This window comes from Ranitomeya imitator, chromosome 6 (genome assembly GCF_032444005.1).
Source record: "Ranitomeya imitator isolate aRanImi1 chromosome 6, aRanImi1.pri, whole genome shotgun sequence".
Lineage (NCBI taxonomy): Eukaryota > Metazoa > Chordata > Amphibia > Anura > Dendrobatidae > Ranitomeya > Ranitomeya imitator.
This window is the reverse complement of record NC_091287.1, coordinates 377,332,961-377,405,049: the sequence shown is the minus strand read 5'-3', so window position 1 is coordinate 377,405,049 and position 72,089 is coordinate 377,332,961. Positions and strand designations below refer to the sequence as shown.

The window sequence follows — 72,089 nt, the reverse complement described above, 5'->3', positions numbered from 1 at the left end:
TGAAAAAATCATTTTATTTTATTTGGTTTCTAAATTCTTCCTGAAAAAATCATTTTTTTTTATTATTTTTTTTTTCTAAAGTCTCCCTGGAAAAAAAAAAAAATCAAATCAGTGGGAGATTAATATTGCCCTTTCTGCTTGTGTGCCAGTCTTGACTCCTGGGTGTGCCATCTCTCTCTCTCTCTCCAATTGTGGGCCATAGAAAGCCTATTATTTTTTTTAGCTTGATTTGGGTTCCAAAATCTACCTGAAAAAATCACTACATCAATCATTGGGAGAACAATATTGGCCTCTGGGCTTGTGTGCCACTCCTGACTCCTGTGTGCGTCATCTCTCACTCCGTGGGCCATAGAAAGCCTATTTTTTTCTTTTATTTGTTTTCTAAATTCTCCCTGAAAAATCATTTTATTTTATTTGGTTTCTAAATTCTTCCTGAAAAAATCTTTCTTTTTTATAATTTTTTTTTTCCTAAAGTCTCCCTGGAAAAAAAAAAAAAATCAAATCAGTGGGAGATTAATATTGCCCTTTCTGCTTGTGTGCCAGTCTTGACTCCTGGGTGTGCCATCTCTCTCTCTCTCTCTCTCTCTCCAATTGTGGGCCATAGAAAGCCTATTTTTTTTTTAGCTTGATTTGGGTTCCAAAATCTACCTGAAAAAATCACTACATCAATCATTGGGAGAACAATATTGGCCTCTGGGCTTGTGTGCCACTCCTGACTCCTGTGTGCGTCATCTGTCACTCAGTGGGCTATAGAAAGCCTATTTTTTCTTTTATTTGTTTTCTAAATTCTCCCTGAAAAAATCATTTTATTTTATTTGGTTTCTAAATTCTTCCTGAAAAAATCATTTTTTTTTTATTTATTTTTTTTCTAAAGTCTCCCTGGAAAAAAAAAAAAAAATCAAATCAGTGGGAGATTAATATTGCCCTTTCTGCTTGTGTGCCAGTCTTGACTCCTGGGTGTGCCATCTCTCTCTCTCTCTCCAATTGTGGGCCATAGAAAGCCTATTATTTTTTTAGCTTGATTTGGGTTCCAAAATCTACCTGAAAAAATCACTACATCAATCAGTGGGAGATAAATATTGGCCTCTGGGCTTGTGTGCCACTCCTGACTCCTGTGTGCGTCATCTCTCACTCAGTGGGCCATAGAAAGCCTTTTTTTGTTTTATTTGTTTTCTAAATTCTCCCTGAAAAAATCATTTTATTTTATTTAGTTTGTAAATTCTTCCTGAAAAAATCATTTTATTCTATTATTTTTTTTTCCTAAAGTCTCCCTGAAAAAAAAAAAAAAATCAGTGGGAGATTAATATTTACATATTATTATTAATATTTACATTTGTGCTTCAGTGACAGTCCTGCGTGTGTGGCATCTCTCTCATTTGTTGCCACAAACAACAGAGTGTGTAACATTGTGCCTGATTTTCGTTGTGGTCTCACTCACCTGTAAAGGGGTAGCTAAATCATACTGAAGTTATAGCTCACCGTGTAAGTTGTGTGACAGCAACAAATACCGTTAGTTTGGTTACGTTTTTAAAACAATGAGGAAGTCTGGTGGAAGAGGTCGTGGCCGGGGGCGTTCATTGTCAGCTGGTAATGAGGGTAGTGGTAGTGGTGGAGCATCAGCTGGTCGTGGGAAAAAAAATATTGCACCTAAGTCTGGAGCTGTGGAGCCAGGTTCGTCGTCTGGCTACACAAGGCCTCGAATGCTCCCTTTTCTGGGAGTAGGAAAACCGCTTTTAAAGCCGGAGCAACAAGAGCAAGTTTTGGCTTATCTTGCTGACTCAGCCTCTAGCTCTTTTGCCTCCTCTCGTGAAACTGGTAAATGTCAAAGCAGCGCGTCGTTAGTGGATGTTCACGGTCAGGGACAAGTCGCTTCCTTGTCCTCTTCAGCAAAAACAACAACAGAGAAGAATGCAGCAGGCGACACAACGGGTTACTCCATGGAGCTCTTTACACATACCGTCCCTGGCTTAGAAAGTGAAGCAGTTAACAGTCCATGCCCATTACAAGTTGAATCTGACATGGAGTGCACTGATGCACAGCCACAGCCAGACTACTATGCTGGTCCTTTGACTCAGACCACAACATTGCCCTCGCAGGGTAATGATCAAGAATCAGACCCTGATGAGACTATGTTGCCCCATCACGAACGCTATACCACCGACCGACACGGTGACACAGACGAAGTTGCACACGAGCAACAAGAAGAGGTAATAGATGACCAAGTTCTTGACCCCGATTGGCAGCCATTGGGGGAACAGGGTGCAGGCGGCAGCAGTTCTGAAGCGGAGGAGGAGGGGCCGCAGCAGGCATCAACATCGCAACAGGTTCCATCTGCCGGGCCCGTATCTTGCCCAAAACGCGTGGCAAAGCCAAAACCTGTTGGAGGACAGCGTGGCCATCCGGTTAAAGCTCAGTCTGCAATGCCTGAAAAGGTATCCGATGCTAGAAAGAGTGCAGTCTGGCATTTTTTTAAACAACATCCAATTGATCAGCGCAAAGTCATCTGTCAAAAATGTTCAACTACCTTAAGCAGAGGACAGAATCTGAAAAGTCTCAATACAAGTTGCATGCATACACATTTAACCACCATGCATTTGCAAGCCTGGACTAACTACCAAACGTCCCTTAAGGTTGTAGCACCCTCGGCCAATGAAGCTAGTCAGCAACGCAACATCCCTTCCGGCAGTGTAGGGCCACCATTTTCCGCACCACCTGCAGTATCTGTGCAGGTTTCTTTGCCAGGCCAAAGCAGTCAGGGTCAGGGAATCACCAGTTTCGTAGTAGGAAACACTGCATCTAGGGCACCGGCGGCAACAATACCATCTCCCACCGTCTCTCAGTCTGCCATGTCCACCGGCACCCCCGCTAGTTCCACGATCTCCAGCTCTCCAGTCCAGCTCACCCTACATGAGACTATGGTTAGAAAAAGGAAGTACTTAGCCTCGCATCCGCGTACACAGGGTTTGAACGCCCACATAGCTAGACTAATCTCGTTAGAGATGATGCCCTACCGGTTAGTTGAAAGCGAAGCTTTCAAAGCCCTGATGGACTACGCTGTACCACGCTACGAGCTACCCAGTCGACACTTTTTTTCCAGAAAAGCCATCCCAGCCCTCCACCAGCATGTTAAAGAGCGCATCGTCCATGCACTCAGGCAATCTGTGAGCACAAAGGTGCACCTGACAACAGATGCATGGACCAGTAGGCATGGCCAGGGACGTTACGTGTCCATCACGGCACACTGGGTGAATGTTGTGGATGCAGGGTCCACAGGGGACAGCAAGTTTGGGACAGTTCTGCCTAGCCCACGGTCTAGGAAACAGTTGGCTGTAGCCGTTCGCACCCCCTCCTCCTCCTCTTCGTCCTCCTGCAGAAGCGAGAGCTCGTCCACAGACCGCAGTCGCACAACCACTCCATCCGCAGCTGCCACTGTTGCACACCAGGTCTCCCATTATGGGGCAGCTACTGGCAAACGTCAGCAGGCTGTATTGGCTATGAAGTGTTTGGGCGACAACAGACACACCGCGGAAGTTCTGTCCGAGTTCTTGCAGAAAGAAACGCAGTCGTGGCTGGGCACTGTAGATCTTGAGGCAGGCAAGGTAGTGAGTGATAATGGAAGGAATTTCATGGCTGCCATCTCCCTTTCCCAACTGAAACACATTCCTTGCCTGGCTCACACCTTAAACCTGGTGGTGCAGTGCTTCCTGAAAAGTTATCCGGGGTTATCCGACCCGCTCCTCAAAGTGCGTGGACTTTGCTCACATGTCCGCCGTTCGCCCGTACACTCCAGCCGTATGCAGACCTATCAGCGTTCTTTGAACCTTCCCCAGCATCGCCTAATCATAGACGTTGCAACAAGGTGGAACTCAACACTGCACATGCTTCAGAGACTGTGCGAACAGAGGCGGGCTGTTATGTTTTTGTGGGAGGATACACATACACGGGCAGGCAGTAGGATGGCAGACATGGAGTTGTCAGGTGTGCAGTGGTCGAAGATTCAAGACATGTGTCAAGTCCTTCAGTGTTTTGAGGAATGCACACGGCTGGTTAGTGCAGACAACGCCATAATAAGCATGAGCATCCCCCTAATGCGTCTGCTGATGCAAAGTTTGACGCACATAAAGGATCAGGCGTCTGCAGCTGAGGAAGAGGAAAGCCTTGATGACAGTCAGCCATTGTCTGGCCAGGGCAGTGTACAGGACGAGTTAGCGGGCGAAGAGGAGGAGGAGGACGAGGAGGATGATGGGGATGATTATATTTTTAATGAGGAAGCTTTTCCGGGGCCACTGGAAATTGGTGGCGCGGCAAGGTCGGGTTCTGGTTTTTGGAGGGACACAAGTGACGTGGATTTGCCTGAAACTGCCCCTCAACCAAGCACAACCGCAGATTTGAGAACTGGAACTTTGGCCCACATGGCGGATTATGCCTTACGTATCCTCAAAAGGGACACACGCATAACTAAAATGATGAACGATGACGATTACTGGTTGGCCTGCCTCCTTGATCCTCGCTATAAAGGCAAATTGCAAAATATAATGCCACATGAGAACTTGGAACTAATATTAGCAACCAAACAATCAACTCTTGTTGACCGTTTGCTTCTGGCATTCCCTGCACACAGCGCCCGTGATCGTTCTCACACGAGCTGCAGGGGCCAGCAGACCAGAGGAGTTAGAGGGGCAGAAATCAGAAGTGGCGTTGGCCAGAGGGGTTTTCTGACCAGGTTGTGGAGTGATTTTGCTATGACCGCAGACAGGACAGGTACTGCAGCATCAATTCAAAGTGACAGGAGACAACATTTGTCCAGTATGGTTACAAACTATTTTTCATCCCTTATCGATGTTCTCCCTCAACCGTCATTCCCATTTGATTACTGGGCATCAAAATTAGACACCTGGCCAGAATTGGCAGAATATGCATTGCAGGAGCTTGCTTGCCCGGCAGCTAGTGTCCTATCAGAAAGAGTATTCAGTGCTGCAGGTTCAATACTAACAGAAAAAAGGACTCGTCTGGCTACCCAAAATGTAGATGATCTAACCTTCATTAAAATGAACCACAACTGGATTTCGAAATCTTTTGCCCCACCTTGCCCGGCTGACACCTAGCTTTCCTATGAAAAGGTCTTGCCTGTGGACTATTCTGAATGACTTTTCCAATCTCGTAATTTTCTGCACCTGATTGTCCAGCATACGACATGTTTACACCTCACTAAATGGCCAAACTCCCCACACGGGGCCGTGGTATCGACACTTGGCGCCAGCACCCGTGAGAGTGCTGTTTGTCTGAAGAGGTGGGTGTGCCCGCTTTTGGTCGACGGCACTGCCACTGGGTCCCTCCTAGTACAATAAAGTGTCTCTGGCGGTGGTGGTGCGCACCCAACGTCAGACACACCGTTGTAATATGAGGGGCCCTGGGCCTGTACCGCCGGCCACAAGACAGTTCCCCCCCCCCCCCCCAGCTCAAACAGTGCTCTACCACTTGCAAAATTATCTCACAGCTCCACCAATGTTTAGTCTATGCGCTGACATCCTTCAATGCCTGCCACTGACAATACCATTGTATTGACATTTTTGTTATGTTAGGCCTTCGAAGCCTGTCTGCGGTCACTCCTTCCACTATGCCTCCACTGACCACACCACTGCTGCCCGTGTACCCCTGGAACCAATTTAAAATTGCCTACAGCCATGTGTTATTATTTTAGGCCTTCGATGCCTGTCTGCGGTCACTCCTTACAATATGCCTCCACTGACCACACCACTGCTGCCCGTGTACCCCTGGAACCAATTTAAAATTGCCTACAGCCAGCCCAATTTTTTTATTTTAGGCCTTCGATGCCTGTCTGCGGTCCGTTCTTTCTACTACTACTACACTGACCAGGCCACTGCTGCCCGTGTTCCCCTGGAACCAATTTAAAATTGCCTACAGCCATGTGTTATTATTTTAGGCCTTCGATGCCTGTCTGCAGTCACTCCTTACAATATGCCTCCACTGACCACACCACTGCTGCCCGTGTACCCCTGGAACCAATTTAAAATTGCCTACAGCCAGCCCAATTTTTTTATTTTAGGCCTTCGATGCCTGTCTGCGGTCCGTTCTTTTTACTACTACTACACTGACCAGGCCACTGCTGCCCGTGTACCCCTGGAACCAATTTAAAATTGCCTACAGCCATGTGTTATTATTTTAGGCCTTCGATGCCTGTCTGCGGTCACTCCTTCCACTAGGCCTCCACTGACCACACCACTGCTGCCCGTGTACCCCTGGAACCAATTTAAAATTGCCTACAGCCAGCCCAATTGTTTTATTTTAGGCCTTCGATGCCTGTCTGCGGTCCGTTCTTTCTACTACTACTACACTGACCAAGCCACTGCTGCCCGTGTTCCCCTGGAACCAATTTAAAATTGCCTACAGCCATGTGTTATTATTTTAGGCCTTCGATGCCTGTCTGCGGTCACTCCTTCCACTAGGCCTCCACGGACCACACCACTGCTGCCCGTGTACCCCTGGAACCAATTTAAAATTGCCTACAGCCAGCCCAATTTTTTTATTTTAGGCCTTCGATGCCTGTCTGCGGTCCGTTCTTTCTACTACTACTACACTGACCAGGCCACTGCTGCCCGTGTTCCCCTGGAACCAATTTAAAATTGCCTACAGCCATGTGTTATTATTTTAGGCCTTCGATGCCTGTCTGCGGTCACTCCTTCCACTAGGCCTCCACTGACCACACCACTGCTGCCCGTGTACCCCTGGAACCAATTTAAATTTGCCTACAGCCAGCCCAATTTTTTTATTTTAGGCCTTCGATGCCTGTCTGCGGTCCGTTCTTTCTACTACTACTACACTGACCAGGCCACTGCTGCCCGTGTTCCCCTGGAACCAATTTAAAATTGCCTACAGCCATGTGTTATTATTTTAGGCCTTCGATGCCTGTCTGCGGTCACTCCTTCCACTAGGCCTCCACTGACCACACCACTGCTGCCCGTGTACCCCTGGAACCAATTTAAAATTGCCTACAGCCAGCCCAATTTTTTTATTTTAGGCCTTCGATGCCTGTCTGCGGTCCGTTCTTTCTACTACTACTACACTGACCAGGCCACTGCTGCCCGTGTTCCCCTGGAACCAATTTAAAATTGCCTACAGCCATGTGTTATTATTTTAGGCCTTCGATGCCTGTCTGCGGTCACTCCTTCCACTAGGCCTCCACTGACCACACCACTGCTGCCCGTGTACCCCTGGAACCAATTTAAAATTGCCTACAGCCAGCCCAATTTTTTTATTTTAGGCCTTCGATGCCTGTCTGCGGTCCGTTCTTTCTACTACTACTACACTGATCAGGCCACTGCTGCCCGTGTTCCCCTGGAACCAATTTAAAATTGCCTACAGCCATGTGTTATTATTTTAGGCCTTCGATGCCTGTCTGCGGTCACTCCTTCCACTAGGCCTCCACTGACCACACCACTGCTGCCCGTGTACCCCTGGAACCTATTTATAATTGCATAGAGCATCCTTTTTTTAATAGTAGGCGTACAAAGTCTGTCTGCGGTTCACTATTGAAATTGTCCTCCACTGCCCAGAGCACTGCAGCTTGTGTACCCCTGTAACTTTTTTCTGCTGCAGTTAGCCACATTTTTGGTTTGAGTCCTACTACCTGTGTCTGTCTGCGCCACTCAATTCAGCTGTGTTCCTTTGAAAAAAGCTGAGCGTCAATAGTCTTGTTTTCAGCCTCTAGGAATTTTAAAACTGCATTGGGTGTACAACTTTGGTAGGGCCTACTAACGGTGTCTGCCTCCCCAAGGTGTTCCCCAGGTTTCCTCTCCATTGCTTCAATCTTCATGCTCTCGTTTAGTAGTTGTTGGAAACTACGCTGCATTAGGCCTACAAATTGGGTATGGGGTGTAGAGAGATGGTGTGTTCCACTCCAAGGTGTTCTCCAGGTTGCCTTTCCTGAGCTTCAATCTTCATGCTCTCGTTTAGTAGTTGTTGGAAACTACGCTGCATTAGGCCTACAAATTGGGTATGGGGTGTAGAAAGATGGTGTGTTACACTCCAAGGTGTTCCCCAGGTTTCCTCTCCATTGCTTCAATCTTCATGCTCTCGTTTAGTAGTTGTTGGAAACTACGCTGCATTAGGCCTACAAATTGGGTATGGGGTGTAGAGAGATGGTGTGTTCCACTCCAAGGTGTTCTCCAGGTTGCCTTTCCTGAGCTTCAATCTTCATGCTCTCGTTTAGTAGTTGTTGGAAACTACGCTGCATTAGTCCTACAAATTGGGTATGGGGTGTAGAGAGATGGTGTGTTCCACTCCAAGGTGTTCTCCAGGTTGCCTTTCCTGAGCTTCAATCTTCATGCTCTCGTTTAGTAGTTGTTGGAAACTACACTGCATTAGGCCTACAAATTGGGTATGGGGTGTAGAGAGATGGTGTGTTCCACTCCAAGGTGTTCCCCAGGTTTCATCGCCATTGCTTCGATCTTCATGCTCTCGTTTAGTAGTTGTTGGAAACTACGCTGCATTAGGCCTACAAATTGGGTATGGGGTGTAGAGAGATGGTGTGTTCCACTCCAAGGTGTTCTCCAGGTTGCCTTTCCTGAGCTTCGATCTTCATGCTCTCGTTTAGTAGTTGTTGGAAACTACGCTGCATTAGGCCTACAAATTGGGTATGGGGTGTAGAGAGATGGTGTGTTCCACTCCAAGGTGTTCCCCAGGTTTCCTCGCCATTGCTTCGATCTTCATGCTCTCGTTTAGTAGTTGTTGGAAACTACGCTGCATTAGGCCTACAAATTGGGTATGGGGTGTAGAGAGATGGTGTGTTCCACTCCAAGGTGTTCCCCAGGTTTCCTCTCCATTGCTTCGATCTTCATGCTCTCGTTTAGTAGTTGTTGGAAACTACGCTGCATTAGGCCTACAAATTGGGTATGGGGTGTAGAGAGATGGTGTGTTCCACTCCAAGGTGTTCCCCAGGTTTCCTCTCCATTGTTTCGATCTTCATGCTCTCGTTTAGTAGTTGTAGAAAACTACACTGCATTAGGCCTACAAATTGGGTATGGGGTGTAGAGAGATGGTGTGTTCCACTCCAAGGTGTTCCCCAGGTTTCCTCGCCATTGCTTCGATCTTCATGCTCTCGTTTAGTAGTTGTTGGAAACTACGCTGCATTAGGCCTACAAATTGGGTATGGGGTGTAGAGAGATGGTGTGTTCCACTCCAAGGTGTTCTCCAGGTTGCCTTTCCTGAGCTTCGATCTTCATGCTCTCGTTTAGTAGTTGTTGGAAACTACGCTGCATTAGGCCTACAAATTGGGTATGGGGTGTAGAGAGATGGTGTGTTCCACTCCAAGGTGTTCCCCAGGTTTCCTCGCCATTGCTTCGATCTTCATGCTCTCGTTTAGTAGTTGTTGGAAACTACGCTGCATTAGGCCTACAAATTGGGTATGGGGTGTAGAGAGATGGTGTGTTCCACTCCAAGGTGTTCCCCAGGTTTCCTCTCCATTGCTTCGATCTTCATGCTCTCGTTTAGTAGTTGTTGGAAACTACGCTGCATTAGGCCTACAAATTGGGTATGGGGTGTAGAGAGATGGTGTGTTCCACTCCAAGGTGTTCCCCAGGTTTCCTCTCCATTGTTTCGATCTTCATGCTCTCGTTTAGTAGTTGTAGAAAACTACACTGCATTAGGCCTACAAATTGGGTATGGGGTGTAGAGAGATGGTGTGTTCCACTCCAAGGTGTTCTCCAGGTTGCCTTTCCTGAGCTTCGATCTTCATGCTCTCGTTTAGTAGTTGTTGGAAACTACGCTGCATTAGGCCTACAAATTGGGTATGGGGTGTAGAGAGATGGTGTGTTCCACTTCAAGGTGTTCTCCAGGTTGCCTTTCCTGAGCTTCAATCTTCATGCTCTCGTTTAGTAGTTGTTGGAAACTACGCTGCATTAGGCCTACAAATTGGGTATGGGGTGTAGAGAGATGGTGTGTTCCACTCCAAGGTGTTCCCCAGGTTGCATCGCCATTGCTTCGATCTTCATGCTCTCGTTTAGTAGTTGTTGGAAACTACGCTGCATTAGGCCTACAAATTGGGTATGGGGTGTAGAGAGATGGTGTGTTCCACTCCAAGGTGTTCCCCAGGTTTCCTCTCCATTGCTTCGATCTTCATGCTCTCGTTTAGTAGTTGTTGGAAACTACGCTGCATTAGGCCTACAAATTGGGTATGGGGTGTAGAGAGATGGTGTGTTCCACTCCAAGGTGTTCTCCAGGTTGCCTTTCCTGAGCTTCGATCTTCATGCTCTCGTTTAGTAGTTGTTGGAAACTACGCTGCATTAGGCCTACAAATTGGGTATGGGGTGTAGAGAGATGGTGTGTTCCACTCCAAGGTGTTCCCCAGGTTTCCTCTCCATTGCTTCGATCTTCATGCTCTCGTTTAGTAGTTGTAGAAAACTACACTGCATTAGGCCTACAAATTGGGTATGGGGTGTAGAGAGATGGTGTGTTCCACTCCAAGGTGTTCCCCAGGTTTCCTCGCCATTGCTTGGCTGGGCAGCACGGTGGCGCAGTGGATAGCACAGCAGCCTTGCAGCGCTGGAGTCCTGGGTTCTAATCCCACCTTGGACAACATCTGCAAAGAGTTTGTATGTTCTCTCCGTGTTTGCGTGGGTTTCCTCCGGGCACTCCGGTTTCCTCCCACATTCCAAAGACATACTGATAGGGAATTAAGATTGTGAGCCCCGTCGGGGACAGCGATGATAATGTGTGCAAACTGTAAAGCGCTGCGTAATATGTTAGCGCTATATAAAAATAAAGATTATTATTATTATTATTGCTTCGATCTTCATGCTCTCGTTTAGTAGTTGTTGGAAACTACGCTGCATTAGGCCTACAAATTGGGTATGGGGTGTAGAGAGATGGTGTGTTCCACTCCAAGGTGTTCTCCAGGTTGCCTTTCCTGAGCTTCGATCTTCATGCTCTCGTTTAGTAGTTGTTGGAAACTACGCTGCATTAGGCCTACAAATTGGGTATGGGGTGTAGAGAGATGGTGTGTTCCACTTCAAGGTGTTCTCCAGGTTGCCTTTCCTGAGCTTCAATCTTCATGCTCTCGTTTAGTAGTTGTTGGAAACTACGCTGCATTAGGCCTACAAATTGGGTATGGGGTGTAGAGAGATGGTGTGTTCCACTCCAAGGTGTTCCCCAGGTTGCATCGCCATTGCTTCGATCTTCATGCTCTCGTTTAGTAGTTGTTGGAAACTACGCTGCATTAGGCCTACAAATTGGGTATGGGGTGTAGAGAGATGGTGTGTTCCACTCCAAGGTGTTCCCCAGGTTTCCTCTCCATTGCTTCGATCTTCATGCTCTCGTTTAGTAGTTGTTGGAAACTACGATGCATTAGGCCTACAAATTGGGTATGGGGTGTAGAGAGATGGTGTGTTCCACTCCAAGGTGTTCTCCAGGTTGCCTTTCCTGAGCTTCGATCTTCATGCTCTCGTTTAGTAGTTGTTGGAAACTACGCTGCATTAGGCCTACAAATTGGGTATGGGGTGTAGAGAGATGGTGTGTTCCACTCCAAGGTGTTCCCCAGGTTTCCTCTCCATTGCTTCGATCTTCATGCTCTCGTTTAGTAGTTGTAGAAAACTACACTGCATTAGGCCTACAAATTGGGTATGGGGTGTAGAGAGATGGTGTGTTCCACTCCAAGGTGTTCCCCAGGTTTCGTCCACATTGCTTCGGTCTTCCGACTCTCGTTTAGTAGTTGTAGAAAACTACACTGCATTAGGCCTACAAATTGGGTATGGGGTGTAGAGAGACGGTGTGTTACACTCCAAGGTGTTCCCCAGGTTTCGTCCACATTGCTTCGATCTTCCGACTCTCGTTTAGTAGTTGTTGAAAACTACACTGCATTAGGCCTACAAATTGGGTATGGGGTGTAGAGAGATGGTGTGTTACACTCCAAGGTGTTCTCCAGGTTGCCTTTCCTGAACTTCTATCTTCAGGCTCTCATTAAATTGTAGTTAAATGGAACAACTGCATTTGGCGTACTAGTTGGTTTGGGGCCTACTATCGGTGTCTGCCACTCCTTGCTGTTCTCCTGGTTTCCTGTCCTGAAATTCCATTTTCAGGCTCTTGTTAAGTAGTTGTTAATGTTAGACTGCATTTGGCCTACTAGTTGGGTTGGGGCCTACTATCGGTGTCTGCCACTCCTTGCTGTTCTCCTCAACTGAACAAAGCTGGGCCGCCTGTTTACTACGGTTGCCAATTTTGAACTGCATGTCGACTACTTACTGATTTGGGCCTACTCTCTCTGTCAGCCTCTCATTCCAGTTGTCCTCCACTGCAATGCCCCCTGGTTAGTCCTGTGTTACCAATTTTGAACTGCATTTAGCCCACTTTATTCTTTGGGCCTATATCTGTGTTTCCTCCTCATCCTGCCCATTGCCCAGCCAGTGATAGATGAGTCTGCTGGTACATTGACCCATAACGCAAAATTCCCCGTGCACGCTACACAGCAAGATTGTGACCCTGCTGAAAGTCAGGTTCCTCTTCACGCATACCATACCACCTTACACGGGGACAAAGAGGAAGGTGCAGATGAAAGTGCAGGTTCCTTCATCAGGTGGGGGGAGGAATACTAGTTGGCGACGTCACTGGCACAGGGCCTCTCATAGTACGCAAAAGTGTTGCTGCCGGTGGGAGGCGCCCCCGCCGTGCAAACACACCGCTGTACTTTGAGGGGCCCTGTGCCAGTGCCAATGCCAACGAGTGGGCCCCCCCTGCTTGCTCAGGATCACAGCACTTGCAAAGTTGAAATACTTACCTCTCCCTGCTCCACTGCCGTGACGTGGTCCAGATTTACTGGGCCCACTAATTACTTGAACCAGCCCTACCCCCCACAACTTTAGCCAAATGACCCCCAATTTCAAATGCCTTCTAATTATTATAAGGTAAATTACGATTGACAAGCTTCTTTAACAAGAATGGATGTTTTTGCCATTAAAATGGGCAGTGTAGGTGTTTTCCTGGCCTCCACTCACTGCCGACTATGCTCCCCCATTGACTTGCATTGGGTTTCGTGTTTCGGGCGATACCCGACTTTTCGCGATAATCGGCCGATTCCACTCGACTCGACTTCTAAGATAGTCGGGTTTCGCGAAACACGGCTCGACTCTAAAAAGGTCAAGGTCGCTCAACCCTAGTGGTCACTATATGAGTGGGCGCTATATAATGAGTGAGCGCTATATAATGAGTGGTCGCTATATAATGAGTGGTCGCTATATGAGTGGGTGCTATATGTGTGGTCACAATTTGAGTGGGCGCTATATAATGAGTGGGTACTATGAGTGGTCACTATATAATGAGTAGTCGCTATATAATGAGTGGGTGCTATATAATGAGTGGGCGCTATATAATGAGTGGTCACTATATGAGTGGGCGCTATATAATGAGTGGGCACTATATAATGAGTGGTCATTATATGAGTGGGCACTATATGAGTGGTCACTATATAATGAGTGGTCGCTATATAATGAGTGGGTGCTATATAATGAGTGGGCGCTATATAATGAGTGGTCACTATATGAGTGGGCGCTATATAATGAGTGGTCGCTATATAATGAGTGGTCGCTATATAATGAGTGGGCGCTATATAATGAGTGGTCACTATATGAGTGGGTGCTAAATGAGTGGTCACAATATGAGTGGGCGCTATATAATGAGTGGTCACTATATAATGAGTGGGCGCTATATAATGAGTAGTCGCTATATAATGAGTGGGTGCTATATAATGAGTGGTCACTATATGAGTGGGCGCTATATAATGAGTGGTCGCTATATGAGTGGGCGCTATATAATGAGTGGTCACTATATAATGAGTGGTCGCTATATGAGTGGGCGCTATATAATGAGTGGTCACTCTATGAGTGGGCGTTATATAATGAGTGGTCACTATATGAGTGGGTGCTATATAATGAGTGGTCACTATATGAGTGGGCGCTATATAATGAATGGTCACTATATGAGTGGGCGCTATATAATGAGTGGTCACTATGAGTGGGCGCTATGTAATGAGTGGTTACTGTATGAATGGGCGCTATATAATGAGTGGTCACTATATGAGTGGGCGCTATATAATGAGTGGTCACTATATGAGTGGGCGCGCGCTATATGAGTGGGCGCTATATGAGTGGTCGCTATATAATGAGTGGGCAGACACCAGCCAAACAAGGTAATAGACGACGGCCAAGTTCACATGTTCAGTATTTGGTCAGTATTTTACCTCAGTATTTATAAGCCAAATTCAGGAGTGGGTGATAAATACAGAAGTGGTGCTTATGTTTCTATGATACTTTTCCTCTGATTGTTCCTCTCCTGATTTTGGCTTACAAATACTGAGGTAAATACTGATTGTGTGACAGTGGCATTATTCATCTTTCCTCAGCACTGGACTAATATCTGAGGGGAGCTGTCTACCCATCAGTATCTGAGCCCTCTATGTAGACGGTGATATCCTGGTATATAGTACCTACTATACTTGTCAGTTTATGCCATACATGATTGTACTGCTGAGGAAGATATTGCCCATAGCAACCAATCAGATTACAGCTTCATCTAGTAAGCGATAATGTGATTGGTTGCTATGGCCCTGTCCCTATCACGTGCGATGCTGCTATTGGCTGTCACTGCTCCAGCTCTCAGCTACGGATGAATTGCCCGGATTTTGTGGTGTGGGCTCAGCTGTGGAGCAGGAGGAGCGCGCTGTAGTGCAGGGGCTGGGGGAGGAGACCCGGCGCATCCATCACTGGAAGTAGGGGAAAGGTTAACCCTCTCCCCTCCTCCCGGAGATCTCAGCAGTGTCAGCGCTGCCTTCCACCCGGGAGGATGCAGAGTGCCCTGCAGTACGCCACTGCCCTGTCACCCAAGGCTCTTATACGGTGAGTGCCAGCCTCTGCAGGCGTGCCGGGTGGTGTGCGGAGAGCCGCTGCCTGGCATGGCTGCTGGGGAGAATGGAGGCTTGTGCTGTCCTCGCCAGGGTCGCCCCTGGTTTCTCTGTAGTTTCCGTGCAGTGGGGCAGTATAACTAGGGCACCCAGCCTGATGCCTGGGGCAGGTGCATCGTCCCAGGTCTGCAGCCTGAAAGATTAGGGGAGCGAGCAACAAAATAGAATTTTTTTTCCCCCTTTTCAAATTTTGCACCCAATACAACCGCCCGCTCCTGTGTGTGTGTGTGTATATATATATATATATATATATATATATATATATATATATATATATATATATATATACCGTATATACTCGAGTATAAGCCGACCCTCCTAATTTTGCCACAAAAAACTGGGAAAACTTATTGACTCGAGTATAAGCCTAGGGTGGAAAATGCAGCAGCTACTGGTAAATTTCAAAAATAAATGCTCCATACCGTTCATTATTGCCCCATAGATTATCCATATATAGCTGTGCCACATACAATGCTCCATACTGTTCATTATTGCCCCATAGATGCTCCTTATAAATCTGTGCCCCATATATATGCTCTGCACCGTTCATTATGGCCCCATAGATGCTCATTATAAAGCTGTGCCATATATAATGCTCTGCACCGTTCATTATGGCCCCATAGATGCTCCATATAAAGCTGTGCCCCATATATAATGCTCTGCACCGTTCATTATGGCCCCATAGATGCTCCACATAAATCTGTGCCATATATAACACTGCTGCTGCTGCTGCTGCAATAAAAACAAACAAACACATACTCCCCTTTCTTGCTTGGAGCTCCCCAGCGTCCGGTCCCGGCGTCTCTCCGCGCACTATATGCGTCATCGCGCCCTCTGACCTGCACAGTCAGAGCGGAGAGATGCTGGGAAGATGGAGCGACGCCCGGCGTGTGGATCGTGGACAGGTAAATATGACATACTTACCTGCTCCCGGCGATCCTTACGCTCTCCCTGCCCGTCACACTGTCTTCGGGTGCCGCAGCTTCTTCCTCTATCAGCGGTCACCGTTACCGCTGATTAGAGAAATGAATATGTGGCTCCACCCCTATGGGAGTGGAGTCCATATTCATAAGTTTAATGAGCGTTCCCACGTGACCACTGTACAGGGGAAGAACTGCGGCGCCCGAAGACAGTGTGACGGGCAGGGGGAGCGTCAGGATCGCCGGGAGCAGGTAAGTATGTCTCAGACCTCTCACCCGCCGACCCTGCCACAGACCATGACTCGAGTATAAGCCGAGAGGGGCACTTTGAGCCCAAAAATTTGGGCTGAAAATCTCGGCTTATACTCGAGTATATACGGTATATATCTATATATATATCTATATATATATCTATATATATATCTATATATATATATCTATATATATATCTATATATATATCTATATATATATATCTATATATATATCTATATATATATCTATATATATATATCTATATATATATATCTATATATATATATCTATATATATATATCTATATCTATATATATATCTATATATATATAGATATATATATAGATATATATATATATATATAATTTGTCTAAGGGTTTTTCCGTCTGTCTTTCTGTCTGTCTGTCCAGGAAATCCCGCGTCTCTGATTGGTCGAGGCCGCCAAGCCTCGACCAATCAGCAACGGGCACAGCGACGATGATGTCATGAAGGACGTAGACATCCCGCGTCTCTGATTGGTCGAGGCCTGGCGACCTCGACCAATCCGCAACGGGCACAGCGACGATGATGTCATAAAGGACGTAGAAATCCCACGTTTCTGATTCAGCGACGGGCACAGTATCGACGTAGATGTCATAATGGTTGCCATGGCGACGATGATGTCATAGAGGTTGCCTCGACCAAATATATATATATACGAGGGTCTCCATATTGTATGTGGGGGGCTCAGTAAGCGCAGGATGGGCATAAGAATAATCTGTGTATTTCACTTAAGGGTCTCTCATGAAATCTGTCTCCTGGGAGCAGAGTAATTCGGATTCCTTTTCATTGGTAGTGGTCTGACCTCTGGGACCCTACTTTCTAAGCAAGGACACATTTATAGCACAAGTGCGTAACGTGTAGCCTGCAGTGCCATTCTTTGGGGTCTCCGACAAGCAGTAGATCAGAGATGGCCATTGTCATTGCAGTGCATGGGAGCAATGAAATTCACCTAAATTACAATGGGGTTAGCCTCATAGTCAGCCTCTTTCTGGTGTGAGAATGGAGGAGGACTGGAGTCCAGTTACCCTGATAGGTGTACATGGTGAAACTGGTGCCTATCGGGCGTGAATTACATTTATTGTTTATAAGAATGAATGTTTGATAGTAATACCCCTTAAGATCTGTTGTGGCTCTTGGCATTGGTTCAATTTGACAATGTGGCCCAGGAAAAAGTGTGTCCTGATTTACAGTATATTTTTCTGCATTTCCTCAAACAATACAGAAAATCAGCAAAGAGGAAGGAATGTTCCCAAATCAAGAAGTACTCAATACATTTTTATTTTCCCTGTGTATCCAGTCCTGCCATTCTGGTGGTCCCTGACCACCTCTACTTCCTGCAGCGGTGACTTGCCATCTATGTTCTCACTATTACTGCAGCCCATCACTAGTCTCTGGATACATGCTGTACATGCCGCTGGTAATTGGCGGTAGGAAGGAATCGGAGATCTACAAAGAAAACCAGACAGTCAGCGGGCCATAACAATAATCTTTATTTTTATATAGCGCTAACATATTCCGTAGCGCTTTACAGTTTGCACACATTTTCATTGCTGTCCCCGATGGGGCTCACAATCTAAATTCCCTATCAGTATGTCTTTGGAGTGTGGGTAGAAACCGGAGGAAACCCACACAAACACGGGGAGAACATACAAACTCCTTCCAGATGTTGTCCATGGTGGGATTTGAACCCAGGACTCCAGTGCCTGCAAGGCTCCATTGCTAACCACTAAGCCACCGTGCTGCCTTACCTTCCTTGCTGATTATAGCAATCGATTTTGTTAGAGCAAAAATAGATAAATCCTACTGCACAAGTGATAGATCCTACTACGCAAGCACCACAGCTGGCGCCATTTTGCTGGAGTTACATTTATTTAATTTTTTTACAAGACCACACTATTTACTGCACAATCACAGTATTTAACCCCTTAAAGTCAAATGACTGATATATCCGACATTGGACGCCTACCCCTGTTTGGTGTGGGCTCCGGCGATGAGCCCACACCTTTTCCGGCACATGATAGCTGATCTTATCAGCTGTCACGTTTCCTTAACAGTGGCGGGCAGAATCGCGATCTACCCACAGCTGTTAACATGTTAAATGCCGCTGTCAAACTCTGTCAGTTGCATTTAACATGCACGTGCAAGAAGCGCATCATTAACCCCACCAGTAGCGTAGCTACCGGGGGGGGGGGGCAGAGGGTGTGAGCGCCCCGGGCCCAGAGCTCAGAGGGCCCCCCCCCCCCGGAGCTACGCGACTATAACTGTATCGGCGCACGGAGCCCACCGATACAGTTGCATTCTGCGGCAGAGCAGGGAGAATTGATCTCCCTGCTCTGCCGCCCGGCCGCTTTGGGGCCCCTGAGCAGGTGGGGGGCTCCGATGCCAGCAGCGGGCCCCCTGCCATCATCAGAAGATCAGCTGTATCGGCATTTAGTTGATACAGCTGATCGTATTGATGGGAGAAGGAGCGCTACGCTCCTCCCATCATCCCCCTCTCAGCGTCTGACGTCCTGACGCAGACGCTGACGGGGCGCGATGATGTCACTAGCCGGCGCCCACTGTCAGGAGATGAGTGGGCGCCCAGAGCTGCGGAGGAAGAGTGGTATTTGTTTTTGACGGGTGCTTCCTTATACTACAGGTGCTGCCTTATATTACAGGGTCTGCCTATAGGGGTACTGCCTTAAACTACAGGATCTGCCTATAGGGGGGGCTGCCTTATACTACAGGATCTGCCTATAGGGGGGGCTCCCTTATACTACAGGATCTGCCTATAGTGGGGCTGCCTGATATTACAGGATCTGCCTATAGGGGGCTGCCTGATATTACAGAATCTGCCTATAGGGGGCTGCCTGATATTGCAGGATCTGCCTAAAGGGGTACTGTCTTATATTACATGGTCTGCCTATGGGGGTGCTGTCTTATACTACAGGATCTGCCTATGGAGGTGCAGCCTTGTGCTAAAGAGTCTGCCTATGGGGGATACATGATACAGTATAGAGTCTGCCTATGGGGGGGTGCATTATAGAATATATAGTAGGCCTATGGGGAGTACATAATACTATATGGAGGCTTATGGGGAGTGCATAGTCCTAAATGTAGTATCTGGAGGCTATCTAGGAGGCCATCATACAGTGTGGAGATTACAGTGAGGGGGCCATCGTACAGTGTGGGGATTACAGTGAGGGGGCATTATACTTTGTTGGAGCCATCAAACAGTTTGGAGGCTACTAAGGAGTCAGTATACTGTATATGTGGTACTATACAGTGAGGGGGCATTATACTGTGTATAAGAGAGCATCATACTGTGTATAGGGGAGCTGTACAGGGGGGAAACTCGGGACATTATTAAATGTAAAGTGGGCACTTATTGTTATAGGGGAACTCAGGTTACTGTGACTCTCAAAGGGGCACACAGGGCATTATTACTTTCTAGGGGGCAAAATATGGGCACTGTTTTCTAGGGCACTTGCACCTGGCATTACTATATTATAGAGGGGTGCTTTAGAATTTAGAGGGCACATAGTAACACACAACAGGGGCAGTAATAGGGACACATAAGGCAGCAGTGGCTCAGTATAGGGATATCAGCAGGATGAGGAGTTTGTGCAGGCTTTTGAATAGATGGTGATGGGGCTGGAATATGAGATGTGAAATGTGTCTCTGATGTATTCTCTGCAGCCGAGTCCTGGCTAGAAGAAGTTGTCATGTCGGTCTGGACCAGATGGAAAAGACAGGAAAAGTGAACGATTCCATCAGAAAGGATGTCAGCGGTAAGTCTCCATCTGTAACTGTGCTGTGATCTCTTATATGTTCTGTAGGGCTGGTATTTACCTCTGACCATATGGCGGTAATATCCATGTTGGTCTTTATATAGAGATTATCTTCAGTAATAGCGCGGTCAGCTGTGTTCAAGGTTACCTGCTTAGGGGCCCACTCAGAAGCTTCGCACCCCCTGAACCAAAACCCTAGCTACGCCTCTGAACCCCACCCATCGGCACCCATGTCACATGGCCGCTCATTTGTGGATACTTCGAGCTGAAGGCCGCTATCAAAGCAACCTGGGCTTCCATAACACCTCAGCAGTGCCACAGGGTGATAGCCTCCATGCCACGCTGCATTGATGCAGTAATTGATGCCAAAGGAGCACTGACCAAGCATTGAGTGCATTTACTGAACATACATTTCAGTAGGCCAACATTTCGGATGTTAAAATCATTTTTTCAAGCTGATGTTATAAAGTATTCTAATTTACTGAGATAATGACTTTTGGCTTTTCATTGGCTGTAAGCCATAATCATCAACATTAACAGAAATAAACACTTGAAATAGATCACTATTTGTAATGACTCTATATAATGAGTTTCACTTTTTGTATTGAAGAACTGAAATAAATTAACTTCTTGATATTCTAATTTTGTGAGATGCACCTGTATGTAGTACAAGTGATCGGACAAGTGCAGCTTCTAGTCTCCCATGGAGACTATTGAAGCAAGTAAAAAGTAAAAAAAATAAATAAGTTTTAAAAAATATATACAATTTGAAATCACCCCCTAACATACTTGGTATCGCCGCATTCAGAATTGTCCGATCTATCAATATATAAAAAGAATTAATCCAATCGGTAAACGGTGTAGCGAGAAAAAAATCGAAACGCCAGAATTATGTTTTTTTTGGTTGCTGAAACATTGCAATAAAATTCATTGACGGGCGATCAAAAGATCGTATACATACCATAATGGTATCCATAAAAATGTCAGATTGGTGGCCATAAAAATAAGCCCTCATCCAGCTCTAGATTCCAAAAAATGGAGACGATATGGGTCTTGGAAAATGGTAACTTTTTTTTTTTTTTTATTACAAACTTTGGATTTTTTTTCACCACTTAAATAAAAAAGAACCTAGACATGTTTGGTGTCTGTGAACTCATAATGACCTGGCGAATCATAATAGCAGGTCAGTTTTAGCATTTAGTGAACATCCAAAAAATCCTAAAAACATTGTGGAATTGCACTTTTTTTGCAAATTCACCGCATTTGGAAATTTGTTCCCGTTTTACAGTACACAATATATTAAAACCAGTGGTGTCCTCACATGGCCATAGTGATGGAAAAATAAAAAAAAGTTATACCCGTGGGAAGAAGGGGAGCAAAAAATGGAAACGCAAAAACTGAAATACCCCATGTCCTTAAAGGGTTAATAAAATAGGCAGGTTACTTGAAGGTTCAGTGACCTGTCATTTAAGCCAGAATGATGACCATGAGGCCAGAGCACCACATAAAGCCCACCCTACAGGCACCCCCCACCCACCCCCAAGCACAAAAATCTCATTAACTGAAAACTACTAGTAAAGATTAAACAACCACAAGAAGGATTTCTTCACCCCAGGTATCGTTTAATCAGTATAATGGCGCTGACCTGATACTCTGTAGTTTACAGAGCAAAATCCTGATGACCGGTTCACTTTAAGAATGTATTTACACACCTAATTTTGGCGTAATGCTGCGCATGGCACTTAATAATCATTATTTTTATTCTAAATTATTCCTGCTCCATGTAATTCTCCAACGTCTCCTTCATTTAGTGTCATATTTCTTCAACATCTGTAATCCTGCGAGAAAAAACTCCTATACAATCCTGTGGCAAAAAAGGGACATAAAACTAGTTACCCTTCTTTGCACATAGTACAAACCTCGCTTGGGGCAGGCAGCCGTCGACACCACCTGTTCCTGGACTAATGTGTCATTCAGTTTCTAAAGAATAATATCAGTACAGGGCTTCATCAGATAATAAAAATGATCTCATTTTGCCATGTTCGCTGCAAGGCCAGGGTCACGCAGAAATGCTGGATCAAACCAAAGTGACAATACAATGAAAATAGCTTGTAGTCAAATTTGAGTTATTCCCTTTAGAGAACAGATGCAAGAGACCTTGTGTCTTTGGTGCAATTTCTGATGTATGAAATCGTTGTGGAAATGGTTTAGAATAAATGTAGTATCTTTAAAAATTTTCACCTGAAAGCGGTTGGGGTTATGGACTTGAAGCCGTGGCCCCGGATACCATTAGCCATGTAAAACGCTGCTTTCCTAAGTCAGTGACTTTTTACAGAAAGCCAGTGTGTCTTTTAGGAAGCAGCTTCTTTTAAACTGCATTTCAGACGTGCACTATGCCTGTGATGAACACTACATGGGACCCCAACTATGTGGCACTTAAGGGCAATTTACTACATGGCCATTAAATCCCACCACGTACGCTTTACTAAAGTTGGCCTACCATGCAAGTATGAGCTGGCTCAAGTGTGAATGAGACCTCCCAAGTCCCGACTCTTCTGACAGATGAAGATGTGGTCTGTTGCATTGTAGCAGCCGATCTTTTTATTCTCATGGAAGATGAGCTGTGGTCAGAGGAGTCTGAGAGGGTACAGGAGCACTCGGCTGAGGCGAGCATTCGTTTATATGGATGGAGGACTTTGTAGAGAAATGTTAGCCAAGCCATCCTTCTGCTAGCAGCTAATGTGTGGGGGCCTTGGCTGTCAAAATGCTTAGAGCTGGAATCCGCTTGAAAACCATGACAATCAGCATTTTCGTTGAGTTTTTGGTCACCTTGCCCATGGTGCAATTGTAAGCCCCGCTTCAAATCCTAAATTTAACTCTCAATTGCTGCACATTCAGAAATATGTGAATCCAGTCATATGTGAATACCTGAAGCATTGGATGATCTTTCAATTAGCTAATTATTGTGTGCCAGTGAGGCGACTACTATAAGTAGATTATTGGATTAGTATTAAATCTGGAATGCGATGTAGTCCAGATTAGCTTATTTCTAGGCAATTACATTAAAATACTACTCAAGCTTGCATTGAGGTGTCCAACCACATAGACATATGTCAGGAAATAGCCTGTTTGCTACTTATTTATAGCATTGTTGTCTATGGCATTGTGGCCGCTCTGTCCTGGCAGCTGGGGGCTTTTTCTGGACATTTTAGTGTCTTTATTTATGGACAAACTAGATTTGCCCAAGGTAAAACGATCTTTTATGGGAGACAGTCTTTTTGACAGTGCTGCTATATACAGTGCCTTGCGAAAGTATTCAGATCCCTTGAACTTTTCATCCTTTTTCCACATATCATGCTTCAAGCATAAAGATACCAAATGTAAATTTTTGGTGAAGAATCAACAAGTGGAACACAATTGTGAAGTTGAACGAAATTTATTGGTTATTTAAATATTGGTGGAAATTCAAAAACTGAACAGTGGGGCGTGCAATATTATTCGGCCCCTTTACTTTCAGTGCAGCAAACTACCTCCAGAAGTTCATTGTGGATCTCTGAATGATCCAATGTTGTCCTAAATGCCTAATGATGATAAATATAATCCACCTGTGTGTAATCAAGTCTCCGTATAAATGCACCTCCTCTATGATTGTCTCAGGGTTCTGTTTGAAGCACAGAGAGCATCATGAAGACCAAGGAACACTACAGGCAGGTCCATGATACTGTTGTGGAGAAGTTTAAAGCCGGATTTGGATACAAAATGATTTCCAAAACTTTAAACATCCCAAGGAGCACTGTGCAAGCGATCATATTGAAATGGAAGGAGTATCATACCACTGCAACTCTACCAAGACCCCGCCATCCCTCTAAACTTTAATCTCAAACAAGGAGAAAACTGATCAGAGATGCAGCCAAGAGGCCCATGATCACTCTGGATGAACTGCAGAGATCTACATCTGAGGTGGGACTTTCTGTCCATAGGACAACAATCAGTCGTACACTGCACAAATCTGGCCTTTATGGAAGAGTGGCAAGAAGAAAGCCATTTCTCAAAGATATCCATAAAAAGTGTTGTTTAAAGTTTGCAGCAAGCCACCTGGGAGACACATCAAACATGTAGAAGAAGGTGCTCTGGTCAGATGAAACCAAAATCGAACTTTTTGGCAACAATGCCAAAGGATATGTTTGGCGTAAAAGCAACACAGCTCATCACCCTGAACACACCATCCCCACTGTCAAACATGGTGGTGGCAGCATCATGGTTTGGGCCTGCTTTTCTTCAGCAGGGACAGGGAAGATGGTTAAAATTGATGGGAAGATGGATGGAGCCAAATACAGAACCATTCTTGAAGAAAACCTGTTTGAGTCTGCAAAAGACCTGAGACTGGGACGGAGATTTGTCTTCCAACAAGACAATGATCCCAAACATAAAGCAAAATCTACAATGGAATGATTCACAAATAAACGTATCCAGGCGTTAGAATGGCCAAGTCAAAATCCAGACATCAATCCAATTGAGAATCTGTGGAAAGAGCTGAAAACTGCTGTTCACAAACGATCTCCATCAAACCACTGAGCTCGGGCTGTTTGCCAAGGAAGAATGGGCAAGAATTTCAGTCTCTCGATGTACAAAACTGATAGAGACATGCCCCAAACTACTTGCAGCTGTAATCGCAGCAAAAGGTGGCGCAACAAAGTATTAAGTTAAAGGGGCCGAATAATATTGTGGGAAAAGGTTGAAAAGTTCCAGGGAGCTGAATACTTTCGAAAGGCACTGTACAAGTGCAGTGCCTGGTTACTATGCTCAGCTGTGCATTGACGGCGCTATGTGTCAGATATTCGACCCAGAACACGTGCTCTTTTCTAGACAACAGGACGAGTTACATCATATTTATGGTTATTTTAAAGCCTCCATTTCGCAACTATATTAAAGAAAAACTGGTTTTGTCGCCCATAAGAAACAATTATAGCTCAGCGTTGGAAGAATGAAAGCTGCATTGTGATTCTGGTCAATAAGGCCATGTTCCCATTTGCAAAAACGCTGCATTTTGTACTCGTGTTATCAGCAGATGGTCTCAGCTGCTCTGTACATTGAGGGGGGATTGTTATGAATTTTGGGTGCAGATTTCTTTTTTTCTTTATGCAGAGACACTGGTGTTCCCACTTAAACACACAATTGCAATTTTACACTCGTATTTCAGTCATTTTATTGGAAATAATTGCCCCCAAAACACAAAGTTCTTCATTGTGCTTTGTATATGAGTTTTCTTATGAAATATCATACACTTTCCTTGAATTGTTAATTGCAGCAAATAAAAAAAAAGCAAAAACACGGAAAATGTACGGTACTTTGCGTGTGAACATGGTCTTAAAGGGAATCTGTTGCGACTTGCCTGCCGATATTAATCTGTAAGTAAAAAGCATCTAAACCCTTTGTAGCCATCTTACTGGAGCAGCAGATACAGTGAAAAAAATTGGAAGTTATATCCTTCCTGTAGCCACTCGCTTCCAGTCTTCCAGTGATTGGGGTGGTCCAGGACGCAGCTACAGTCACCACAGTGAGTCCAGCAATTATCACTCACTGGTACATGTAACAGCTTACTCTGTGCGCATGCACACACTCACTGCAGAGCAGGCTGTCAATGTGCCGGAGAATAACGGCGCCCTCACTATGTAACGATGTAACTGTAATCGTTCCCTGCTCCGCTCCGATGACTGGAAGTGATTGGGTACAGGTAGGATATAAAGTCACTTTCTTCCTATAGCCGCTGCTCCAGTAAGCCATCTTGCATTGTTTATACTCTATTCGCATGAGACCTTTTTTACATTTGGTTGCTGCAGTTTTTGTAGTTATCAGTATTCTGATGTTATTAACTAACATGCATTGCCAGTAAATTCACCTTCATTTTTTTTTTTTTTTCGTTTCAGTTTTTTTAAATGTTTATTCGTTTTAATGTATGTTGCTTATTTGCAGATCAGTTACGACGGTGGGTTCCTCGCTGACCCGAAGAGTTTTATTTCCACCTCTCACTCCCCAACAACGACCATTTCGAGTATCCAATTGTGACAGAAGCAGGAGGAAAGGAGTGGTAGCCGGAACACTAAAGGAACTCCTAGAAAAGGTATTTGTCCCAGTCGTACACTGTGAGCTATAATTGTAGTTTTGTAGTTTAAATCAGATATTTCACTGAATTAGTAAGTTTCCTGGAAATGGAGGCCATTTTGCACAGAATTCAGCAGACCCAGAAATGGGCTCAAATACATTGTGTACGTAAAGTATTCAGACATCTTTACCTTTTTCACTCTTTCATTGCAGCCTTTTGGTAAATTCAAAAAAAGTTCATTTTTTTTTTCATTAATGTACACACTGCACCCGATCTTGAGTGAAAAAAACAGAAATGTAGAAATTTTTGTAAATGTATTAAAAACTGAAATATCACATGGTCATAAGTTTTCAGACCCTTTGCTCAGTATTGAGTAGAAGTACCCTTTTGCGCTAGTACAGCCATGAGTCTTCTTGAGAATGATGCAAGAGGTTTTTCACACCTGGATTTGGGGATCCTCTGTCATTCTTCCTTGTAGATTCTCTCCAGTTCCTTCAGGTTGGATGATGAACATTGGTGGACAGCCATTTTCAGGTCTCTCCAGAGATTCTCAATAGGGTTTAGGTCAGGTCTCTGGCTGGGCCAGTCAAGAATGGTCAGAGTTATTTGTTCTGAACCACTTCTTTGTTATTTTAGCTGTGTACTTAGGGTTATTGTCTTGTTGGAAGGTGAACCTTCGGCCAAGTCTAAGGTCCAGAGGACTCTGGAAGAGGTTTTCATCCAGGATATCTCTGTTCTTGGCCGCATTCATGTTCCCTTCAACAATCAGTCGTCCAGTCTTTGCAGCTGAAAGACACCCCCTGTAGCATGATGCTGCTACCATTATGTTTCACTGTTGGGATTGTATTGGGCAGGTGATGAGCAGTGCCTGCTTTTCTCCACACATAACGCTTAGAATTATCACCGAAAAGGTCTATCTTCGTCTCATCAGACAAGAGAATCTTATTTCTCATAGTCTGGGAGTCCTTCATGTGTTTTTTAGCAAACTCTATGCGGGCTTTCATATGTCTTCCACTGAGGAGAGGCTTCCGTCGGGCCATCTGCCATAAAGGGCCAACTGGTGAAGGGCTGCAATGATAGTTGACTTTGTGGAACTTTCTTCCATCTCCCTACTGCATGTCTGGAGCTCAGCCACAGTGATCTTGATCTTCTTTTCCTCTCTCACCAAGGCTCTTCTCCCACGATTGCTCAGTTTGGCTGGACGGCCAGGACTAGGAAGACTTCTGGTGTTCCCAAACTTCTTCCATTTAAGGATTATGGAGGCCACTGTGCTCTTTGGAACCCTGAGTACTGCAGAAATTCTGTTGTAACCTTGGGCAGATATGTGCCTTGCTACAATTCTGTCTCTGAGGCTACGTTCACATTAGCGTTCCGCTAATGTGCGTCGCTGTTGCGTCGGCGACGCAGCGGCGACGCGCCCCTATGTTTAACATAGGGGAAGCGTGCGTTTTTTTGGTTGCGTTTTTCGACACGTGCGTCGTTTCCGACGCTAGCGTCGGACGCAAGAAAATGCAACAAGTTGCATTTTTCGTGCGTCCGATTTTCGTCAAAATATGACGCACGCGTCGCAAAACGCAGCGTTTTTGCGCGCGTTTTTTGTGCGTTGCGTCGCCGACGCACCGGCGCGCAACGCTAATGTGAACGTAGCCTGAGCTTGGCCAGTTCCTTTGACCTCCTGATTCTCATTTGGTCTCAGGCACTGTGAGCTGTGAGGTCTTATATAGATAGGTGTGTGCCTTTCCAAATCAAGTCCTATCAGTTTAATTAAACACAGCTGGACTCCAATAAAGGCGTAGAACCATCTCAAGGAGGATCACAAGGAAATGGACAGCATGTGACTTAAATGAGTTTCTGAGCAAAGGGTCTGAATACTTATGACTGTGATATTTCAGTTTTTTCTTTTTTAATAAATTTGCAAAAAATTCTACATTTGTGTTTTTTTTCTGTCAAGATGGGGTGCTGAGTGTACATTATGTGAAAAAAATGAACTTTTTTTTTTAATTTATCAAATGGCTGCAATGAAACAGAGTGAAAAATTTAAAGGGGAATACTTTCCGTACCCACTGTAAATGAACCATAACCACATAATGTATTCTTCTGTCCTAGGCTGAATCCAGTGCCTCCCATGACATACATGACCCTCTGTTTCGGTGTCTGCTCTGATATAGACTGCACCATGTATGAAAGTAGCTCCTAAGAAATGAGGGGCTTGTCGATAGATTTGCTACCTATTCCATCAGCCACGACAGTGGTCTGTGGCCACTGGAATGGGAGGAATACCGCTTGTTAGCTGATGGCGTCCATGGCTCCTTTTTTGATTATTCTGCCTGGTGTGACGTCACGTGCATCACACTGCAACAATGATGTTGCACCAGACCAGCTAATAAAGAAAAGGGCCACGGATATAGTCAGGCATGAGGCTAGACTCCCTCTCCCATTCCAGCGGCCACAGACCACTGCCACAGCCGACTGCATGGATGGACCATGCAAATAAATTTACACCAACTGTACTTGTGGCCTTGGCAGGTGGCAGCCAATTCAAGTTCAGCTTTGATTTAGTAAACTCCACTAAGAAAATGATACATGAAATTTGATTGATTGCTATGGCTCCAAATGCAATTCTTTTTTCCTTGAGGGTTTAATATTTAATGCCCGGATAATAACTTACTAGTGATGAGGGAGTATAGTCGTTGCTCGCAGTTTCCCGAGCATGCTCTGGTGATATCCGAGTACTTGTTTGTGTTCGAAAAATTAATTTTTGTCACCTCAGCTGAATGATTTACGGCTGCTAGCCAGGCTGAGTACATGTTGCCTGGTTGCTAGTGAATTTCCACATGTGTTTAGCCTGTCTAGCAGCCGTAAATCTTTCAGGTGAGGAAAACAAAATCTCTGAACACTTACAAATACTCGGAGACCACCCGAGCGTGCTTGGGAAAACCCGAGCAATGAGTACACTCGCTCATCACTATAACTTAAACAACCAAGACATTTGTAATAATTTAGGAGTATCTAAAAACTTATCTCTTAAACAGATGTAGTTAGGTCACTGTTCGCATCCATCACAGCCCCTATCTGATACTTTTCCCTGTGTATATGCTAAACGAAGGGCATGAAGGGGTAATCCAGCTCCACTCTTCGGGAGGTGAGCAGGGCCGGTGTTCTCACGTCTACAGATACATGCCAGTCTGCACATGAGGGGCAACTGTTGTGCCGCTGTACTATGCTAGTGAATATGTCAGATGTATGGTACCTGGTGCTACGGCACGAGATTCAGAAGATATCTGTAGACCTGATGTCACTGGCCCCACATGCCTCACATTAACGAAGTTTGGCACTGTCCAATTACCCTTTTAATTCAATGTGAGAAAAAGGTTGAGAAAGCATACACCTTGTTTTCAGTTATTTAGATCAGAAAATGGGACATGTTTCAATACTTTACTGTGTCTTCTGATGGAACATTTTTTAAATTTGCTAATTGGTAATTAATTGTTTCAACACAGATTAAAAATTAGTCCTATTACCCAAATTATCTCTTAATAGAGATAACACCATAACTGCCTACTTACAAAATATATCTGCTGACATGAGCCTATCTAATAATTGTCTACTAAATATTACAGTTCAATGAAACTTATTATTACAGGCAATTGAGACGTTGTTCATTACCAGCAGCATTGTAACTCTGGTGCTTGAAGAAGATGGCACCGTTGTGGACACGGAGGAGTTCTTTCAGTCTTTGGAGGACAGCACACAGTTTGTACTTCTGGAAGGAAGACAGAAGTGGGCACAAGTATGTTTTCTGATGATTGTCTGTTAAGTAACTAGAATATAATTTCTTCTAGCATCTGTCAAATTAGGCACTGGATTAAAATCTCCCATGTCCCATCAATACTCACACCAACTGGACCTAGTAAAGGCCGTGTATGTATACATTAGTGCACTGGTTTGTGAATGGGGAGTCGGATGCATGAATAAAGGAGAATTTTTTTTTCTTTTTTTTACTCATTTTATTAAAGATTATACAACATAATAAGGTTACATCATGGAACAAACCGCATTTCTCATTAATACTGTCTGGGAAAGTTAACCCTGTCGTTATGCTACCAATATACCATGGGTCTAATATCTCGATGACGATACAGACTAAGTATTTGATCCCTGGCTGATTTTGTAAGTTTGCCCACTGACAAAGGTATGAACAGTTTATAATTTTAAGGGTAGGTTAATTTTAACACAGAGATAGAATATCAAAAATAAAATCCAGAAAATCACATTGTATACATTTTATACAAATTTATTTGCATTTTGCAGTGAGAAATAAGTATTTGTTTCCTCTGGCAAACACGACTTAATACTTGGTGGCAAAACCCTTGTTGGCAAGCACAGCAGTCAGACGTTTGTGTAGTTTTTTTTTATTCAAATAAATTTTTATTAAGAATAACAAGGCAATTAACATGTTACATTTACATTTTCAATATAGTGTATTTCCCCCCCTCCCCCTTCAAACAGCCCCCTTCGATCCCAAAGCCCCCCACCCCCACCCCACAAAGCAGCTCATCTTGTTAATTACTACTATCATTAAAACAATAGAGTATCTAATCCCTCAACCATTCGTATAAAGGTACCGTCACACTAGACGACATCGCCAGCGATCCGCGACGTTGCAGCGTCTTCGCCAGCGACATCGTCCAGTGTGACAGGCAGCAGCGATCAGGCCCCTGCTGTGCTGTTGCTGGTCGGGGAAGAAAGTCCAGAACTTTATTTGGTCGCTGGACTCCCCGCAGACATCGCTGAATCGGCGTGTGTGACACCGACCCAGCGACGTCTTCACTCGCAACCAGGGCAAACACCGGGCAACCAAGCGCAGGGCCGCGCCCAGCAACCCGACGCCCACCCCGGCCACCACCTCAAAAGCAAAAAAAACCAAACAGTACACACCCACCCACAGCCGTCCGCCCTCCAGCGCCGCGCCCCGCACTCCCCCCCCCCCCCCCCCCCGCACCGGCCGCGAGCGTCGGCCAGCCGGAAAGCAGAGCGGTGACGTCACCGCTCCGCTCTCCGGCCGCCGCGCCCACAGACAGCACAGGAGGAGCACAGAGCACAGCGCCGGAGGACAGACGGCCGCAGGCAAGCATTCAGTGCCCGCCTCCCCCTACCTCCAGGATGGCAACCAGGGCAAACACCGTGCCACCAAGCGCGGCGCCGCGCCCAGCCACCCGACGCCCACCGGCATCGTTGGTCGCTGGAGAGCGGTCCGTGTGACAGCCCTCCAGCGACCAAACAGCGACGCTGCAGCGATCCGGATCGTTGTCGGTATCGCCACAGCGTCGCTAAGTGTGACGGTACCTTAAGCCACACTTCACATTACTATCCCATAGCAATCCATGGAGACCACATTTTATTGAACGTTTCAGTTTTCCCTTTCTTCTTATAAATCCCCTTTTCCAGTGTCAGGCCCTGTTTCACATACTGGAGGAACTCTCCTCTTGACGGCGGCTCTTCCCTAATCCAGTTTCTAGCTATCACCTTCCTAGCCATATACAACAATCTGGCTATAGATATCTTTAGGTGTTTATCCACTCCAATCTCATCCACGCATCCCAACAAACAGACAACTGGATCCCTTGGCACCGTGCACCCATACGCACCTTCCATACGACTCAAAACTACCACCCAGAAGGCAGCCAACCTCGGACATGTCCACATCATATGGAAAATGTCTGCATCCGTAGACTTACACCTCGGACATTCAGAGTCATTACGCAATCCTGCCTTATATAGCACCATCGGCGACCTATAAACTCTGTGTATCACATAGAGCTGTGACAGTCTATACGGTTCACTCAGCGACAGTCTTGGGATCCATTCCAACACCGACTCCCAAGTCTCGTTATCTATTGGGCCCAAATCCCTTTCCCATTTAGCTCTTGCCATTATTGGAAACCCCAATAGAAAAGTGTGCAACAGATCCCTGTACAGAGTGGATATGACTCCTCCAGTCGTCCCATCATTACACACATACTCCAGTACTATATCCCTTTGAATCCTAATACCTCCGTTCCTACTCTGAGCTCCAAAGGCATGCCTCATCCGCAAATATTGATACTCCCCTGTAGACCCAAGACCAAATTCCGCCTGCAATTGGGAAAATGATTTCAGTTCACCTTGTTCAATTATTTGATACACATACTGAATCCCTTTGCCCAACCACTCTATCAGTACCCCCAATGCCTCAAATTCTTTCAGATTGTTATTATGCCATAGCGGCGAGTATTTAGTCAAGTCCGTGATCCCACGTATGTGCCTCAATCTACTCCACAGCTTGCGTATCAACAGCAAAGTCGGATATAGCTTCCCCAAACTCTCCAAGGATCCATCCTCCAAACATTGCACCACTGGCCTTCTTTTTGTCACCACCTCCATCAACCGCTGTACTGCCCCAGATGACCCCCCCATGCGCCCAGCCCCTTAAATGCTGACTCTGGGCTGCAAGAAAGTACAACTCAGGGTTAGGCAATGCCAGACCCCCATCATCCTTGGGTCGCTGAAGTGTCTCCAGTTTGATACGCGGATGCTGCCTCCCCCAAATCAGATTCCTAAACAGAGAGTTGATCTGTCTAAATTTCCCACGTGGTATCCAAACCGGCGCATTGTGAAGAATATACAATATTTTCGGCATCAGAATCATTTTGATAAGATTCACCCTGCCTACCACAGACAAATGTAGCTTAAGCCATGCATCCGCTTTTGCCTTGAGGGCACCCAAGATTGGAGTCAGATTCTCATGTATATAGTCAGTGACCGGCATAGATACCCATATTCCCAGGTACTTAAATTTACTCGTCACCTCCAGTCGCCCGTCCTCCAATGGCTCCCCATCCACATCGTCCACCTTAAACAAGATAGACTTACTCCAATTTATCCTAAGTAGACGTTTGTGTAGTTAATGATGAGGTTTGCGCACATGTCAGGAGGAATTTTGGTCCACACCTCTTTGCAGATCATCTCTAAATCATTAAGATTTTGAGGCTGTCCGTGTTAGGTTGTTTCACCTTCCTCATGATCACCCCATGAGGTGAGATTTTGCATGGTTCTCCAGATCGATGTTGATTAACAGTCATTTTGTATTTCTTCCATTTTCTTCCTATTGCACCAACAGTTGTCTCCTTCTCACCCAGCGTCTTACTTATGGTTTTGTAGCCCATTCCACCTTTGTGCAGGTCTATGATCTTGTCCCTGACATCCTTATAAGGCCGGCTTCACACTTGCAAGTTTTACGGACGTAAGAGCGCAGAAACTACGTCCGTAAAACTCGCAAAAAATACGGCACAATTATTCTCTATGCCCCTGCTCCTATCTGCCGTATTTTACTGATCAGTATTATACGGCTTTCTACGGCCGTACAAAATCGCAGCATGCTGCGTTTGTCACCGTACTGCGCAAGAAATACGCCAATGAAAGTCTATGGAAGCGTGAAAAATACGGATTTCACACGGACAAGCAGTGTGACTTGCGAGAAATACGCAGCGCTGTTAGAGAGAAAAGCCGGTAATTCAGTGCGGTGTACAGTAAAATCACACTGACAGCTTACAGTAGAATAGGTAGAATAAATGTGTACACATAGAATAGGTATATATATATATATATGTCAGTGAGACACATATATGTATATATATTAATATTTATTCCAGCGCTATACAGCTTGAAAGCCGGTAATTCAATTACCGGCTTTTTCTTTCTCCTTCCTAAAACCCGACATGATTTGAGACATGGTTTACATACAGTAAACCATGTCTTCTCTCCATTTTTTTTGCAGATTCCACACTACTAATGTCAGTAGAGTGTATCTGCAAAATTTGGCCGTTCTAGCTCTTAAAATAAAGGGTTAAATGGCGGAAAAAATTGGCGTGGGCTCCCGCGCAATTTTCTCCGCCAGAGTAGTAAAGCCAGTGACTGAGGGCAGATATTAATAGCCTGGAGAGGGTCCACGGTTATTGGCCCCCCCCTGGCTAAAAATATCTGCCCCCAGCCACCCCAGAACAGGCACATCTGGAATATGCGCCTATTCTGGCACTTGGCCACTCTCTTCCCATTCCCGTGTAGCGGTGGGATATGGGGTAATGAAGGGTTAATGCCACCTTGCTATTGTAAGGTGACATTAAGCCTAATTAATAATGGAGAGGCGTCAATTATGACACCTATCCATTATTAATCCAATTGAATGAAAGGGTTAAATAAAACACAAACACATTATTTAAAATTATTTTAATGAAATAAAAACAATGGTTGTTGGAGTATTTTATTCTACGCCCAATCCAGTCACTGAAGACCCTCGTTCTGTGAAAGAAAAAACATAATAAACCAACAATATACTTACCCTCCGCAGATCTGTAACGTCCAACGATGTAAATCCTTCTGAAGGGGTTAAAACATTTTGCAGCAAGGAGCTTTGCTAATGCAATGCTACTCCTCGCTGCAAAACCCCTGGGAATGAGTCTAAATATAGATCAATGAGCTATATTTAGCTTCATTTGCGGTGAGGCGCCCTCTGCTGGCTGTTTATAGATCGTGGGCGCTTTCTAGGAAATTTCCCACGATCTATGAACATCCAGCAGAGGGCAAGAGATCTGCGGAGGGTAAGTATATTGTTGGTTTATTATGTTTTTTCTTTCACAGAACGAGGGTCTTCAGTGACTGGATTGGGCGTAGAATAAAATACTCCAACAACCATTGTTTTTATTTCATTAAAATAATTTTAAATAATGTGTTTGTGTTTTATTTAACCCTTCCATTCAATTGGATTAATAATGGATAGGTGTCATAATTGACGCCTCTCCATTATTAATTAGGCTTAATGTCACCTTACAATAGCAAGGTGGCATTAACCCTTCATTACCCCATATCCCACCGCTACACGGGAATGGGAAGAGAGTGGCCAAGTGCCAGAATAGGCGCATCTTCCAGATGTGCCTGTTCTGGGGTGGCTGGGGGCAGATATTTTTAGCCAGGGGGGGGCCAATAACCGTGGACCCTCTCCAGGCTATTAATATCTGCCCTCAGTCACTGGCTTTACTACTCTGGCGGAGAAAATTGCGCGGGAGCCCACGCCAATTTTTTCCGCCATTTAACCCTTTATTTTAAGAGCTAGAACGGCCAAATTTTGCAGATACACACTACTGACATTAGTAGTGTGGAATCTGCAAAAAAAATGGAGAGAAGACATGGTTTACTGTATGTAAACCATGTCTCAAATCATGTCGGGTTTTAGGAAGGAGAAAGAAAAAGCCGGTAATTGAATTACCGGCTATCAAGCTGTATAGCGCTGGAAAAAATATTAATATATACATATATGTGTCTAATGACTATATATATATATATATATATATATATATATATATATATATATATATATATATATATATATATATATATATATATATATATATATATATATATATATATATATATATATATATATATATATATACACACACGCACGCACACACGTATGCACACACGTATGTATGTATATATATATATATATATATATATATATATATATATATATATATATATATATATATATATATATATATATATATATATATATATATATAAATATATATAAATATAAATTTTTTTCTTTTTTTTTCTTTTTGGGACACATGGATCATTTCTGTAGCGGTATGTTGGTTTTGCAAGCCTGCGAGAAAACCACGCAGTACGGATGCCATACGGATTACATACGGAGGATGCCATGCGCAAAAAACGCTGACACGCCCTGCCTACGGAGGAGCTACGGACCACTATTTTCGGGACATTTCAGCGTATTACGGCCGTAATATACGGACCGTATTTTCATACGCTGAGTGTGAAGCCGGCCTAAGGCTCTTTGGTCTTGCCCATGTTGTACAAGGTTAGTCTGACTGACTCAGTCTGTGGACAGGAGTCTTTTATAAGGCTAAGTGCACACATTGCAGAATTGCCGCGGAAATTTTCGTGGCAATTCCGCAACTCCTGCCGCGGGTATATGGCATGCGTATTCCCGCTAAACACTAGCGTTTTGCAAGCGTAATTAGCTTGCAGAATGCTAGCGTTTTCCAAGCGATCTGCAGCATTTCTTGGAAAATTGATTGACAGTTTGGTCACACGTGTCAAACATAATGTTTGACAAGTGTGACCAACTTTTTACTGTTGATGCTGCCTATGCAGGTCATTTTCACAATGCATTATTAGGAACTAAAGCATCACTAGGAGCGGGAACGCTGCCGGGGACGCCAGAAGATGACAATATCATTTTTTTATTTTAGTTTGTTTAAAAAAAAAAAAAAAAAAAAAAATTATATGGTTCCCAGGGCCTGGAGGAGTCTCCTCTCCTCCACCCTGGGTACCAACCGCACATGTTCTGCTTACTTCCTGCATGGTGGGCATAGCCACATGCAGAAAGTAAGCAGATCAATGCATTCCTATGTGTGCGGAATCCCCGTGATTCCGCACAAGGAATGCACATGCTGCGTTTTTTTCCGGAATGCTATTCCGCCACGGGAAAAAAAACGCAACATGTGCACAAAAATTGAGGATTGCATTCTAATAATAGGATGCTTAATGCATGCTTTTTTTAGTGGTTTTATAGCAAAAAACTGCGAAAAATCCTGAACGTGTGCACAGCCTTAAGGTGACTATGTAAGACAGCTGTCTTTCATGCAGGTAATGAGTTGATTAGGAGCGTGTAACTGGTCTACAGGAGGCAGAACTCTTAATGGTTGATAGGGGATTATATGCTTATTTCTCACTGCAAAATGCATATAAATTTATATAATTTATACAATGTGATTTTTCTGGATTTTATTTTTGATACTCTATCTCTCAATGTTAAAATTAACCTACCCTTAACCCCTTCGCGACATGCGCCGTACTAGTACTGCGCTGCCGGCACTGCATTAGTGCCAGCAGCAGTACTAGTACGGCGTACCGATCACCGCGGTCTCGCGCTGAGCGCCGCGGTGATCGGGTGCGGGTGTCAGCTGTATATGACAGCTGACACCCCGCAGCAATGCCCACGATCGGTGCTATCGCTGATCGCGGGCATTTAACCCCTCTGATGCCGCTGTCAGTAGTGACAGCGGCATAGAGGGGGATCGCGCAGGGACGGGGGCTCCCTGCGCTCTCCCACCGGAGCAACGCAATGAGATCGCGTTGCTCCGGTGACCCGGAAGGAGTCCCCGGATCCAAGATGGCCGCCGGACTCCTTCCGGGTCATGAAGTGACCTGGCTAGCCGGCGCCTGCTGAGAGCAGGCGCTGGAAGCCAGCTAAGCTGCCTGTCAGATCGTTGATCTGACAGTGTGCTATGCACAGTGTCAGATCAACGATCTGATCTAATACAGAGATGTCCCACCCTGGGACAATGTTAGAAAGTAAAAAAAAAAAAAAAAAAATAGAATGTGTAAAAAAAAAAATAAAAAAAATCCCCCCCCCCCAAAAAAAAAACATTTCCCAATAAATCCATTTATTTATGTAAAAAAAAAAAAAATAAATAAATGTACACATATTTGGTATCGCCGCGTCCGTAACGACCCGCTCTATAAAACTATCCCACTAGTTAACCCCTTCAGTCAACACCGCAAAAAAAAAAAAAAAAAAACAAGGCAAAAAACAACGCTTTATTATCATACAGGCGAACAAAAAGTGGAATAACACGCGATCAAAACGACGGATATAAATAACCATGGTACCGCTGAAAACGTCATCTTGTCCCGCAAAAAAAAAGCCGCCATACAGCATCATCAGCAGAAAAATAAAAAAGTTATAGCTCTCAGAATAATGCGATGCAAAAACAATTATTTTTTTATATAAAATAGTTTTTATTGTGTAAAAGCACCAAAACATAAAAAAAATTACATAAATGAGGTATCGCTGTAATCGTACTGACCCGAAGAATAAAACTGCTTTATCCATTTTACCACACGTGGAACGGTATAAACGCCCCCCCCTAAAAGAAATTCAGGAATTGCTGGTTTTTGTTCATTCCGCCTCCCAAAAATCGGAATAAAAAGCGATCAAAAAATGTCATCTGCCCGAAAATGTTACCAATAAAAACGTCAACTCGTCCCGCAAAAAACAAGACCTCATATGACTCTGTGGGCCAAAATATGGATAAATTATAGCTCTCAAAATGTGGTGATGCAAAAACTATTTTTTGCAATAAAAAGCGTCTTTTAGTGTGTGACAGCTGCCAATCATAAAAATCCGCCAAAAAAACGCTATAAAAGTAAATCAAACCCCCCTTCATCACCCCCTTAGTTAGGGAAAAATAATAAAATGTAAAAAAATGTATTTATTTCCATTTTCCCATTAGGGCTAGGGTTAGGGCTAGGGCTAGGGTTAGGGTTGGGGTTAGGGTTTCAGTTATAATTGGGGGTTTCCACTGTTTCGGCACATCAGGGGCTCTCCAAACGCGACATGGCGTCCGATCTCAATTCCAGCCAATTCTGCTTTGAAAAAGTAAAACAGGGCTCCTTCCCTTCCGAGTTCTCCTGTGTGCCCAAACAGTGGTTCCCCCCAACATATGGGGTATCAGCGTTCTCAGGACAAGTTGGACAACAACTTTTGGGGTCCAATTTGTCCTGTTACCCTTGGGAAAATAAAAACATAGGGGATAAAATATCATTTTCGTGGAAAAAAAAATATTTTTTATTTTCACGGCTCTGCGTTATAAACTGTAGTGAAACACTTGTTGGTTCAAAGCTCTCACAACACATCTAGATAAGTTCCTTGGGGGGTCTAGTTTCCAATATGGGGTCACTTGTGGGTGGTTTCTACTGTTTAGGTACATCAGGGGCTCTGCAAATGCAACATGACACCTGCAGTCCATTCCATCTAAGTCTGCATTTCAATCGGTGCTCCTTCCCTTCCGAGCTCTGCCATGCACTCAAACGGTGGTTCCCCCCCACATGTGGGGTATCAGCGTACTCAGGACAAATTGGACAATAACATTTGTGGTCCAATTTCTCCTGTTACCCTTGGGGAAAAAAAAATTGCGGGCTAAAACATCATTTTGTGGAAAGAAAAAATGATTTTTTAATTTTCACAATGCTACATTCTAAACTTTAGTGAAACAATTGGGGGTTAAAAGTGCTCACCACACATCTAGATAAGTTCCTTAGGGGGTCTTCTTTACAAAATGGGGTCACTTGTGGGGGGTTTCCACTGTTAAGGCACGTCAGGGGCTTTCCAAATGCGACATGGCGTCCGATCTCAATTCCAGCCAATTTTGCATTGAAAAGTCAAATGGCACTCTTTCCCTTCCGAGCTCTGCCATGCGCTCAAACAGTGGTTTATCCCCATATATGAAGTATCGACGTACTCAGGACAAATTGCACAACAACTTTTGGGGTCCAATTTATCCTTTTACCCTTGGGAAAATAAAAAATTTGGGGCAAAAAGATAATTTTTTGTGAAAATTAATAAAAAAAATTTTTTTACGGCTCTACATTATAAACTTCTGTGAAGCACTTGGAGGTTCAAAGTGCTCACCACACATCTAGATTAGTTCCTTAGGGGGTCTACTTTCCAAAATGGTGTCACTTGTGGGGGTTTCCACTGTTTAGGCACATCAGGGGCTCTCCAATCGTGACATGGGCTGCGATCTCAATTCCAGCAAATCTTGCATTGAAAAGTCAAATGGCGCTCCTTCCCTTCCGAGCTCTGCCATGTGCCCAAACAGTGGTTTACCCCCACATATGGGGTATCGGCGTACTCAGGACAAATTGTACAACGACTTTTGTGGTCCAATTTCTCCTGTTACCCTTGGTAAAATGAAACAAATTGGACCTGAAGTAAAAATTTTGTGAAAAAAAAGTTAAATGTTCAATTTTTTTAAACATTCAAAAAATTCCTGTGAAGCACCTGAAGGGTTAATAAACTTTTTGAATGTGGTTTTGAGTACCTTGAGGGGTGCAGTTTTTAGAATGGTGTCACTTTTGGGCATTTTCTGTCAGATAGACCCCTCAAAGTCACTTCAAGTGTGAGGTGGTCCGTAAAAAAATGGTTTTGCAAATTTTGTTGCAAAAATGAGAAATCGCTGGTCAACTTTTAACCCTTATAACGTCCTAACAAAAAAAAATTATGTTTCCAAAATTGTGCTGATGTAAAGCAGACATGTGGGAAATGTTGTTTATTAACTATATTATGTGATATAACTCTCTAATTTAAGGGCATAAAAACTAAGAGTTTGAAAATTGCTAAATTTTCATAATTTCCGACAAATTTTTGTTTTTTTCACAAATAAATGCAAGTCATATCGAAGAAGTTTTACCACTATCATGAAGTACAATATGTCACGAGAAAACCGTGTCAGAATCACCAGGATCCGTTGAAGCGTTTCAGAGTTATAACCTCATAAAGTGACAGTGGTCAGAATTGTAAAAATTGGCCCTGTCACTTAGGTGAAAACAGGCTTTGGGGTGAAGGGGTTAACCCCTTCCCGACCCATGACGCCACGTAGGCGTCATGAAAGTCGGTGCCATTCCGACCCATGACGCCTATGCGGCGTCATGGAAAGATCGCGTCCCTGCAGATCGGGTGAAAGGGTTAACTCCCATTTCACCCGATCTGCAGGGACAGGGGGAGTGGTAGTTTAGCCCAGGGGGGGTGGCTTCACCCCCTCGTGGCTACGATCGCTCTGATTGGCAGTTTCACTTTCAACAGCCAATCAGAGCGATTTGTAATATTTCACCCATTATAACGGGTGAAATATTACAATCCAGCCATGGCCGATGCTGAAATATCATCGGCCATGGCTGGAAATACTAGTGTGCCCCCACCCCACCCCTCCGATCGCCCCCCCACCCCCCCGATCTGGCCGGTACACTGCTCCGGCTCCCCTCCGCCCTGTGCTCCGCTCCCCCCCGTGCTCGTGTCCGCTCCCCCCGTGCTCCAATCACCCCCCCGTGCTCCAATCACCCCCCCTGCACTCCGATCCACCCCCCCGTGCTCCGTTCCACCCCCCCGTGCTCCGTTCCACCCCCCCGTGCTCCATTCCAGCCCCCCCGTGCTCCATTCCACGCCCCCCGCGCTCCGTTCCACCCCTCCCGCGCTCCGATTCCCCCCCCCCGTGCTCCGATCCCCCCCCCCGTGGTCCCCCCCCACCCTATCATACTTACCGATCCAGCAGTGGTCCCGTCCGTCTTCTCCCGGGCGCCGCCATCTTCCAAAATGGCGGGCGCATGCGCACTGCGCCCGCCGAATCTGCCGGCCGGCAGATTCGTTCCAAAGTGCATTTTGATCACTGAGATAGATTATATCTCAGTGATCAAAATAAAAAAAATAATAAATGACCCCCCCCTTTGTCACCCCCATAGGTAGGGACAATAAAAAAATAAAGAAATTTTTTTTTTTCCACTAATGTTAGAATAGGGTTAGGGGTAGGGTTAGGGCTAGGGTTAGGGTTAGGAATGTGCACACGTATTCTGGTCCTCTCCGGATTTTTCCGCTGCGGATTTGATAAATCCGCAGTGCTAAACCGCTGCGGATTTATGGCGGATTTACCGCGTTTTTTTCTGCGCATTTCACTGCGGTTTTACAATTGCGATTTTCTATTGGAGCAGTTGTAAAACCGCTGCGGAATCCGCACAAAGAAGTGACATGCTGCGGAATGTAAACCGCTGCGTTTCCGTGCAGTTTTTCCGCAGCATGTGTACAGCGATTTTTGTTTCCCATAGGTTTACATTGAACTGTACACTCATGGGAAACTGCTGCGGATCCGCAGCGTTTTCCGCAGCGTGTGCACATACCTTTAGAATTAGGCTATGTGCACACGGTGCGGATTTGGCTGCGGATTCGCAGCAGTGTTCCATCAGGTTTACAGTACCATGTAAACATATGAAAAACCAAATCCGCTGTGCCCATGGTGCGGAAAATACCGCGCGGGAACGCTGCGTTGTATTTTCCGCAGCATGTCAATTCTTTGTGCGGATTCCGCAGCGTTTTACACCTGTTCCTCAATAGGAATCCGCAGGTGAAGTCCGCACAAAAAACACTGGAAATCCGCGGAAAATCCGCAGGTAAAACACAGTGCCTTTTACCCGCAGATTTTTCAAAAATGGTGCGGAAATATCTCACACGAATCCGCAACGTGGGCACATAGCCTTAGGGTTAGGGTTGGAATTAGGGTTGTGGTTAGGGTTAGGGGTGTGTTGGGGTTAGTGTTGTGGTTAGGGGTGTGTTGGGGTTAGGGTTGTGATTAGGATTATGGCTACAGTTGGGATTAGGGTTAGGGGTGTGTTGGGGTTAGTGTTGGAGTTAGAATTGAGGGGTTACCACTGTTTAGGCACATCAGGGGTCTCCAAACGCAACATGGCGCCACCATTGATTCCAGCCAATCTCGTATTCAAAAAGTCAAATGGTGCTCCCTCACTTCCGAGCCCTGACGTGTGCCCAAACAGTGGTTTACCCCCACATATGGGGTATCAGTGTACTCAGGACAAACTGCGCAACAATTACTGGGGTCCAATTTCTCCTGTTACCCTTGTGAATCTAAAAAAATGCTTGCTAAAACATAATTTTTGAGGAAAGAAAAATGATTTTTTATTTTCACGGCTCTGCGTTGTAAACGTCTGTGAAGCACTTGGGGGTTCAAAGTGCTCACCACATATCTAGATAAGTTCCTTGGGGGGTCTAGTTTCTAAAATGGGGTCACTTGTGGGGGGTTTCTACTGTTTAGGCACATCAGGGGCTCTGCAAACGCAACGTGACGCCCGCAGAGCATTCCATCAAAGTCTGCATTTCAAAACGTCACTACTTCAATTCCAAGCCCCGGCATGTGCCCAAACAGTAGTTTACCCCCACATATGGGGTATCACCGTACTCAGGAGAAACGGGACAACAAATATTGGGGTCAAATTTCTCCTGTTACCCTTGGGAAAATTAAAAAATTCTGGGCTAAATAATTATTTTTGAGGAAAGAAAACGTATTTATTATTTTCACGGCTCTGCATTATAAACTTCTATGAAGCACTTGGGGGTTCAAAGTGCTCACCACACATCTAGATAAGTTTCTTTGGGGGTCTAGTTTCCAAAATGGGGTCACTTGTGGGGGGTTTCTACTGTTAAGCCACATCAGGGGCTCTGCAAACGCAACGTGACGCCCACAGAGCATTCCATCAAAGTCTGCATTTCAAAACGTCACTACTTCACTTCCGAGCCCCGGCATGTGCCCAAACAGTGATTTACCCCCACATATGGGGTATCAGCGTACTCAGGAGAAACTGGACAACAACTTTTGGGGTCAAATTTCTCCTGTTACCCTTGGGAAAATAAAAAATTGCAGGCTAAAAGATCATTTTTGAGAAAATAATTTTTTTTTTTATTTTCATGGCTCTGCGTTATAAACTTCTGTGAAGCACTTGGGGGTTCAAAGTCCTCACCACACATCTAGATTAGTTCCTTTGGGGGTCTAGTTTCTAAAATGGTGTCATTTCTGGGGGATCTCCAATGTTTAGGCACACAGGGGCTCTCCAAACGTGACATGGTGTCCGCTAATGATTGGAGCTAATTTTCCATTTAAAAAGCCAAATGGCGTGCCATCCCTTCCGAGCCCTGCCGTGCGCCCAAACAGTGGTTTACCCCCACATATGGGGTATCAGCGTACTCAGGACAAACTGGACAACAATATTTGGGGTCCAATTTCTCCTATTATCCTTGGCAAAATAGGAAATTCCAGGCTAAAAAATCATTTTTGAGGAAAGAAAAATTATTTTTTATTTTCATGGCTCTGCGTTATAAACTTCTGTGAAGCACCTGGGGGTTTAAAGTGCTCAATATGCATCTAGATAAGTTCCTTGGGGGGTCTAGTTTCCAAAATGGGGTCACTTGTGCGGGAGCTCCAATGTTTAGGCACACAGGGGCTCTCCAAACGTGACATGGTGTCCGCTAACAATTGGAGCTAATTTTCCATTCAAAAAGTCAAATGGCGCGCCTTCTCTTCCGAGCCCTGCCGAGTGCCCAAACAGTGGTTTACCCCCACATATGAGGTATCGGCGTACTCGGGAGAAATTGCCCAACAAATTTTATGATCCATTTTATCCTACTGCCCATGTGAAAATGAAAAAATTGAGGCGAAAAGAATTTTTTTGTGAAAAAAAATTACTTTTTCATTTTTACAGATCAATTTGTGAAGCACCTGAGGGTTTAAAGTGCTCACTAGGCATCTAAATTAGTTCCTTGGGGGGTCTAGTTTCCAAAATGGGGTCACTTGTGGGGGAGCGCCAATGTTTAGGCACACAGGAGCTATCCAAACGCGACATGGTGTCCGCTAACGATGGAAATAATTTTTCATTCAAAAAGTCAAATGGCGCTCCTTCCCTTCCGAGCCTTACCATGTGCCCAAACAGTGGTTTACCTCCACATGTGAGGTATTGGTGTACTCAGGAGAAATTGCCCAACACATTTTAGGATCCATTTTATCCTGTTGCCCATGTGAAAATGAAAAAATTGAGGCTAAAAGAATTTTTTTGTGAAAAAAAAGTACTTTTTCATTTTTACGGATCAATTTGTGAAGCACCTGGGGGTTCAAAGTGCTCACTATGCATCTAGATAAGTTCCTTGGGGCGTCTAGTTTCCAAAATGGGGTCACTTGTGGGGGAGCTCCAATTTTTAGGCACACGGGGGCTCTCCAAACGTGACATGGTGTCCGCTAAAGAGTGGAGCCAATTTTTGATTCAAAAAGTCAAATGGCGCTCCTTCCCTTCCAAGCCCTGCCGTGCGCCAAAACAGTGGTTTACCCCCACATATGAGGTATCAGCGTACTCAGGACAAATTGGACAACAACTTTCGTGGTTCAGTTTCTCCTTTTACCATTGGGAAAATAAAAAAATTGTTGCTAAAAGATAATTTTTGTGACTAAAAAGTTAAATGTTCATTTTTTCCTTCCATGTTGCTTCTGCTGCTGTGAAGCACCTGAAGGGTTAATAAACTTCTTGAATGTGGTTTTGAGTACCTTGAGGGGTGCAGTTTTTAGAATGGTGTCACTTTTGGGTATTTTCAGCCATATAGACCCCTCAAACTGACTTCAAATGTGAGGTGGTCCCTAAAAAAAATGGTTTTGTAAATTTCGTTGTAAAAATGACAAATCGCTGGTCGAATTTTAACCCTTATAACTTCCTAACAAAAAAAAATTTTGTTTCCAAAATTGTGCTGATGTAAAGTAAACATGTGGGAAATGTTATTTATTAACTATTTTGTGTCACATATCTCTCTGGTTTAACAGAATAAAAATTCAAAATGTGAAAATTGCGAAATTTTCAAAATTTTCGCCAAATTTCCGTGTTTATCACAAATAAATGCAGAATTTATTGACCTAAATTTACCACTAACATGAAGCCCAATATGTCACGAAAAAACAATCTCAGAACCGCTAGGATCCGTTGAAGCGTTCCTGAGTTATTACCTCATAAAGGGACACTGGTCAGAATTGCAAAAAACGGCAAGGTCTTTAAGGTCAAAATAGGCTGGGTCTTGAAGGGGTTAAAATCATAGACTGTTCATGTCTTTGTCGGTGGGCAAACTTACAAAATCGGCAAGCTATCAAATACTTATTTCCTCCACTGTAGCTATGACCTCTTTCTGCAATAGGAAGCTAATACACATTCCTTGTGTAAAATCTGCTGCTTCTTCCCCACACCTATGGCAATCTGCAGTGGTCGAGCTACCCATTTTATATAACCTGCTAGGTGTCAGGTAGCATTGATGGACTATATACATTTGGATTAGCTTGTCATTAATTTCCGGTGAAACATATTGCTGGGAGGTCAAGGCCTCGTTCCAATCCTCCTCGAACAGGTGAGGCTTTTACAGGATAACACTCATTTATGATTATTGTTCCGTGTAAACCCGGTGTTAACCAACAGGTTATCAAGCAAAGTACCTGTTCATCAGGTGATTAGATTGTTTATGCTGGCAAAAAAAATAATTCTTGGGCAACGTTCCCTTGGTGAGTTTTTTTTGACGATGCAGAATTTCTGCACCTATTATGTAAATTAGGTTACATGCATTTTTTTATAGTGTTTTTGACACTGCTGTCTTTTGTCTCTTGTTACTATGTCATGCTGTAAATAAAGCTGCTTTGTTTTGATACTTCCTGGTATTTGGCTTTAACGAAACTTTGACATACTTAGGTGCGGCTCACATGCGGTTTTGATTCATTTCTGCCTTCTGCGTTTTTCACCTGCGCGATTTCCACACCTAATGCAATTCTACAGGCAAATTCAGCACATAAAACTCCGTGTACCCGCAAAGAAATTGCCATGCTGCAGATTTGAAACTCATCGCAGGTCAGTTTACGCAGCATTAAAAAAAGCACCGTGGGCATGCGATTTCTATTAAGCCCCTCCACTTTGCTGGACCTGTAAGATGTTGCATTTTTGACTCAGAAAAAATACACGGTGTCAAAAAAGCACGAAATCATTATCTTGAGAATGTAGCCTTATTGACAGCATGTCAACCAGAGAAGATAGGTTGTACTGGCGATAACATGATCTTGTGTGGGAACAGAATAATCCTATAAATGATCATTCTGTTCCCATCAGCTGTGCTTTATAAACAGGCCGGTAAGTGACTTAAATCGCCTTAAATCTTACTAAAACCTGGTAATAACCATTTTTCTCTGCTTCCATAATTTTTGCTGGGCTCCTGATGCCATCACTTGATGCATAAAAATCACAGAATGTGATGAAATATTGCTAGTATACCTTGAATACAGCTTTGTCAATCCCTGCACATTAACCCCTTTGTGATCTGCACCGTACTTGTACTGCACATGTCATGTCTCCCCTTTTGATGTTGGCTCTGGCGGTGAGCCCACAAGTTTTCCTGCACATGTCAGCTGTTTTTGAACAGCTGACATGTGCCCGGAACAGCCGTGGGAGGAATTGCGATCCACCCGCGGCTCTTAACCCGCTAAATGCTGCTGTCAAACTCTGACAGCGGCATTTAAGGCATGCTTCCAGCCATCGGGCTGGAAATCCGCCCAATGGTGATCCCCGTCACGTGATTGCGGGTGACTGATGTGTTGGCCCGACAACCAAAGTTTTCCTGGAGACCACTGCGGTTGTCACTGCCGGCTTGCTGTGAGCACCGCTTGGTGGTCAGCGCTCATAGCAAGTGAGGTATTCTGACCATCACCTGTATGTAGCAGAACCAATCGGGTTATGGCAGCTTCTAGTCTTCCATGGCTCCCAAAAAAAAAAAAATTTAAATCACCCCCCTTTCACCCCATTCAAAATAAACCAATAAAAAAAATCGCACGCAACATTGCTTTAACATGCAATAACGGGTGATCAAAAGATCGTAAATGGTATCAATAAAAATGTCAGCTCGGCATGCAGAAAATAAGCCCTCACCTCACCCAACCCGGGATCATGAAAAGTGGAGACACTACGGGTCTCGGAAAAGTGTTTTGTTTTGTTTTTTGTTTGTTTTTTTGCAATTTCACCCCATTTGGAATTTTTCCCATTTTTGAGTACATGGGGAAAACCAATGGTACATGGTGAAACCAATGGTGTTGTTCAAAAGTACAACTCGTCCCGCAAAAAACAAGCCCTAACATGGCTATATTGTCCAAATAATAAAAAGGTTATGGCTCTGGGAAGAAGGGGAGCAAATAAAAACAAAAATGCAAAAACTAAAAAGGGCAAGGTCGTGGAGGGGTTAATAGGCTGGGAATTTGTAAAAAGCAAGGTGAAGGGATAATGCAACCAAGCCATAATGGTGTCCCCTCTTTTCCTATCGCCACGACAGCACCCACAACGAGAGAGGGGATCCGCCCACCTTCCGGACAGGAACCTACAGGTTAAAAAGGGGCGGTCCCCCTCGCCCTCCAGTTTGGGTTTTTGTCCGAACGGCGGGAGCCTACAGGTCGTTTCACCTACCCGGGTCCGCCAAGCCTCTGTTTGGTGTCCAGGTGAGAACGGCAGAGTCGGGGGCCCGGAAGCAGCGTCGGGGGAAGTTCTGTGTCCAGCTTCCCCCCTCGTCTGGCAAGGAGCGGCTGAACGCTGAGGTGGCGTTCCCAGGGGAAGGCACGCCGCCCTGGGTCGTCCACACGCGCGACACTGCGGGAGCAGGTCGGCGCTTATGACCCGGAAGTGAGCTAACGACTTCCGGAGGAGGCCGGGAGGAGGAGCGCGGGACCTTTGAAAAGAAGGCAGCGCTTGGTGAGTGGTGTGCGGCGATATGTCTTCCACAGGAGACGCCGAACACCGAAAAGGAGAGCAGCAGCAGATCTCAGAGTGGAGATGTGGCACGCGGGCAGCAGGATCCTGGCACGCCACATCGCACCTCACCCCCTCAGAAACCGGTACTCTAATTTCATCAGCAGTGGTGAGTGTTATATCTGAGCCACTGGCTGATACAATTGTCTTCTATACTATGTTTTATTGTAGGGGAAGAAGGTCTCAAAATCCAAACATAAGCAGTGTGCATTATGCATGGAACCACTACCTGACACCTATGTAAAGAGATTATGTCAGACGTGTATATGCCGCACGTTAGAGGAAGAGGCCCCCCTTCGTGTATCATAGTAACATAGTAACATAGTTAGTAAGGCCGAAAAAAGACATTTGTCCATCCAGTTCAGCCTATATTCCATCATAATAAATACCCAGATCTACGTCCTTCTACAGAACCTAATAATCCCATATCGGATTTGGGGGAAATAATCGCGACTGGGAAACATCGGATCAAAAGAAGAAAGGTGGATACTATAAGAACCCTCCATCTTTCTCAAGACGTAGACGTAATTACAGATAATACTGATCTACCAGTAGGGGGAAGACTAAAGTTCTTCTCAGAAAAATGGGAAAAGATTACTTCTAGTGCCTGGATAATGGGGGTGGTTGAGTCAGGATTAAAATTAGAATTTTTGAGAACTCCACCAAATCATTTTGTGATAACATCACTGGACACGCCGGCCCAACAACAGGCCTTAGAATTAGAGATCCAACAATTGCTTACAAAGGGGGTTATTGAAGAAGTACCAAAACATCAGGAGAAGACGGGCTTTTATTCTCCGCTATTCTTAATCTCTAAACCTGATGGGTCCTTTAGGACTATCATAAATTTACGTAAATTGAATAGATATCTTCAGTACCACGCTTTTAAGATGGAATCCATTAAGTCAACAACTAAGCTTTTGTTTCCTAGGTGCTACATGTCGGTCTTGGATCTAAAAGATGCGTACTACCATCTTCCAGTTCACAGAAATCACCAGCAATTCCTCAGGATGGCAGTATGGGTAAACCATCAGATTAAACATTTCCAATATTTGGCAATGCCCTTTGGCCTATCCATGGCACCTAGAATTTTTACTAAAGTTATCTCGGAAGTAATGGCCCATATTAGGGAAAAGGAAACCCTTGTAGTGCCCTATCTAGATGATTTTTTGATAATCGGAAATTCAATTGCTCAGTGTACATGTAGGGTAAATGCCATAATATCTTCCCTACAGGAACTCGGGTGGATAGTCAACTGGGAAAAATCAAAACTAGAACCCACAAGACGTCAGATCTTTCTAGGAGTTCTGCTAGACTCAGAAGACCAGTCATCCTTCCTACCAGAAGAGAAGAAGCAGAAGATTATCCAAAGAATCAGGGCTGTAAGGAAAATTCCAAACTTAAGTTTAAGAGACGCAATGTCTCTACTAGGATCTTTAACTGCGTGTATATCGGCAGTGAGATGGGCTCAGGTTCACACTCGAATGCTTCAATACGAGGTTCTTCAAGCGGAGAAAGATCTTCATGGTGCTCTGAGCAGAAAATTCGATCTATCACCCGCCACTCTTCACGATCTAAGATGGTGGCTCGATCTGGCACATCTGTCAAAAGGGGTTCTCTGGACCATCACTCCGAACAATGTAATTACAACAGATGCCAGTCCGTTTGGTTGGGGAGCCCATATGGAGGACATTCTGACCCAAGGGCAATGGTCGATTCAAGAATCCCAGTATTCCTCAAATCTAAGAGAGCTTGTGGCAGTCAAACAGGCTCTTCTTTGCTTACTACCATCCCTGAGGAATGCACATGTACAGATACAAACAGACAATATGACTGTGGTAGCCTATATCAATCATCAGGGGGGGACAAGATCTCGATCCCTAATGACCACTACAGCACAGATATTGTCTCTGGCCGAGAATCACTTACAATCCCTGTCGGCAGTTCATATAAAAGGAGAACTCAATATAGAGGCGGACTATCTCAGTCGCCATTCCCTTCGTCAGGGAGAGTGGTCCCTAGACCAACAGGTATTCGATCAAATAGTCGATCTGTGGGGTTTGCCGATAATAGACCTATTTGCTACGAGAAAGAACAGGAAGGTCAGGAGGTTCGCATCCTTACACATGGCAGACCAACCATTCATAGTGGATTCCCTTCGTGTCCGTTGGGACTTCCAGCTGGCTTATGCCTTTCCTCCTATGTGCCTGATTCCGATAGTTCTCAGGAAGATTCGGGAAGAAGGAGCCAGAGTGATCCTAATCGCCCCCTTCTGGCCCAGGAGGCCTTGGTTCTCTCTCCTCAGAACGATGTCAGTGACGGATCCCTGGGTGTTGCCAGTGGTTCCGGAGCTCCTTTCTCAAGGTCCGTTTCGTCATCCAAATTTGGAGACTCTTCACTTAACGGCTTGGAACTTGAGAGGGAGCTTCTGAAGGAGAGGGGGTTCTCCAATGCTTTAATTACTACCTTATTGAAAAGCAGAAAGGAGATTACTACAAAGATCTATACAAAAATTTGGAAAAAATTCCTTATGTTTCATCAGCAACCATTAGGAGATAAGGCTCTGATTTCAGCTATTCTAGAATTCCTTCAGAAAGGCTGGGAATTGGGTTTAGCAGTCAACACTCTGAGAGTTCATGTTTCAGCCTTGGGGGCTCTGTATAACAGTGATATAGCTGGTAATAGATGGGTTGCTAGGTTTATTAAGGCATGTCAGCGTTCGAACACAATCCATATTGTAAGAATACCCCCTTGGGATTTAAATTTGGTACTTGAGGCATTGACTGAACCTCCGTTCGAGCCATTAGACTCTATTTCTATAAAAAATTTAACCTTAAAAACAGCTCTACTCTTAGCCTTAACATCTGCCAGGAGGGTCAGTGATATACATGCGTTATCAGTAGATCCTCCCTATCTAATAATTCTCCAGGATAAGATTGTCCTAAAACCCGATCCTGCATATTTGCCAAAAGTAGCAACTAAATTTCATAGAAGTCAGGAGATTTATTTACCATCTTTCTATGAGAATCCAGGTTCAGAAGAGGAGAAAAAATATCATACTCTAGATGTAAAGAGAGCGATATTAGAATACCTGGACAGGACACAAAGCTGGAGACAGAGTAGGGCTCTGTTTGTTTCTTTCCAGAATCAGAAAAAAGGTTCTGGGGTCACGAAGAACTCTATCGCTAGATGGATTAGAGAAGCGATATGTCTTGCCTATTCTGCCAGGGGAGTAACACCACCAGAAGGCATCAGGGCGCACTCCACTCGGGCCATGGCATCATCCTGGGCGGAGAAGGCAGATGTCCCCATTGAAATGATATGTAAGGCGGCAACTTGGTCATCACCTTCCACCTTTTATAAGCACTATCGCCTTGATCTATCAGCTAATTCCAGCTTACAATTTGGCCGTTCAGTACTTAGTGCTGTAGTCCCTCCCAGTTAAATAGTCTTTGAAAGTCTCTCGTTGTGGGTGCTGTCGTGGCGATAGGAAAACCGGTTTTTACGTACCGGTAATAGGATTTTAGAGTCCACGACAGCACCCATACATTCCCCCCCCCCCCTGTATTTAGTTACTTATTCCTGCACTCTGTTGGAAGGTGTGCCTTAAAGATCACTCTTTAGAGGTGGTGGTATTTAGTATTGTTTAAGATAATATTATCATGTACTGATTCATTGGCGGTATCCCTTGTACTCTGGAACACAAACTGGAGGGCGAGGGGGACCGCCCCTTTTTAACCTGTAGGTTCCTGTCCGGAAGGTGGGCGGATCCCCTCTCTCGTTGTGGGTGCTGTCGTGGACTCTGTAAAATCCTATTACCGGTACGTAAAAACCAGTATTCTAAGGACGGTGGGAGTGCTGGCAGTATTAATCACTAATACTAGTGGGAAAGAAGGGACAGATTGGATCCAAGGGGCATTGGGGATTCATTTTATCCTCATTTGGCCCCTGTGTCAGCATATACTAGATACCAGTTACTTTCCGGATTCTGTCGCTGATCTATAAATGCAATGTTTGGTTTCAGTGTTACACATTTGTCAGCCATGTACATGAATCACACATGTAACGCATTTTGAACATGAAAAATATTTAGGTGAAACTTACTGTTACCCCTTACGTGACAACCCAATGAAACGGCGTGTCTCCAGTAACCAGTCTGCTTCAGGTTAGTCGGGTTTCTGCTCAAGGAATATTTATCATTGGCCTGAGAACAGAGAAGGGAAAGGGTGTTTTTGTAGACCCTAGATCATACCTTCCTCCTACCATAGATTACTAAACACAAGCACCCCAAAACACACCATCTTACCCCAGATCATATGTGCTTTTTGGCAACTTCCTTTTTACAAAAATGTTAACATTTCCATCACCGTAATCAGTAAAATTAGTTTGTAAATACCTTAATTTCCATACTTCACCACTAGGTGGCAGGCAAATATTATATGACGTGAATCTCGTCTCTGCTTTTCATTTGCATTCTCACACATTTGTGCATGGTTGATGCCATTCAAGGGATGATAAACATTATTACTTGGATCCCGGTCAGAAGTCTCTAGCCAAACCAGATCTCACACTTTGCACTGATGAGGGGCAGCACCCCAAAACACATTGTCTGCAAATTGGGATTCTGTTTTGGCTTTTATCGTAAGTCATCTGACAAGGCTCTTTTAAAGGGAACCTGTCACCCCGTTTTTTCAAGATGAGCTACAAATACCGTTAAATAGTGGCAGAGCTGTGCTTTACATTAGTGTATTTTGTGAACCTTTATTCCCCACCTATGCTGCCGAAATACCTTTGTAAAGTCGCCGTTTTGGGCTGTCACTCACGCTAGTCAGGTCATATGGGCGTGGTGGTGACAGCGCTGTTTCTCCCCCAGATCTCTGTTGGTGGCGTAGTGGTGTGCGCATGTCCAACTGGCGAATCCACTGCGCAGCTTGAAGGAAAATAGCGCGATCTGCGCTATTCAGCCGTTTATCGGTGGGCGCGGCCATCTTTGTGAGGCCGCGCATGCGCAGATGGTTATTTATAACTCTGCAAAGGAATCGAATCATATATAAGGTGAAAAGACAGCATCACACATGGAAGAAGCCTCGTAGCCGAAACAACGCTGTCGGAGTGGCAGCAAAAGGCGCACAGTGCAGCCCATTCCTTTTTGAAGCAAGTCCTTTACATATTACACAACGTATTTGGCAGTATATTCATTATTTACATGGTCTTCACCCTAGCACTTTGTTACTGTCTTTTCACCTTATATGATATGATTCCTTTGCAGAGTTATAAATAATCATTTATCTATAGTGAAATCTATGTATGCGTGTGTGTATGTATATATATGTATGTGTGTGTATATATATACCGTATATACTCGAGTATAAGCCGACCCGAGTATAAGCCGACCCCCCTAATTTTGCCACAAAAAACTGGGAAAACTTATTGACTCGAGTATAAGCCTAGGGTGGAAATGCAGCATTTACCGGTGAATTTCAAAAATAAAAATAGATCATTATTTCCCCATAGCTGTGCCATATAGTGCTCTGCACCGTTCATATTTCCCCATAGGTGTGAACCATATAGTGCTCTGCACCGTTCATTGTGCCCCATAGATGTGCCATATACGGTGCTCTGCACCGTTCACTGTGCCCCATAGCTGTGCCATATACGGTGCTCTGCACCGTTCACTGTGCCCCATAGCTGTGCTGTGCCATATACGGTGCTCTGCACCGTTCACTGTGCCCCATAGCTGTGCCATATACGGTGCTCTGCACCGTTCACTGTGCCCCATAGCTGTGCCATATACGGTGCTCTGCACCGTTCACTGTGCCCCATAGCTGTGCTGTGCCATATACGGTGCTCTGCACCGTTCACTGTGCCCCATAGATGTTCCACATAAATTTGTGCCGCCGCTGCCGCAATAAAGAAAAAAAAACACATACTCACCTCCCTTGATTGCAGCTCCCGGCGTCTCGTTCCGGCGCCTCCATCTTCCCGGCGTCTCTGCTCTGGCTGATCAGGCAGAGGGCGCCGCGCACACTGTATGCGTCATCGCGCCCTCTGCCTGAACAGTCAGAGAGCAGAGACGCCGGGAAGATGGAGGCGCCGGCCGGGAAGATGGATCGGCGCCCGGCGGCTGGAACGAGGACAGGTGAATATGCTATACTTACCTAGTCCTGGCGATCCTCGCGCTGTCCCCTCCTGTCTTCGGCGCTGCAGCTTCTTTCTCTATCAGCGGTCACCGGCACCGCTGATTAGAGAAATGAATAAGCGGCTCCGCCCCTATGGGAGGTGGAGCCGCTTATTCATTTCTGTAATGAGCGGTCCCACGTGACCGCTGAAGAGAGGAAGAAGCTGCAGCGCCGAAGCCCGTGGGACGGCAGGGACAGCGCGAGGATCGCTGGGACTAGGTAAGTATACCTCAGCGCCCTCACCCCCTCACCTGCCGACCCCACCGCTACCGTGACTCGAGTATAAGCCGAGGGGGGCACTTTCAGCCCTAAAATTTGGGCTGAAAATCTCGGCTTATACTCGAGTATATACGGTATATATATATATATATATATATATATATATATATATATATATATATATATATATATATATATATATATATATATATATTTTTTTTTTTTTTTTTTTTTCTGTATTTTCAGGACTATGAAAATTGTAAATTCACACTGAATGCATCAAAACTATGAATTAACACATGTGGAATTATATACTTAACAAAAAAGTGTGAAACAGCTGAAAATGTCTTATATTCTAGGTTCTTCAAAGTAACATAGTAACATAGTTAGTAAGGCCGAAAAGACATTTGTCCATCCAGTTCAGCCTATATTCCATCATAATAAATCCCCAGATCTACGTCCTTCTACAGAACCTAATTGTATGATACAATATTGTTCTGCTCCAGGAAGACATCCAGGCCTCTCTTGAACCCCTCGACTGAGTTCGCCATCACCACCTCCTCAGGCAAGCAATTCCAGATTCTCACTGCCCTAACAGTAAAGAATCCTCTTCTATGTTGGTGGAAAAACCTTCTCTCCTCCAGACGCAAAGAATGCCCCCTTGTGCCCGTCACCTTCCTTTGTATAAACAGATCCTCAGCAAGATATTTGTATTGTCCCCTTATATACTTATACATGGTTATTAGATCGCCCCTCAGTCGTCTTTTTTCTAGACTAAATAATCCTAATTTCGCTAATCTATCTGGGTATTGTAGTTCTCCCATCCCCTTTATTAATTTTGTTGCCCTCCTTTGTACTCTCTCTAGTTCCGTTATATCCTTCCTGAGCACCGGTGACCAAAACTGGACACAGTACTCCATGTGCGGTCTAACTAGGGATTTGTACAGAGGCAGTATAATGCTCTCATCATGTGTATCCAGACCTCTTTTAATGCACCCCATGATCCTGTTTGCCTTGGCAGCTGCTGCCTGGCACTGGCTGCTCCAGGTAAGTTTATCATTAACTAGGATCCCCAAGTCCTTCTCCCTGTCAGATTTACCCAGTGGTTTCCCATTCAGTGTGTAATGGTGATATTGATTCCTTCTTCCCATGTGTATAACCTTACATTTATCATTGTTAAACCTCATCTGCCACCTTTCAGCCCAAGTTTCCAACTTATCCAGATCCATCTGTAGCAGAATACTATCTTCTCTTGTATTAACTGCTTTACATAGTTTTGTATCATCTGCAAATATCGATATTTTACTGTGTAAACCTTCTACCAGATCATTAATGAATATGTTGAAGAGAACAGGTCCCAATACTGACCCCTGCGGTACCCCACTGGTCACAGCGACCCAGTTAGAGACTATACCATTTATAACCACCCTCTGCTTTCTATCACTAAGCCAGTTACTAACCCATTTACACACATTTTCCCCCAGACCAAGCATTCTCATTTTGTGTACCAACCTCTTGTGCGGCACGGTATCAAACGCTTTGGAAAAATCGAGATATACCACGTCCAAAGACTCACCGTGGTCCAGCCTATAGCTTACCTCTTCATAAAAACTGATTAGATTGGTTTGACAGGAGCGATTTCTCATAAACCCATGCTGATATGGAGTTAAACAGTTATTCTCATTGAGATAATCCAGAATAACATCCCTCAGAAACCCTTCAAATATTTTACCAACAATAGAGGTTAGACTTACTGGCCTATAATTTCCAGGTTCACTTTTAGAGCCCTTTTTGAATATTGGCACCACATTTGCTATGCGCCAATCCTGCGGAACAGACCCTGTCGCTATAGAGTCCCTAAAAATAAGAAATAATGGTTTATCTATTACATTACTTAGTTCTCTTAGTACTCGTGGGTGTATGCCATCCGGACCCGGAGATTTATCTATTTTAATCTTATTTAGCCGGTTTCGCACCTCTTCTTGGGTTAGATTGGTGACCCTTAATATAGGGTTTTCATTGTTTCTTGGGATTTCACCTAGCATTTCATTTTCCACCGTGAATACCGTGGAGAAGAAGGTGTTTAATATGTTAGCTTTTTCCTCGTCATCTACAACCATTCTTTCCTCACTATTTTTTAAGGGGCCTACATTTTCAGTTTTTATTCTTTTACTATTGATATAGTTGAAGAACAGTTTGGGATTAGTTTTACTCTCCTTAGCAATGTGCTTCTCTGTTTCCTTTTTGGCAGCTTTAATTAGTTTTTTAGATAAAGTATTTTTCTCCCTATAGTTTTTTAGAGCTTCAATGGTGCCATCCTGCTTTAGTAGTGCAAATGCTTTCTTTTTACTGTTAATTGCCTGTCTTACTTCTTTGTTTAGCCACATTGGGTTTTTTCTATTTCTAGTCCTTTTATTCCCACAAGGTATAAACCGCTTACACTGCCTATTTAGGATGTTCTTAAACATTTCCCATTTATTATCTGTATTCTTATTTCTGAGGATATTGTCCCAGTCTACCAGATTAAGGGCATCTCTAAGCTGGTCAAACTTTGCCTTCCTAAAGTTGTGTTTTTGTGACTCCCTGACAAGTCCCCCTAGTGAAAGACAGGTGAAACTGTACAATATTGTGGTCGCTATTTCCTAGATGCCCGACCACCTGCAGATTTGTTATTCTGTCAGGTCTATTAGATAGTATTAGGTCTAAAAGTGCTGCTCCTCTGGTTGGATTCTGCACCAATTGTGAAAGATAATTTTTCTTGGTTATTAGCAGAAACCTGTTGCCTTTATGAGTTTCACAGGTTTCTGTTTCCCAGTTAATATCCGGGTAGTTAAAGTCCCCCATAACCAGGACCTCATTATGGGTTGCAGCTTCATCTATCTGCTTTAGAAGTAGACTTTCCATGGTTTCTGTTATATTTGGGGGTTTGTAACAGACCCCAATGAGAATTTTGTTACCATTTTTCCCTCCATGAATTTCGACCCATATGGACTCGACATCCTCATTTCCTTCGCTAATATCCTCCCTTAAAGTGGACTTTAGACAAGACTTTACATAGAGACAAACCCCTCCTCCTCTCCGATTTTTACGATCCTTTCTAAACAGACTGTAACCCTGTAAGTTAACTGCCCAGTCATAGCTTTCATCTAACCATGTCTCGGTTATTCCCACTATGTCAAAGTTACCTATAGATATTTCTGCTTCTAGTTCTTCCATCTTGTTTGTCAGGCTTCTGGCGTTTGCGAGCATGCAGTTTAGAGGATTTTGTTTTGTTCCAATCTCCTCACTGTGGATTGTTTTAGAAATGTTCTTGCCTCCCTTCTGAGTATGTTTTCCTGGATCTTCTTTGTTCAAGTCTAATGTTTTTCTTCCCGTCCCCTCTTCTTCTAGTTTAACGCCCTCCTGATGAGTGTAGCGAGTCTTCTGGCGAACGTGTGTTTCCCAGGTTTGTTGAGGTGTAGTCCGTCTCTGGTGAGGAGTCCATCGTACAAGTAATTCACACCGTGGTCCAGGAATCCGAATCCTTGTTGTCTGCACCATCGTCTTAGCCAGTTGTTTGCATCAAGGATCCTGTTCCATCTCCTGGTGCCATGCCCGTCTACTGGAAGGATAGAAGAAAAAACTACCTGTGCATCCAGTTCCTTTACTTTCTTCCCCAACTCTTCAAAGTCTTTGCAGATTGTCGATAGGTCCTTCCTTGCCGTGTCATTGGTGCCAACATGTATCAGAAGAAATGGGTGGACGTCCTTGGAGCTAAAGAGCTTTGGTATCCTATCGGTCACATCCTTGATCATCGCACCTGGAAGGCAGCATACTTCTCTTGCAGTTATGTCCGGTCTGCAGATGGCTGCTTCTGTGCCTCTCAGTAGTGAGTCTCCCACCACCACCACTCTTCGTTGCTTCTTGGCTGTACTTTTAGCTGTCACTTGTTGCTGTGTGCCCTTTTCTTTTTTGCATGCTGGTATTGCTTCATCCTTAGGTGTGCCATCTTCATCCTCTACAAAGATTTGATATCGGTTCTTTAGTCGTGTGGTTGGTGATTTCTCCATGGTCTTCTTGCTTCTTTTGGTCACATGCTTCCACTCATCTGCTTTTGGAGGTTCTCTGACACTTTTTTCACCTTCTGTGAAGGTAGGCACCTTTTGCTTTGATGACTGCTTTGCACACTCTCGGTATTCTCTTGATGAGCTTCAAGAGGTAGTCACCGGGAATAGTTTTCACTTCACAGGTGTGCCCTGTCAGGTTTAATAAGTGGGATTTCTGGCCTTATAAATGGGGTTGGGACCATCAATTGTGTTGTGCAGAAGTCTGGTGGACACACAGCTGATAGTCCTACTGAATAGACTGTTAGCTGCTTTTTTCTTTCCATAATATAAATTCTAAGTAAAGAAAAACGAGTGGCCATCATTACTTTAAGAAATGAAGGTCAGTCAGTCCGAAAAATTGGGAAAACTTTGAAAGTGTCCCCAAGTGCAGTGGCAAAAACCATCAAGCGCTACAAAGAAACTGGCTCACATGAGGACCGCCCCAGGAAAGGAAGACCAAGAGTCACCTCTGCTTCTGAGGATAAGTTTATCCGAGTCACAAGCCCCAGAAATTGCAGGTTAACAGCAGCTCAGATTAGAGACCAGGTCAATGCCACACAGACTTCTAGCAGCAGACACATCTCTACAACAACTGTTAAGAGGAGACTTTGTGCACCAGGCCTTCATGGTAAAATAGCTGCTAGGAAACCACTGCTAAGGACAGGCAACAAGCAGAAGAGACTTGTTTGGGTTAAAGAACACAAGGAATGGACATTAGACCAGTGGAAATCTGTGCTTTGGTCTGATGAGTCCAAATTTGAGATCTTTGGTTCCGACCACCGTGTCTTTGTGCGACGCAGAAATGGTGAACGGATGGACTCTACATGCCCGGTTCCCACCGTGAAGCATGTTGGGGATTTATTCAAAATTGAAGGCACACTGAACCAGCATGGCCACCACAGCATCTTGCAGTGGCCGGCTATTCCATCCGGGTTTGCGTTTAGTTGGACCATCATTTATTTTTCAACAGGACAATGATTCCAAACACACCTCCAGGCTGTGTAAGGGCTATTTGACCAAGAAGGAGAGTGATGGGGTGCTATGCCAGATAACCTGGGCTCCACAGTCACCAGACGTGAACCCAATTGAGATGGTTTGGGGTGAGCTGGACCGCAGAGTGAAGGCAAAAGGGCCAACAAGTGCTAAGTATCTCGGGGATCTCCTTCAAGATTGTTGGGTGACTACCTCTTGAAGCTCATCAAGAGAATGCCAAGAGTGTGCAAAGCAGTCATCAAAGCAAAAGGTGGCTACTTTGAAGAACTTAGGATATAAGACATATTTTCAGTTGTTTCACACTTTTTTGTTAACTATTTAATTCCACATGTGTTAATTCATAGTTTTGATGCCTTCAGTGTGAATGTACAATTTTCATAGTCATGAAAATACAGAAAAATCTTTAAATGAGAAGGTGTGTCCAAACTTTTGGTCTGTACTCTACTTGAATTGTATCCTGTAATGAATGGGCAGCCAGTGTAACGACTGGCGAAGAACGGACACGTATGAATACCGATTAGCTAGATGGACAACCCTGGCTGCTGCATTATGGATGGACTGGAGAGGGGAAAGTCGAGTGAGGGGGAGGCCAATTAATAGAGCATTGCAGTAGTCCAGGCGGGAGTGGATCAAGGCGACAGTGAGGTTTTTGTTATATCCATGGTGAGAAAAGAGCGGATTCTAGGGATGTTCTTTAGGTGTAAGTGGCACGAGCGGGCAAGAGATTGTATATGGGAGGTGAAGGAGAGATCGGAGTCAAATATAACACCCAGACAGCGTGCCTGCTGCCGGGGTGTTATTATGGTGCCGCCCATGGAGTGGGAAATGTCAGATTTAGGGAGGATGGTAGATGGCGGGAGCAGAAGTAGTTCAGTTTTGGAGAGGTTGAGTTTCAGATACAGACCGGACATAACCATTGGCCACGATTAAACATCCATGTAGAGCAGGACTTTCAAGGACTCTTTCATTAAGTACGGTAATTAATTAGGTTCTGCATTGATGCCACAACAGTGCCAGACACAATACTACACCCTCTGGTGTCCAGGCTGCCTATCGCAGCAATAGCCGCGGTGCCCTCAGTCAACACACAGCTTACATTTCATGCTGTTGTGCTGTTGTTATTCCTTCTAGAATGAAGAATGAAGTTATTAGTGGGCTCCTGTACAGCTGGATCATCCTTGTCCTGTACAGATTTGCACAGAAGAATATGCTACAAGGTGAATGGCTGTGAGCAAGGTCATGGAACTGTAAATGAGCATGACATAGGTCCTCCTAAGAGTGATGAAGAATTTGTCTTGATTGCCTTTAAAATACCATTTGTGGACCACGTTTGACTCTTTGAATGTCTCTGTCCAGCCAAAAGACAGGGACAGACGGAGTTGGAAATCAAATGTTGTGGTGTTGGTGGCAGTACTGGTGGTTTTATGGCACTGGGTGCACCTGACCTGCCTAGACATGTAAAGATGCAGGTCAGTGCCGCACAGTACAGTACACAATGTGCACACCTGATTGCGGCGGTGCTCCTTACTGTGTGCACACCTGGATTGTGGCGGTGCTCCTCACTGTGTGCACACCTGGATTGTGGCGGTGCTCCTCGCTGTGTGCACACCTGGATTGTGGTGGTGCTCCTCGCTGTGTGCACACCTGGATTGTGGCGGTGCTCCTAGTTGTGTGCACACCTGGATTGTGGCGGTGCTCCTCGCTGTGTGCACACCTGGATTGCGGCGGTGCTCCTCGCTGTGTGCACACCTGGATTGCGGCGGTGCTCCTCGCTGTGTGCACACCTGGATTGCGGCGGTGGTCCTCGCTGTGTGCACACCTGGATTGCGGTGGTGCTCCTCGCTGTGTGCACACCTGGATTGCGGCGGTACTCCTCGCTGTGTGCACACCTGGTTCACGGCGGTTCTCTTCACTGTGTGCACACCTGTTCACGACCATGCTCCTCGCTGTGTGCACACCTGGATTACAGCGGTGCTCCTTGCTTTGTGCACACCTGGTCCGCGGGGGTGCTCTTCACTTTGTGCACACCTGGTTCGCAGGGGTGCTCTTCACTGTGTGCACACCTGTTCGCGGCCATGCTCCTCACTGTGCACACACACCTGTTCGTTGCTTCCCGCACATCAACAAAATTCACCCCCATGCTGACTTAGCATCTCATAGTGAAGTCTCTGCCACATTAGTTTTAGCAGCAGATCTGTCACTTGACCAAATAATGTATTTAAAGAGCTTGCGACAGGTCCATAGTAACCCAAATATTAATATTTGATATAACTTTATTGAATTATTACTTTGCACATATTTATTATATGGCTATGACTTACTTTGGTGCATTTTAAGTGTTGGTGGGTTTACCTTCAGAGGTTAGGCACTTTGTGGTAATGCAGAGCTGGAGGGAGTGTTCCCTTGTTTGAAGGAGCCTTGGTTAGTACTAGTGAATTGTGACTTTTTAAGTGTTTTTAATTTGTGTTCTGTCTTGGGATGTTGAATAAATATTACCTTTTTATTGAGGATCCTTGCTGTTGGCGTACTGCTTTTTTGCCTGATTGCCTCTATTATGCAGTGAGTCGATTCTATTTTTTCATTTATTATTCTTCTGGTGCGGCCAGCTTATTTTATGTCCATAGTAAACATCCATGTAACATTTTAAATACATTAAATGTCCCTAATAGCTTTTCCCCTTCCCAAAGTATGCTTCTGGAACCGGACTAGACCAAAAAATATACATGCCTGCCCAACCTGCGCCGTTTGGTGTTAATAACTGCGGCTGTCATGGGACGTTGTCTTTTGTCACAGAAGCTACAGGGGACACAGGGATAAAAGCGGCCCATTTCACTGGTGTAGGATGTAAGCATGCTTTGTTTGTGTAATTATATGTTCCAGTAATGTTTGTGGCCTTTAATGGCCAGCAATGGGTTAAACTAATAAAATTGACTGTCATCTACCCTCCTCACTTCCTTCATTATGGGAAAATTGCCCACTTCTGCCTTTAAAGTTATGTTCTGAAAAAAGTTATCCCTTATCCATAGATCAGTGCTTCTTAGCCCCGTCCCGTTCTGAATGGAGCAGAGGTGCAAAAGTGTGTACGCCACTCCTTTCATTGACTTTGGGGCTACCGGAAAAAGCAGAGTGCAACGCTCAGCTTGATCGAGCTGTCTCTTGGACAATGAATGGAGCGGAGCCTGAGCTTGTGCACTCCCTTTCCATTCCGGATGGGAACACTAACACTGAAAGCTATTTTTTGGGAGCTACATAACACACGGGGCTGCCGTTATTCAGCGATTAAGGCTCTAACTGGTAGTGCAACTCTTTCCCAAGATCAAGTATTAATGGCCCACCTTAGTGACAGGACATCAGTATTAAACTCCCAGCAAATACATCTGAAAATCCAGTGGGTGATCTAAGTACAGGCGTGTTCTGTGTATGCATATGGTTAAAAATACATGGGATCGCTCATCAGGATGAATCATGCTTACAAGTTTATTTCAGCGCTTGGTCATTTTTATACCGCTCAATCTTTCCTTAGGCTTTCAGGTAGATAAATATTAATTGGCCTGCAGTGCTTATGAGGAATAAGAATGCCACTCAAGTGCTGGTGGGCACAGTGCGGGGGGCTAATGTGCCATTTTGGTTTTATGCTGGCCACACACTTTAGGTAGCGGTCAGATGAATGGCTGTCTCCCTGTAATTTCCTGTACATGAGCCATGTGGCCGGGCATTCATGTGTTTCTAGTGGGTAAGGGGCTGAAGCTGCTCCTAACTATGGCAGCGGCTTTTTTTCCCTTTAAACAAAGGTTGAACATTAATATTGAAACTGTTGAATCCCGTTGGATCCTTTTCTCCCTTGTCACCGCCAATCTGGGGAGAGCTTGGAGACCCCCATGCACACTAGATGGCCAGTCTTGCCAATAGTGACTGCTTTTATTCTGTGTGGGAGCTTTTGGGGTTAATTTTCCATGACGGGGTCTCTTGAGTTTCATTATTTTGCTGGCCCCAATCTTACTGCTTGTCCTATGCTCGTTGTTTCTCCGTGCCGCCGCCTGTCTCATAGTAATGTGGTCTCGCTGGCACAGAAGCTGCGTGCCCACGTCCCTCCCGGCTTGTAGTACTGGGCAGGGATGTGGCAGCGACGGCTGCTAAGATGTGATGAATGTTAATGGCTCGCTGTATATTCCAGCCTCTGTTTCACATGTTCTGCTTTCTGTCTTCTGGCCGCGGTGTTAGTTGTGCTGTGATCCATTACACGATGCGGCACTCTTCATGTTTTAGAAGTTCTGTTATTGGCATGTTTGTCATCTTTTTCACTTTTCGACCACCACAATGTGCTTGTTCCTGTAAATCCTGTCAACTAATGCAATAGGGATTGTGCAATTTTCTGTCTCCTAGGAAAGAAATGTTACGCGATGCACCCAGCAGGTGAACAAGAAAGGAATAGCCAACATTACACTGGACTTGTACAAGCTGGACCCCAAAGATTTTATTGGCTGCTTGAACATAAAGGCAACCTTTTATGAAATGTACTCGGTCTCTTGCGATATTAGGTGTTTGGGTGTAAAGAAGGTCCTTCGGTGAGTATCCCCTTACATAGGTGGCATTTACAGACACTGAAAAGCTGGACTACATGGACATGTAGTATATCTTGGAAGCCTTAAAGGAGTTGTCCACTTGTCTCTCTAAAATGCACTGGAGCAAGAGATTGTGGCACTTACTAATGTATAAGTATTACAATATTTCAGCAATTCACATGGCAAAGCTGTCTTCCAGTTGGAGAGGACTGATGGACAGCTCTGGCCTTGTTCCTTTATCCGCAGCCATTTTCAGCATAGCAGCTCTGTGCGGTCTACGAGAAGGGCCGTAGTAGCAAGTGCAGGAGGTAAAGCAGTTATACTATATATCGCCCAGCAGTATCATGTAACCAAGAGATAAGTGCTTTATGTACGGGACACAGGTGAACAGGGTTTCTGATCCGGACAGTTCTTAAAAGGTGTTATTTCTTTTTGATGAGAGCTGCCGACAGTCATTGCTTATCACAAGTTTGTACTTGGGAAAAATAATAATGTGAGTGGTTATTCCTGGCAGCAAGACTTATTTTTTTGTTAATTATAGCTCCCAAAGCTGTTGTAATTTACAGTGAGGAAAGCAATAATCAGAATTAAATTCATGGTTACAGAGTAGGTATAGTGAGTGAGCAGTCAAAACAATGACATCTATGGCACAGAGGGAAATTACTAATTACTATCCTTCACATTGGTCTATATGTCAGTAAGGTCGGGTTCCCTATAGATTGTAAGCTTGCGAGCAGGGACCTCATTCCTATTGGTATCTATTTTGAACTGTGATTTTTGTTATGCTGTAATGTCTATTGTCTGTACAAATCCCCCTCTATAATTTGTAATGCGCTGCGGAATATATAAATAAAATAATTATTATTTTTTCACACATTCACAGTCAGAGTATGGAGCGCCATGTCCGAACTGGTCGCAGGTCTCCTGACCCAAACTGAATACCTTCATATATTCTGGTAGACCCTCACCCAGTTCAGAAATCGTGGTCTGCACTCAGGCTGTGAATATGCAGCATGTGAAATTGCGATAATTTCTGGTTTCTCACATTTAAAGCCAGAGTTTAAACCTTTGGTGGCTGCAAATTAGGACTTTCTAGTGTTGTTCTACTCCAAATAATTGCTCCAAGCCTACAAATATAAAATTACTAATCTAAGTTTCTCATATTCACTGATTTTGTGCTGCAAGAGGGTCCCCACACTGCTAATGCACCTAGACATTTGGGTCCTTTTGTAGCCCACCCTGTCTCTATTAAATATAGTAGCTGTCATCCAAAGATGCATCTTATCCTAGTACATGTATTCCAATACTGAACAAGACATATGTCCCCCTCCTGGGTCGCTGGGGTGAGAAATCATGATATATATTTAACCCCTTTCTGACCTCGGACGGGATAGTATGATGCAGGGCTCCGCGGTGAGCCCGCATCAAAGCTGGGACATGTCAGCTGTTTTGAACAGCTGACATGTGCCCACAATAGCGGCGGGTGAAATCGCGATTCACCCGCCGCTATTAACTAGTTAAATGACGCTGACAGTGGCATTTAACTGGCGCCTTACAGCCGGGCGGCTGGAAATGAGCGCATCGCTGATCCCCATCACATGATCGGGGGTCAGCGATGCTTTTGTATAGTAACCATAGAGGTCCTTGAGACCTCTATGGTTACTGATCCTGGCTAGCTGTGAGCGCCACCCTGTGGTCTGCGCTCATAGCACACCTGCATTTCTACTGCATAGCAGCGATCTAATGATCGCTGCTATGTAACAGAGGCGATCGAGTTGTGCAAGCTTCTAGCCTCCTATGGAGGCTATTGAAGCATGGCAAAAGTGTAAAAAAAGAAAAGAAAAAAAATTTTGAAAAGAATAAAAAAAATATAAAAGTTTAAATCACCCCCCTTTCGCCCCATTCAAAATAAATCAATAAAAAAAATCAAACCTACACAATTTGGTATCGCTGCATTCAGAATTGCCCGGTCTATCATTAAAAAAAAAGCATTGACCTGATCGCTAAACAGCGTAGCGAGAAAAAAATTTGAAACGCCAGAATTACGTTTTTTTTGGTCACCTCGACATTGCATTAAAATGCAATAACGGGCGATCAAAAGAACGTATCTGCACCAAAATGGTATCATTAAAAACGCCAGCTCGGCACGCAAAAAATAAGCCTTCAACCGACCGCAGATCATGAAAAATGGAGACGCTACGGGTATCGGAAAATGGCGCAATTTTTATTTATTTTTTTTAGCAAAGTTTGGAATTTTTTTTCACCACTTAGATAAAAAAATAACCTAGTCATGTTAGGTGTCTATGAACTCGTAATGACCTGAAGAATCATAATGGCAGGTCAGTTTTAACATTTATTGAACCTAACAAAAAAGCCAATCAAAAAACCAGTGTGCTATTGCACTTTTTTTTGCAATTTCACCGCAATTGGAATTTTTTTCCTGTTTTCTAGTACACGACATGCTAAAACCAATGATGTCGTTCAAAAGTACAACTTTTTTCACAAAAAAATAAGCCCTCACATGGCCATATTGACGGAAAAATAAAAAAGTTATGGCTCTGGGAAGGAGGGGAGCGAAAAACGAACACGGAAAAACGGAAAATCCCAAGGTCATGAAGGGGTTAATATCTTGCCGTTATCTTACTCGCCCAACTTTGGACAGTATGAACATGTTTAATTTGGGAGGAGTTCATTTTCCTGGTCGCTGACTGTATTCATGTAGATTGCTTTTCTTTCACCAAAACGTTTTACACGAGTCTTAGTTGATCTTCATTAATGTATACAAAAAAGGGACATGACTAATGTCAGTGTCTCCGGACGAGCCAAATTTTACAATACGTTCCACCTATAAATGTACTGAATATATCTGGATCAGGAAAGTTTGTTTTCCTTGCATCACTTCTTGTCAGCCTGCATGTTCATTCCTTCACTTGCAGCTAACTTTTCACACTAGAGACCTTCCCTTGATTGATAGAGGAGACCAGCTGTTCTGCAGAACGCAGCTGTTGTGTGTCCAGTTGTGTCCTGGAGGAGTCTGACCACACCTGCCACCATATCCTGATTTCATCCTCCTTGTCCGGCCCCGCTCCTCCAGCTGAAATCGGAGCTTCTAAAGCAGATCACAAATGTTCACATGAAGCTGCCCCTGTGTCTCAGATACAATCTTGCGTCTCTCTCATGTTCTTTACTTTCACGGATATCGCTAAAAGGACAGCGAAGCCAAAGAACCGTAGGTCCAAGACTTAGAAGGGCTCTCCAGGACTGTGATTACCTGTCTTTTTTTGTGTGGGTCAAATACTTAAAAGTATAACCCTGTTAAAAAGTTGCTGAGAAGTAATTACTACCTTCACCATTCTGTCCATCGGTTAGACAGCTTTATTGTACGGTGATTATTTTTCTACTATGTGCTCGTTAAGTTTTATGTATGACTGAACCAGAAGTTTGTACTTGAAGTACGGAAGCGACAGTGATTTTCTCGTTTTCTACCATTGTTTTAAGAGGAAGTAGCCATAAAACCTGAACAAAGGTCTCAAGCTTGGTTCAATGAACTTCACAAACAGAATATTCCTGTAGTTTATCGTGTAGCTCCAACCACTACATTGTCTTGGCACAGCATTGGGATACAGATTTTAAATTCTAATTCATGCTGCCAGAACCATGGATACTAGACACTAGCTCCATCATAGGAGCCATGTGTGTTTAACTCTTAAATGTTCAGAAATGTTACAGAAAATAAAAAAACAGTGGCTGGGGATCATGTGTCTCGGATGACTCGTCCTAGAGGTAGACCCGTGTAACTTCTTCCGGCCTACTTACCTAGGTTCAAAGGTCTCTCCCTGTGAGGGTTTGTTGAGAGACCCGTCAATCAATGAGAGCAGAATGGAGAGAAGTAATTTGGTTATGTTGTTAAAAAGTGTTCTTGTTACATAAAAGAACATTTATGTTGGAAGAACTTTCCTCTAATGTATAAAATAAATGCTTCAAAATCATTAAAGGGTATTCACATCTCGGTGGATTATGGCTTCTCCACAGGATATCAAAGAAAGGTGTGATTTACGTGAGCCCCACCTCTGGGACCTGCACCTACATCGAGAACGAGGCCCTGTCTCTTGTCGCCGTCACATGAGAGGTGGCTCTCTCCACTGACGTCTATCGGAGTTCTGTCTGAACTTCCATGAGAGTGAACAGCGAAATAAATAATGACTAGATATGAAATACGAGTTGGTGGCAGGAGATGAATGTCAGAGTGATTCTCATGCATTATTTCCCAACTATAATAGTAACCTGAATTTCTTTCTGGATTTTTAGGAATTTTCTACGAATGCTTTCACACCTTGCTCAGGTAGCCGGGCATTTGCTCCTCTACGGCGGCTCATATATACTTCAGTGGACAGAAGACGGCGATGAAAGACCGTTCAGAAGGGCACCGAACTCCTAAACACCAGGAGAACGTACTCCATCACCATCTATATCTGTATTCTTCTACAGTTTTGACTAGCTAAAACTAATGGCAGCAATATGCTTTGTCAGCTCACCCCATAGACAACATCTACATGTCACCAAAGTCATGGACATTTTCATGTGCACTTTTTGTACAGTATGCATGTTTTTTATTTTTTAAGTTGTACGTCTTCATATTGTAGTGATAAAGCATCTCCTAATATTTGCATTTTTGCCTCCTTAATTGTGTACATATTTTGGAAACTGATTCTAGTCACTGTTTACATCACTTATGTTTACATATGATATAGGTATATTAAGATGACTACAGGTGGGAGAGTAATGCTCCATATCCAGGCAAGAAGCTGACATATGGGATGTGTTGTACAGCAAGTTCTGACCAAGGACCATATCAAACTGCCCCTATATCTAATTTTCCTGGACCTTTAAGAGAAGTAGGTTATTTGGGAATAAGCCAGTTTCACACTATTGTAATACAACAAAATTTTAGCATCCATATTGACGAACCCTCCAATGGGTCTACTAAACAGAACTTGCATTACAATAGGATCTATGGGGTACAATGCACAGTAAAGTCAGCTGAACTAATGGCCGATCATCTCGTGTATGGGGCCTCCTGAATCCCTACTATAGATCTAAGGGAAGTGAAGGATCCTGTATGGAGTTAAAATGCTTGATCCTTTTTGTTCTCGCTGGTGAGAAGTCACTGCCAGAGTTGTCTAAAGGGTACTTTTCCCTCCCCATACAGAACCATACGCATGATCGGCCAAGCTGAGCATGTATATATTCATTCATATATATTAGATGGTTGGGAGAGAGAACTGTCGGTTAAATTAGTGTTTGGCCAACAGCTATCCAATGTGTATGTGCTTTATATAAGTCAGGTTCAGTAGACCTGCAAGGATCCGATCCTTGTCCCTCTTTTAGGGTGTAATCACATGTGACAGATTTGTTGTGGAAATTCTCTATAGCCAGCCATTTCAACTGACAGGAGAAAAGGATTCTTGCAGAATCACCCCCACTCGGATAAATAGAAATGATGTCTGAAATTTCTGCAGTAAATCTTCCATAAGTGAATATACCCAATAGTTGTGTGAAATCCGCCTAACTGCTGTCGTGAGCAGTGTTTGGTTGTGAGCGGAAAGCTTGTATTGCTGTCATTGGTTTTGATTAGTTGCAGTTATTAATAATAATAGTTTATGAAGCATTTAGATTGCTGCTAGTCTGAGAATTTGTGTTGTTCTAATCGCTTGACATAATGTAAAAGTTATTTATTAATATAAGCTTTATAATATAGCTTTTTTTATGTTCAACTTTAGTTGATGATGCGGAAATATAAGCAAAAGCCTTGTGTAATATCTAACATATGAACCTAAAAAGTGAATATTTCATGTTTTCCCTTTCCTACAAACATTTTAACTGCTTGATTGTTTCATGTACCTGAATCTGATTATGTTCGGACTTTTATAGGTTTAAAGGAATTCATTTGCTTTCACGGACACAACTTCTTGTGAAGATCCCACAGACTTTTAGTTGATGCCTTTATAGTAAAATGTGACACCCCCTTCCCACTTCAGTGGGCATAAGTGATGTGTTTTATATATGTGTTTTTTTTTCTTCCAAAGTTACAAAGCTGTTTAGCGTTCTACACTTGGTTCCGTTCAAGAAACTGCCAAAAAGACAGACTTTGTTAGCCTGTTGCTCTTCATTGTCATCTCAATGCAATTTTATCTTTGGGTCCATTTTTTTAAAATTAAGTTTACTTGTGGCATCCATTTTAAAGCAAGTAATATATTATAATATTGGGCATTTAACTTAAATCCTTATTGATTGCACTGAGAACACATGAAGATTTTTCAGATCTAAATATAAGCTTACATTCTTTCATATCTGATTTATTTTTTTGTCTGGTTAGTCAAAAACTGGTACATCATCTCTATGAACTCAGAGGTTGTAGCAGTAGCTAGTGGAAGAATTTAACGGTATTTAAATCGAAAATTGAGAACTAGAATTGGAAGTATAAGTGCATTTCAACTATTTTTTTAAATGTTTTTTTTTTAATAAAGTTATTTTATGGTCTTAACAGTTTAATGAAGTCACCTTTTGTATTTTTCTTTTGCTCACTAAGCTATTTCTTTCTAAGGGTACCGTCACACTATACGATTTACCTACGATCACGACCAGCGATACGACCTGGCCGTGATCGTAGGTAAATCGTAGTGTGGTCGCTGGGGAGCTGTCACACAGACAGCTCTCCAGCGACCAACGATGCCGAGGTCCCCGGGTAACCAGGGTAAACATCGGGTTACTAAGCGCAGGGCCGCGCTTAGTAACCCGATGTTTACCCTGGTTACCAGCGTAAAAAAAAACAAACAGCACATACTTACATTCCGGTGTCCGTCAGGTCCCTTGCCGTCTGCTTCCCGCACTGTGACTGCCGGCCGTAAAGTGAAAGCACAGCACAGCGGTGACGTCACCGCTCTGCTCTGCTTTCACTTTACGGCCGGCAGTCACAGTGCGGGAAGCAGACAGCAAGGGACCTGACGGACACCGGAATGTAAGTATGTGCTGTTTTTTTTTTTTTTTTTACATTTACGCTGGTAACCAGGGTAAACATCGGGTTACTAAGCGCGGCCCTGCGCTTAGTTACCCGATGTTTACCCTGGTTACAAGGGAACGCATCGCTGGATCGCATCGCTAGATCGGTGTCACACACACCGATCTAGCGATGACAGCGGGAGATCCAGCGACGAAACAAAGTTCCAAACGATCTGCTACGACGTACGATTCTCAGCAGGATCCCTGATCGCTGCTGCGTGTCACACACAGCGATATCGTAACGATATCGCTGGAATGTCACGAATCGTACCGTCGTAGCGATCGAAATGGCAGTGTGTGACGGTACCCTAAATGGTATTTAATTAAATGATGTCTGCTAATGTTTGCACAAAGTGTATACACCTTTGTTTAGGCAACAACCTCACAACTTGAGAACTTTAATTAGGCAAATTTCTGCCAATCCTTTCTGGCAGTTGAAGATTCAAAATGATCCGAAATATAGGTAGCCAAGTTTAAAGTTGACCAGCGATTTCTCATTTTCATAACAAAATGTACAAAACTTTTTTTTTTTTTTTTTTTGAGTACACATTACATTTGAAGTGACTTTGGTGTTACATAGGTGCATCATTCTAAACTATATCCCTTAAGGTGCTCAAAACCACATTCAAGAAGTTTATCAACCCTTCAGTTGCTTCATAGGAACTGAAGCAATGT

General features: G+C 44.3%; 1 protein-coding gene across 1 annotated transcript; it reads left to right on the top strand.

The window, feature by feature from the left end:
- The first annotated feature begins 14,690 nt into the window (after positions 1-14,690).
- Positions 14,691-70,907, top strand: CIDEA (cell death inducing DFFA like effector a). Its single transcript, XM_069731021.1, has 5 exons — positions 14,691-14,900; positions 25,925-26,072; positions 29,698-29,844; positions 64,177-64,358; positions 68,664-70,907. The coding sequence occupies exons 1-5, from the start codon at positions 14,848-14,850 to the stop codon at positions 68,791-68,793; spliced, it is 660 nt and encodes a 219-aa protein (XP_069587122.1). The 5' UTR covers positions 14,691-14,847; the 3' UTR covers positions 68,794-70,907.
- The last annotated feature ends 1,182 nt before the right edge of the window (positions 70,908-72,089 follow it).

What these genes read in the sequence shown, in the direction of transcription:
- CIDEA (XM_069731021.1), top strand. Translation starts at nt 14,848, where the DNA reads ATGCAGAGTGCCCTGCAGTACGCCACTGCCCTGTCACCCAAGGCTCTT. An exon ending in TAAAGGAACTCCTAGAAAAG is followed by an intron (nt 26,073 to 29,697) that starts GTATTTGTCCCA and finishes TTATTATTACAG; the next exon opens with GCAATTGAGACGTTGTTCAT. An exon ending in GGTGTAAAGAAGGTCCTTCG is followed by an intron (nt 64,359 to 68,663) that starts GTGAGTATCCCC and finishes CTGGATTTTTAG; the next exon opens with GAATTTTCTACGAATGCTTT.